We start from the raw sequence: 72,089 nt of genomic DNA on the forward strand, positions 1-72,089 counted from the left end.
CTCGACTGCTCACGATGAGAAACTACCAGTCCGCATTGAGAAAGCTGATGCTCGAGTACAAATCTAATAGAGCGGCAGAAAACGACCGCTTGCACCGTGCAAGATGCCGTTTGCAATGACTGCAGTGCCAAGTATCCGGCACTGTGCATCAGTGCAATCAGCATTTCCCTACCCCACTACGAAGTTTGCGTAGCTACGCACAGCATGCGTAGTGCGAAGTGCATTTTGCGTAGCTACTACGCAAACTACGCCCAGGATTATTGCTATGCTCTAACTTACAATTAGTTGACCCTTCATTTTCTCAAACATTCTAACACAACATTAACAACATAACATTTCACATACTACCCTCATGTCTGAGGGCTTCAAACATACAGTGCCCTTTACTTAACACACATATATTAGTTAAATAAATCACTTCTACTTTTTTAATTATATAATTTTTTTAATATGTTTTGCTACAGGCAAGGGTCTCCCTACTTCATGCAGAGATATCTCTTCCTCACTTGGAGGGTTACCTCATGTAAGCAGAGGGCTACTTCCTGAATGTGAAGCCTCTGCCCCGAGTGTGGAATCTAAACCCTACTGCTGCAAATGGGAAATAGAATACAGATAGAGGAATTTGACGATGTTGTGATCATTCTGAGCAATCAACATTTCACAACAACACCATTCCTCTACCTCCATCTGCTTCATGAACTAATTTTACCCCCAACTTGGCTAAGGGACTTGATGAGAAGGCCTCCCCATTAACCGATGCTAAATTAGATATCATCAGTGAGGTAGTTGTCGAAATGTACCCTCAGCTTTAATGGGGTCCAGAGACCAAGCTAAGTAATTTAATGCGGATACAAATCTAGTGGGACAATGCCATGCACTGAAGTGCAGTGGGTGTGCACATCCGGCGGAGAATATTCTGTTGCAAGCACTGGGTGAACCTTTGTTACTGGACCCACAACAAGGCCCAGGGCATTATGGACTTGATCTCCGATCCTCATTCTCAGCACCCCTGCATGACACCGGTGTACAAGAGGGTCCCCAAAGCTGCCTAGATGACCTTCCATGCTCAGCTGGAACAATGTGAGCAGCAGCAACATTAATGTTTTTCTGCAATTTTCATTTAAGTGCACATGTGTTTTGAGAGTGGAGTCCTGTCATGTGTTCACTTCGAGATTTGTTCTAACCTTCCATGGTATAGTTAACATCTGTTCTTTGGTTGCTATGAAAGGTTTGAAACTTTTACGTTGGTAGCATGCATGTCCAGGAGTATTGCTTTCTGGGCTGACTAAACTGATTTTGACATAATGGGAATGCTTATAAAAATATCTTTTTTGTGGTAACATAACTGTTAAAACCCAACTTACACATTAGTGAACTGTAACATTTCCTTTTTGGTAACATTAGCCTATGTGATACTGACATTATGTACATGTACCTTACTTCCTAAGCACCTATATTTTTTTGCTGTTACTTTCCTAATTCACACAAATGAATAGTAATGTGTGCAAAATGTGGTTAAAAATCAAGAAGGTGACATCATTCTTTACTATGCTTTGTTCCCTTGTACAAGCACACTCTCATCTCAGATACCAATCTGTGGGAGATGCATAAATCCGTCTTTTTCAACTTTGAGCACAGGTTTAGTTAAAAGATCTCTTATCATAATCCTTTCTCCTCCTTTGAATGCGTCTTTCCACAGAAAGTTTCGAAATATTTGGAAGGGCATTCATAATAATATCAAAGCATGGAGTAGTGACATGTTTGATAAAGAGTCCACAATGTATATTCCTTTTTGAAGGGACACATTGTCCCTTTTATCTAAAGTTATGTTGATAGCCATTATTAAACATACCGATTAAAAATCTCTCTCGTTTTTTACATTTCTTGTCATGGACCAGGCTGCCATATTTTATTCCACTCGGACCAGGGGCAAGAACGAAGAACCTGGCCTTGGAGGCAGGCACAACCACTCAACATCTCCAGTGAGGTGGAGGAGGAAGCCATCACCCGTAGGGGTAGAACACCTACCCAGAGACAGACAAGATCTGTCACAAAAGTCTCTAGGCAGAGGCTGCGGAGGCAACTGGGGGGCAGGGGATATGGTCACTACCAACCAGGAGGAGATAGATGTTGGGGCTCCTCCTGACATTGAAAAACAACAAACTATAGTGTCGGAAGAGCAGGCCCAACCATCATGTTGGCCTCCATCCAGTCTCTTATTAACTCCAGAGCCCCCATTCCATCAGGGCCCACATATGTCTCCTCTCTCCTGCATTGGTATCACCTCTTCCTTCCAGTGCCCGTATAGAAGAATCCCGACAGAACGCTTCTGTCCTCAAAACCCCACAGCCCTCTTATGCGCTTTACTCCCTTCCCCTAATGTGTGTCCTTGGCTACTATCAAAGAGGCCCTGAGGCTTATTGGAGTAGTTCAAGGAGCGGCCTCTTGGGAAATCCAGGACTTAGTAGGAGGGGGCCCTGATACTTTGAGAAGCTGAACCTTATGTGGCCTCATGACTTCATTGATTGCAGGTCTTATTTTATACCTGCCTCCTCAACCCACCCCATCTCCTGTTGTCCCATCTCCCTATTTGTCTGTGATATCTGTTTCCCCTCCTACCTTTGTGTCCTACCTTTGTGTTTCGGTCCTCGAGTGGGTTGTCTGATCCTACCATGGCCAGTCATTTAATGTCTGCATCAGAGGAGGACTTGAACATCATTGTAGTGAATAGTGAGTTGGACACCCCCTATGGCTTGTGGGAATGACATTATTATCATTTTGGACAACTAACTATCTTTTGGGACAATTTTAGGCTTTGGAATTTGGTTTTCCCCTGTATATATAAACTGGTTCCATTTATTTGTCTTGATGTGTTTTTATCATTTGCCAAACCACACTCCTTGCCCAAGTTAGATTTTCACTTCCGCTTCAAGTATCTATTTTATTTAATTTTGACCATTCCCAAGGACAGTTTTTAGTTTCCCTAAAAAAATTAATGATATGATAAATATCTGGGTGGTTGAATTGGTTATGTTGGAAGTTGGGAGGTATAGGTGGTGCATGTGTTGTGCCAAAGGTGTGAGGTTGGCAGGTGTTGTGTCCATTTTATGCTTAGGTGCTTCTGTAGAATCTTCTTCATGTGTTGGTTGTGAAGATTGACATGTGCATTTTTTCATGTTGCCTGTATCATCTTCATGGTCAAGACAAGTTGTCTTGCACTCTGTTCAACTAAAGTTATAGTTCTAAAATATTATTGGTGCATCTGGGTCATGCCTTGGTAACATTTCACAGTGTTATCCAAGGCTCGGGTCTGCCTACCAATCATCTGAGGGAGTCCTTTAAGATAGTCAGCTATCTAACAGAGATTACCTGCTCATTGCATGAATATTCTCTGGCACATTAGACTGCTGTTGGTAAAACTGATCCTCCCAGTCAGCAGCATTAGACTGTACCAAAACCTTTCTCCCGCACATGCATGGCCATCTGACATGGCCAGCGGGTTAACAAGCATAGAGAGAGGTGGAAACTGCAAAGTTGTAGGAAGAGGGAGAATGATGAATGAGGGCTACCTTCTCTTCCCTAAGTTGATTGGGAGGATACTGAAGATGCACCATTATGGGAGGAGGTGTGTAGGTGTTTATACAGATGTACCTCTTAGTTGAAGCATGTGTGGAGGTGAGTGTTTCATAGGTGAAACAAGCATCTGTGGCTGCTCAGCTAAACAGCAGTGAACTTGCAATCCTCAGAAGTGATTTAGGCAGAGCATTACTGCCCAGCTGTGAAGTGCTTTTCTCGAAGATATTCTGTATGGGGGCACCAAGGTACTCTGCATCCTCCAGATCCTCCTTGATACACTCCAGTTTCTCCTCCTCTTCTTGTTGGACAGTGCTGGCTGCTGACATCTTTGCTTGGATGAGTATTCTCTTCTCAGATTGCCCATAGTCTAAGGGAAAAGTATTAAGACAATATATTATATCAAAATCAATTGCATCACATATAAGACACCCTGTCAGTAATAAAGGAAGAGGTTAGATCTAAATGAAAACCAACACACGTTTAGGATACTAATATGCCCCATCTGTCTTGTGTGTGGTGCCAGTGGAATTTAGTTGTGCTGCTGGGAGCAGAAGTTACTGTAGTGATAGTTGATGGGTGGAACAAAACACAGGGCCTTAGAAAGATTAGAATACAATTATAAGTATATAATACTGGGATAGTATAAGTGTCAAGGTCACATTTGAGACATTTGACTACTATTATACGTGATTCACACATTGTAAAATATAGCATTAGGGTTTAACCAAACAAGTGATAGAAATCTCCTTTGTGGTGTAGTAGGATTGTTAGTATGAGGGTATACCCATGTGTGTAGGTAGGTTGCTTCAGAAGATCTGCTGTTTGTGTTGCCCTGTCTCACTTAGATGACTCCTGCCCCAGCTGCTGCAACCAGTACACGTGAAAGAATGGCTGTATGAAAAGTATAAAATAGTGGAACAGTATAAGTGCCAAGGTTATATTGGACATATTTGACTACTTTTATACCCCATTCCAAAACACGTTGTAAAATATAGTGTTAGAGTTTAACCAAACAAGTGATAGAAATCCCCTATAGAGTGTAGTAAGATTGTTGGCATAAGGGCATACCTGTGTGTGTGTACGTTAGGTGCTTTTAGTTGCTTTAGAAGACCGTCTGTGTGTGTTGCCCTGTCTCATATAGAATGACTCCTATCCCAGCTGCTGCAGCCAGTACACCTGAAAGAATGGCTCTATGAAAAGTGAATACAAATGTAAATAATTATACAACATGTAGGAATGTAATAAGTCTTGTGTTTGAGTGTGTTATTAAAATGTGATATGTGCCTAACAATGCAAGTATGGGTGAAGAACTGATATGGGTGAGTGACTTTATGTTTGCTTCTAGTGAGGGAAAGAGAGAACGGGAGAGACAGATAGACAGACAAAAAGAGAGAGAGAGCGAGAGAGAGAGAGCGAGAGAGAGAGAGACGGAAGACCGAGCAGGCTTATAATATTACATGGCACCACAGTAGTGTTGTTGGAAAAAGGCAGCCTATATAGTGGAGGGAGGGGGGGGTGGACTGTGGAGAGGACAAACTTCTTGAAGTCAGAAGACTGACTGGACCAGAAGGCCCTCCAGGCGGAACTTCAGCCAGCTGAATTCTTGAGAATCTCTCTTTCCCTGTCTCCTCGCATCTTGCCACTTCTTTTTAATATTCCTCACAGCGCAGGTTTCCTTCCCCAAACCTAGTACACAAGTTCTTTTTTGGAAATGTCCCCCTCTAACTGTGGAATAAATGACAGTTTATATACCTACACACAAACTGGGGTCCAGTGGGCAATTATTACTTCGCCCCCACCGCATACGTACTGTCAGAAATGGAGCCAGATCATTTTCATATCTGGACCTCTATCATTGGAACAGGCTACCCTTGCACATATGATCTTGACTTGATCTAGTCCCATTCAAGAAATTTCTTAAACATTGCTCTTCTAACTCCTTTGGTGATTGCTGACTTGTATTAGCATGCAATAGTGCTGAGAGATCCTTTCAGGGGGGATTCGGTTTGCGCTTCATAAATGTTAATATCATTGCAAAACTCCATAACATAGAACTGTTCTTGTTTGATATAACAATGTTTCTGGTGCAATCTAGGGCATCAATGTGCTGGTAACTGCTGGGTTTTTAAAATCCCCAAATATTCTGCCCTCTCAGGTAAGGCTCATAACAATGGACGTTATTAAGGTGCCAAAAGGATGGCTTGGTAAGTGTGCCAGCATATTCCCCCAGGCTGCCAATAGCAATATTGTGCTGGCAACATCAGTAAATCAATTTAAGGCGTGGACATGGTACCTGTGTGGTCATCATACACTTTGCTTTCAACATGCAAGTAAGCCTTCCTTCGTGGTATAGCTATTTGGTAAAACCACTGCCCTATTATTCGATCAGAATAGGTAGTGCTTCCCTAGGTAAATATAGCCAAGTATGTCAGTTGAACGCCCACCCCTTTCCATGTGTGTATGTGAAGACAGGCAAACACATACAAACGCAATATTGAACTTTAGACTAATTAAACACATTTACATGTTGTTCTTTCACAGTAGGTGGTGTCCTGCCACTATGACTTTGAGGCTGGAGTGAATGTCCTGCCGGATTAAAGGACTATCACTCCTGCTGGCAGTTTTACCAGGAAAGGGAGCTTCTTCTGAGCATAGATCTATGATGACCTACCTCAACCCTTAGAAGTGCATAAAAATGTACAGTAATTGTTAGACCTGGCACCTGCTGGCGTATTTCCCCTGTCTTTTTGCTTTTTGACCTACTGGTTTTGACTCTGTTTTTGCTGGTTTAGTGTTTCTGCACACTTTCTCACTGCTGATCAGTGTTAAATTGCAAGTGCTCCTAGGATAAGTTATGGTTATGGACTGGTGTCTCCAAATTTGGCTTATTTGATTCACTTTTAAGTCTCTAGTACAGTGCACGGTGTGTGCCCAGGACCTGTAAATTAAATGCTGCTAGTGAGCCTGCAGCATTGGTTGTGCCACCCACACAAGTAGCCCTTCAAAGGGTTCTCAGACCTGCTACAGCAGTGTATGCACGCAGTTGTGACTGCCATGTCGACCTGTCAAGTGACTTGCCGGGCAACAAAGCTTCCCTTTTCTTACATGTAAGGCACCTCTCAGGTAGGCCCAGGGTACCCCCATGGGCAGGGTGCAGTGTAAGTGAAAGGTAGGACATGTACTGGTGTGTGTGACATGTCCTGATAGAGATATACTGTGTATTTCGTTTTTCACTATTGTAAGGCTATCTGTCCCATAGGATAGAATAAGAGATACTTTGTAACATCTGGCAAGTATAACGTCCCATTGGGACAAAATGGGGAAATGGGATCTGGGCTCTCTGAACTCAGAATTTAATAACACATCTTTTAGTAAAGATATTCTTTTAAATTATGTGTTTGAAATGTGCACTTTAAGAAAGTAGGCATTTTCTTGCTAAACCATCCTGTGTGTCTCTGCTGGGTTGTGGATTGACTGACTGGCTTTAGAGTGAGAGGGGGCTGGGGATGTGCATTCACTGTAGACAGCCACTGGGGGCTTGAGGTATGTCCTGCCTTTCCTGGATGAGTCAGGGCTGGGCTGGATAGACCTGGTCTGCCTTTAGAGTAGTTGGAGATTTCATTGCACCTGAATAAGCCTGGTCTGCCTTACGCTGTCTCCACCTCCTGCCAGGAAGCTGGGCCAGAGAGGACAGAACTGCTTTGGACTAAGCTCAGAGATTCGCTGCCACAAGAAAACAAAGGGAAATGTGGTATAAATATTGGGACCCAGACCCCAGGACTTTAGAACTCTTTTGGACTAACAAACCTGCCAAAAAGAAGAGCTGAAGAAGCTGTGAGGAGGAACTTCCATTTGCTGTGTTGATCTGCAGTAGCTGCTTCTGTCTTGGGCAGAAAAGGACGGGACTGAACTTTCTGCAACTTCTTTGTTAGTTTCTCCAAGGGCTTGAGGTAGAGCTTGCCTCCTGTTCAAGAACTCTCCGGAACAGCAAAGCAGTTAATCTGCTTTCAGCACTGGCAACTTTGTGTTTTGTGCTACAACAGAAGAAAAAGCAACCCGATGCCATCAATGACCCCGCTGCTGGCTCCACCGCACTTCGCACTGCAATCCTGGTCTCACCAACAATGCCATCTGATGCAGCCACCGAGCCACTTCTTGCACCATGACCTGTGAGTACCGCACTTCGCACTATCTCGCTTCACGCTCTCGCCCTGGTATCCCCGACAACGACGCTCCATACGGACATTGACACCGCTGCTTGCACCGTGGTTCAATGACACCCCTCGTAAGTTACAGGATGCACCACCCTCATCCCGCACTGCAGCCTTGGCTTACCAATGCCAGCGTCATTGGCTGCAGTTTGTCAGCTGACGACAGCACTTCAGCAACAATGATGCCGCTACTTGCACCGTGACCTACCAGCACCACGACGAGCACCACATCACTTTGCACCGCAACCCTGGTCCCACCGCCGCCGCTGGACAACCATCACCGAGCTGCTGCCTACACCCCAACCTGAGGGCACTGCACGCCACACTGCTGCACTTCACACAGCAGCCAAGCTACCAAGGGGTGAGCAGAGGTTATTTTAGAAGTGTATTCCCCTTATTCTGAATAGGAAGAAGGGTCCCTACTTGGACAGGTTAACATCCTGTCAACTTGAGACCCCCATTCCTAACAATAATAAATGCCGCAGTAAGTAGGCAAATGGTTGACTGACAAAATATTGAAACTCTAAGGATGGTGGTATATAAATTTTGAGTCAAAAATTTCGAGCACAAAAATATAGTTTTCTTATACGTATAATGTAAATAACAAAAAAAATATCAGCGTACACTAATATCGTTTACAAAAATGTAATGTTTTAACATATTTATTTAAATGTGGTTAAACATTAAATATATTAACATGTAACAATAATATGATGTAAAATAAATATTTTTTAATAATTTGAAATATAAAAGTTATACTTATTTTTTTCAAAACACACACATATATACAAAGGGATGATGGACGGAGCACTGAAACTTTTCAGACACTCACCCCCAGTCACATATCTGGGTTGAATCCATCATTGTTTTTTTGCTCACTTCGCCCACTCAGTTCAGACACAGCCATGTGCAACTCAGTCTTGACCCTGTTCCTCAGGGGAACAGTCCAGCCCGACCTGCCAAGCCAGGTCTTCACTGGACTGGAAACAAGCATCCTGGGATCGGTTTTGAATCCAGTGGCAAAGTGACAAAAGGACCCACGTCAGATGCATTCCCTGCCAACTTAGGGCGAGCAAAGCAAACACAGGGAGATGATGGATGGAGCTCTGAAACTTTTCAGACACTCACCCCTAGTCACAGATCTCGACTGATTTCATCAACCTTCTTTATCTCTCTTCGAGTCCTCCATTTGGACCAACCCATATGCAAATCAGTCTTGACCCTGTTCCTCATGAGAACAGTCCAGCCCAAACTACTAAGCAAGGTCTTCACTGGACCGGAAACAAGCATCCTGGGACAGGTTTTGGGGTAACACTCCTCATCAGCCAGGCTAGATTGAACCCAGTGGCAAAGTGAGCACTGTCCCACATCTAAGCATACCCTGCAAACCTAAGGCGAACAAAGCAAACACAAGGAGATGATGGACAGAGCGCTGAACCTTTTCAGACACTCACCCCAAGATTCATATCTGGGTTGAATCCATCATCGTTCTTTAGCTCGCTTTGCCTCCCCAGTTCAGACCCAGCCATTTGCAAATTAGTCTTGACCTCCACGTACATTTGTGTGACAGGCATCACATGGTGCCTGGCACACATGCATGACGGGCACAAGCCGCAGTGTTATTGAGCACTTTTCCCCACGCCAGCCCAGCAGGCACATTGTATTTGGGTGGTGGAACCACTGGCATCTTTTCAGGCATTCCCCTGCCCGCAGCAATGATGGACAGACACTCGTCCCATCGCCTTTGTGAAGAGCCCCTATATTCTCACAGTCATAACAATCAAAACTGTAATGTTATTTACAATTAAAAGGCATAACACAATTGACACATAGAATAATAAATAACACAATCTTTAATGAACGAATAACTATTTTCACATTTGTTATTACATAAATAACTTCTTACGCTATACCTCTACAAACTGAACAATAAACACCAAAAGTATATCTTCAAAATTATAATATTTATACATTTTACATAAGTAATTCTCAATTAAACAATTAATAATAATTAACGAATAATACATTAATTATATTTATTTAACTTTCCACCCTTTCCTACAAACCCAACAACACTCACCTAAAACTTAACTTAAATAAGCAAATGACACAATTTACATAATGAATTGTCAATAAAATAATGAATATTAATTGAAAATTATTAATGAATTATAATTAATTTACTTCCCACCTTGTACCCCTATAAATCCCATAACCCGCTCTGCACTAAAAATTACAATGAACTATTAAATTACATTTAAAAAACAACTAAAAATGTACAAACTTTATGAAAAAACATTAACAATAATTACACAAACATTTCATCACATATCTAATCAAAATATATACTAAAATATATCAAAATAATTTTAAAAAGATATTAATAGCAACAAACATTTTGATAACAATATAAGCAACGTAAATATTTTTAACATCGATTTTAACAACATAGTTATTTTTATAAACATTGACAACATAGATATCTTTAACCCCTTCACTGCTAGACCTCCCCCACGTGCTAAAATTTTTTTGGGCTATTTGGGGTAGTTTGCTCTTAGGCCCTTGTAACTTTTTGACCACATAAGGTATCCACGCCAAATTTGCGTCCTTTTCTTCCAACATCATGGCAATTCTAAAGGTACCCAGGGTTTGTGGATTCCCCTGGAGGGGACCCAGAAATTAGCCAAAATACAGCTAAATTATTTTTAAATGGGAAAAAGGGCTACAGATGAAAGCGTCTGTTTTTTTCCCTGCAAATGGTATCAACAAAGGGGTTGTGGTGCTGAAATCATCATCTTTCCAGTTTTCAGGGACAAGCAAACGTTTGTGCAGAAATTTCAAAAATTTTTACACAGTTTTGGCATTTTTCTGGGACATAGCCTATTTTTGAAATTTTTTGTGATTTCAACCTCCTTCCAGTTAATGGTAGAAATGGGTATAAAAGCAATAATGGACCCTGGAAAGCTATACATTTTAGAAAAGCAGACAAAATTCTGAATACATCAAGGTGTCATTTGTGTAGATCCTTCAAGGTTTCTTTATAGAAACTAACAGTTGAATATAGGAAAAATTGAAAATTAGTTGAAAAAAACAACCATTTGAGTCAACGTTTTCACCTGAAACTTCTTCTAATTATGACAGCTGTTTGAAAGCAATATACCGTTACATCCACTGGATCTTTCTGGTTTTGAGGATATATAGGACTTGTAGGTTCACCAAGAACCCGACGAACCCAGAGCCAATAACTGATCAGCGTCTTGAAATGGTTTTTTATTATGTACAGAATATATAGCAATTCATTTAGGAAAATATATACATGAAAAAATCGGTATGAAAGACACCTATGTATTTTTGAAATTGGAACAAAATATAGAGTTTAGAAACAGTAGATATTTGCACATTTCCGAAACTGTGAGTACCTATACTAGCATGAAAATGATAGGTCATTTTTCAAAATGACTTCTTTTTTACACATTGTCTCACATTTGGAAGGCAGAAATGCATCGAAGGTCAATAGGTAATAACAGTTGCTCTACAATTCTGGGTTACCCTAAGTCTCCCAATAAAAATGGTACCTCACTTGTGTGGGTAGGCCTAGTGCCCGGAACAGGAAACGGCTCAAAACGCAATGTGGACACACTTTATTTTTAAATTGAAAACTGACCCCTTTTTTTGCAAAATGCCTAGCTGTAGATTTTGAACCCTAGCTCTGCCGGCACCTAGGGAAACCTAGCAAACCTATACATTTTAGAAAACTAGACACCCAGAGGAATCTAGGATGGGGTGACTTGATTGTCTCTCACCAGGTTCTGTTACCCAGAATATACCTGGTAAACCTAAACATGTGTACAAAAACCCACATTTTCCTCACATTTCTGTGGTGGACAGTTCCGGAATCCGCGTGGAGCCACAAAATTCCACTGACCCCGCGTTCCCCAAAGTCTTCCAAGAAAATTGGTACCTCACTTGTTTGGGTAGGCCTAGTGCCATCAACAGGAAACGGGCCAAAACACAATGTGGACACACCACATTTTCACAGTGAAAACTGACCCTTTTTTTGCAAAGTTCCTAGCTGTAGATTTTGAACCCTAGCTCTGCTGGCACCTAGGGGAAACTAGCATACCTATACATTTTTGAAAACTAGACACCCAGGGGAATCCAGGATGAGGTGCCTTGACTGGCTCTCACCAGGTTCTGTCACCCAGAATCCCTTGCAAACCTTGTAAACAAAACCCACATTTTTCTCACATTTCTGTGGTGGAAAGTTCTGGAATCTGCATGGATCGACAAAATTCCACCCACTCGCATTCCCCAAAGTCTTCCAAGAAAAATGGTACCTCACTTGTGTGGGTAGGCCTAGTGCCCGTGACAGGAAATGGCACAAAACGCACCGTGGACCCAGCACATTTTCACAGTGAAAACGGACCCTTTTCTTGCAAAGTGCCTAGCTGTAGATTTTAAACCCTAACTCTGCCAGCACCTAGGGAAACCTAGCAAACCTATACATTTTTAAAAACTAGACACCAAGGGAAATCAAGGATGGGGTCACTTTACTGGCTCTCACAAGGTTCTGTTACCCAGAATCCATTGCAAACATAAGCATTTGTCAAAAAAAACAAATTTTCCTCACATTTCTGTGGTGGAAAGTTTTGGAATCTGCGTGGATCCATAAAATTCCATTCACCCCATGTTCCCCAAAGTCTTCCAAGAAAAAATGGTACCTCACTTGTGTGGGTAGGCCTAGTGCCCGCAACAGGAAACAGCCCAAAACACAACGTGGACACACCACATTTTCACAGTGAAAACTGACCCTTTTTTTTTGCAAAGTAGCTAGCTGTAGATTTTGAACCCTAGCTCTGCCGGCACCTAGGAAAACCTAGCAAACCTATACATTTTAGAAAACTAGACACGCAGAGGAATCTAGGATGGGGTGACTTGACTGTCTCTCACCAGGTTCTGTTGCCCAGAATCCCTTGCAAACCTAAACATGTGTAATAAAAACCACATTTTCCTCACATTTCTGTGGTGGACAATTCCGGAATCTGCGTGGAGCCACAAAATTCCACCCACCCCGCGTTCCCCAAAGTCTTCCAAGAAAATTGGTACCTCACTTGTTTGGGTAGGTCTAGTGCCAGCAACAGGAAACGGGCCAAAACACAATGTGGACACACCACATTTTCACAGTGAAAACTGACCCTTTTTTTGCAAAGTTCCTAGCTGTAGATTTTGAACCCTAGCTCTGCTGGCACCTAGGGGAAACTAGCATACCTATACATTTTTGAAAACTAGACACCCAGGGGAATCCAGGATGAGGTGCCTTGACTGGCTCTCACCAGGTTCTGTCACCCAGAATCCCTTGCAAACCTTGTAAACAAAACCCACATTTTCCTCACATTTCTGTGGTGGAAAGTTCTGGAATCTGCATGGATCGACAAAATTCCACCCACTCGCATTCCCCAAAGTCTTCCAAGAAAAATGGTACCTCACTTGTGTGGGTAGGCCTAGTGCCCGTGACAGGAAATGGCACAAAACGCACCGTGGACACACCACATTTTCACAGTGAAAACTGACCCTTTTTTTGCAAAGTAGCTAGCTGTAGATTTTGAACCCTTGCTCTGCCAGCACCTAGGGAATCCTAGCAAACCTATATATTTTTGACAACTAGACACCCAGGGGACTTCAGGATGGTGTGACTTGATTGGCTCTCACCAGGTTCTGTGACCCAGAATCCCTTGCAAACCTCAGAATGTGTAAAAAAAACTAAATTTTACGCACATTTCTGTGGTGTAAAGTTCTGGAATCTGCGTGGATCCACAAAATTCCACCCACCCCGCGTTTCCCAATGTCTTCCGAGAAAGATGGCACCACACTTGCGTGGGTGGGTCAAAAAACTACTGAGGCGAAAATTACCTATCACAAACCAACCTGGTTTTGCAAGGGGGGTACCATTTGTTTTTTGGCCCCGGGCTCGGCGGCCATCTGGAGAAACCTACCAAACCCACACATATCTGAAAACTAAACACCCGGGGGAGTCCAGCAAAGTAATGCTTACGTGGGTCCCCTAACATTCTCCTATCCAGAATCCCCTGCAAACCTCAAAATTAGCTGAAAAAATCACTTTTTTCTCAAATTTCTGTGTGGGAAAGTTCTGGAATCTGCGTGGATCCACAAAAATCCTCACACCCAGCGTTTCCCCAGGTCTCCCGATAAAAATGGTACCTCACTCGCGTGGGTGGGTCAAGGACCTGCGACAGGCAAGGGCCCAAAACCTATTGAGGTGACATCAAAATTACAAATCACAAACCAACCTGGTTTTGCAAGGGGGGGTCCGATGAGTTTTTGGCCCCGGGCTCGGCGGCCATCTAAGAAAACCTACCAAACCCACACATTTCTGAAAACTAGACACCCAGGAGAGTCCAGTGAGGTATGACTTGCGTAGGTCCCCCAACATTCTTCTACCCAGAAAACCTCAAATTTAGCTGTAAAAAATCACTTTTTTCTCAAATTTCTGTGTGGGAAAGTTCTGGAATCTGCGTGTATCCACAAATTTCCTCCCACCCAGCCCGGGGCCAGAAACTCATAGGACCCCCCTTGCAAAACCAGGTTGGTTTGTGATAGGTCATTTTGATGTCGCCTCAATAGGCTTTGGGCCTTTGCCGGTCGCTGGTCCTTGACCCACCCACGCAAGTGAGGGACCATTTTTATCGGGAGACCTGGGGGACTTCTGGGTGGGAGGAAATGTGTGGATCCACACAGATTCCGGAACTTTCCCACACAGAAATTTGAGAACAAACTGTTTTTTTTCAGCTAAATTTGAGGTTTGCAGGGGATTCTGGGTAGGAGAATGTTGGGGGACCCACACAAGCTATAACTCGCTGGACTCCCACGGGTATCTAGTTTTCAGAAATGTGTGGGTTTGGTAGGTTTCCCTAGATAGCCGCCAAGCCCGGGGTCAAAAACTCATGGGAACCCCCATTGCAAAACCAGGTTGGGGGTAGGTAATTTGATGTCGCCTCAATAGGTTTCGGGCCTTTCCCTGCCACGGGTACTTGGCCCACCCACACAAGTGAGGTACCATTTCTATTGGGATACTTGGAGAAATGCTAGGGGTTAGGAAATGTGTTGTTTCTTTCTGAAGCGCGAACATTTTGGCACAATAATGCAAGGAAAATGTGACAGCCACATTTTGAGGTATGCAGGACATTGTGGGTAAGATAATTTGTTGGGATCCACAAGAGAGCTATCACCACGTACTCCCATGAGTGTTCAGTTTACGACAATATCTACAGTTAGGAGGTTTTTCTTAGATGGAATGTACACGTTGGCAGAGAGACAAAAAAGACAAACATTACTGCACTGCCATCTATTCTCAAGCACACACACACACTGGTTGGATTTGGCATGAGGGCGAGTGATGGTTCAGTATATAAAATTTTATTAACAAGAGATTTCACAAAAATTAAATGCACTGTCAATAATTGAAAGGACAAAAAACGGAACCAGTGATTTGCAGCTAATGAGCGGTAAAGCCATGTCAATGCCCCAACTGCTTAACTGGCCATTCATACGCCTTTCATACGTGATACACACAAGACCATTCACACCACCAGGCACGAAACCAACACATTACAACATTCACAAAAAGGGACAGGGTACACCCTGCTTGAGTAAGACAGAAAAGACCAATCTTTCTGCACAACCACCTATTCCTCAGGCACACATACATACCGGTTGGATTTGGCACAAGGGTGAGTGATGGTTCAGTATATACAGTTGTATTAACAAGAGATTTCACAAAAATGAAATGAACTGTTAATAATTGAAAGGACGAGAAACTGAACCATGAGCTGTAAAGCCACGACAAGGCATCAACCTCTTTATAGGCCATTCATGCACCTTTCATATGTTTGGCACATACAAAATCATTCACACCGCCAGCTGCAGGCCCAGCACATTACAACAATCATACCAGCAGACAGCGCAATTCAAGGGCCCATCACCCACATTCCTGACACAGGAAGCACACCAGCTCACAGATTGCGTGGAGTGGCGTTTGGCTAGCAGTGTGTGTAGTGACCAGCAGCAAGTCACTACTCACACACCGCCAGCCAAGCACCAGTCTACGCACTCCACCAGCTGAGCACCAGTCCATGCACACCGCCAGCCGAGTGCCAGTCCACACACACCATCAGCCAAGTGCCAGTCCACAAACACCACCAGCCAAGCACCAGTCCATGTGGGGAACAACCTTTACAACGCAACTTTTACAACGCACTACACTTACAACGCAATTTTTACAACGCAACATCCACTACAACGCATTCCATTACATCGCATGACACTACAACGCATTTTTAAAAACTACCTTTACAACGCATTCCATTACATCGCATACTACCTTTACAACGCATACCATTACAACGCATAATATTACACTACACTATCCAACACTTACCCTACTGTTGCACCCTCTGGAGTTAGAATGGTAATTTTTACCCCTATACTATCCAACACTTACCCTACTGTTGCACCCCCTGGAGTTAGAATAGTAATTTTTACCCCTATACTATCCAACACTTACCCTACTGTTGCACCCCCTGGAGTTAGAATAGTCATTTTTACCCCTATACTATCTAACACTTACCCTACTGTTGCACCCCCTGGAGTTAGAATAGTAATTTTTACCCCTATACTATCCAACACTTACCCTACTGTTGCACCCCCTGGAGTTAGAATAGTAATTTTTACCCCTATACTATCCAACACTTACCCTACTGTTGCACCCCCTGGAGTAAGAATAGTAATTTTTACCCCTATACTATCCAACACTTACCCTACTGTTGCACCCCCTGGAGTTAGAATAGTCATTTTTACCCCTATACTATCCAACACTTACCCTACTGTTGCACCCCCTGGAGTTAGAATAGTAATTTTTACCCCTATACTATCCAACACTTACCCTACTGTTGCACCCCCTGGAGTTAGAATAGTAATTTTTACCCCTATACCTTCCAACACTTACCCTACTGTTGCACCCCCTGGAGTTAGAATAGTAATTTTTACCCCTATACTATCCAACACTTACCCTACTGTTGCACCCCCTGGAGTTAGAATAGTAATTGTTACCCCTATACTATCCAACACTTACCCTACTGTTGCACCCCCTGGAGTTAGAATAGTAATTTTTACCCTTATACTATCCAATACTTACCTTAAATGCAATGTAATATTATGCGTTGTAATGGTATGCGTTGTAAAGGTAGTATGCGATGTAATGGAATGCGTTGTAAAGGTAGTTTTTAAAAATGCGTTGTAGTGTCATGCGATGTAATGGAATGCGTTGTAGAGGATGTTGCATTGTAAAAATTGCGTTGTAAGTGCATGAGTTGTAAAAGTATGCGTTGTAACGTCATACATCCGTCCATGCACACAGCCAGCCAAGCCCCAGTCCACGCATACCGCCAGCCAAGTGCCAGTCCACACACACTGCCAGCCAAGCGCCAGTCCACGATCACCGCCAGCCGAGCGCCAGTCAATGCACACCACCAGCGAAGCACCAGTCCACACACACCACCAGCCAAGCACCACCCTACACACACTGCCTTCACAAATTTTGGATTTTTTATACAAAAAGGAAAACACAAACAAATTGCAAACAAATACAAGTCTACTAACGCAAAATCTGAAACTAAATACATTGCACAAATGCCAACCTTGAAACTTAACAAAAAATATAAAACAATAGAGACCAGGCAGTTCACTTTACCACTAATGGATGCTCCCAAATATTCTTTTGCGTATGGTACATTCTAAAACAAGCAGGCACACACAGCGCAGGGTTTGAAGGACACTCGGGGCAGTACATACGAGTCTCTTTCCGCATACCTCTTCGCCAACAGACTCTACATCTCCTACTGGGAAAGTCTTTTGAGGGTGTGGGAGGAATGTGATCAGGAAAGTGGTGATATTTCAATCTAGCCACATCCTCCACCACTCCAATTCTAGGAACACTTGCCTGTTCCACTACAACAAGGTTGCCTATTACAGACTCCTGAAACTTAGCAAACGTCATCTTTGACTCAGGACAACAATCCTTGAATGCAACAAAAGCATTCAAGGTTGCCAAGTGGAAAAGATGGATAGCCAACTTCTTATATCAAATGTAAGCCTTACGAAGAGCAGTGTAAGGTTCCAACCTCTGATCTACTCTATCAATACCCCCCATGTGCCTGTTATAGTCTAACATGCACACAGGGTGGCGTGCTTCAGCAACCTGATCCCAAACAGTCACAGGTGAAGTGCTTTCCTCATGGATGGTAGTCAGCATGTATACATCTCTCCTGTTTTAAAACTTCACAGCTAGAAGTTCCTAACAATGCTGCACTGTCCGCGCACAAGCTTTTGACAAACAAGTTATTTTGGGAAATCTTTACGGTTAGAGTTGATTGTGCCACAAGCAACAGTGTCCACTTTGGCCAATTCCCTGAACAACCACACACCAGTGTAGAAGTTATCTACATATAAATGGTGACCATTGTTAAAAAGTCCTCTACCAAGTTCCCACACAATTGTCTCAGTCACTCCAAAAGTGGACGGACAACCAGGGGAGTTAATCCTGGATTCCTTACCAGTGTACACCCTGAAATTGGAGACATATCCATTCCTACTGTCACACAGCATATGCATCTTAATGCCATAGCGTGCCCTCTTACTAGGAATGTATTGCCTAAAAACTAAGCGGCCCTTGAACAAGCCCAACGACTCATCCACTGCTATTTCTTTCCCTGGAGCATAGATCTCAGAAAATCGATCTACAGAATGATCAATGACAGACCGAATCTTAAAAAGACGGTCACAATCAGGGTGATCTTGTGGCAACGCTAAACCATTGTTGACAAAATGCAGCATCCGAAGCAGAACAAATACCTATCATGACTCATGACTGCCGGAAATATAGCCGTTGCCATCAAGGGACTAATAGACCAATATGAAGACATTGATGGCTTCCTTAGCCAGCTCATCAAAAAGTGAATCCCAAGAACTTCTTCATCTCTTCCAGATTTGTTGGAGTCCACCGGGTAGCTATAGAGTGGGGCTCAAGGTTGGCACTGTTGTCCCTCAAAAACTAATTAGTCTGCTCAACAATTTCTGCCAAAAATACATCGTCCATAAACAACTGAAAAAAATTATCGGCAAAAAGTTTTCAGTATTCACTCTACACCCTGGAATACCAGTAAAGCCTAGCAATGCCGGCTGCACCATGTCTGGGGCAACCCAGAGGTCAGCACTTCCCATGGGAAGCCTTGCATATCCAGCCTGCAGCCCAGATGCCTCTTGCTGCACTATCGGCGCATCAATGTTCTCCTCTAAAACAGGCACTTCATCCGCACTAAGAGTAGCTTCATCTGCACTAAGAGTAACTTCATCCGCACTGAGAGTAGCTTCATCATCTGATGATTCCATGTGGAGAGAAAACTCACTGCCTGAATCTTCCACTCCCTCCTCTGCCTCAGATGCAGGGTCAGTCTCTGAACCATGGTCAGAGGAAGACTCAAAAAGCATACCAACAATCTGCTGAGCAGTAACCCTGCAGCTAGCCATTATCCCTACTAAGAAAGGAGGCCGCACAAACAAGTCAACAATAACCAACACTGTGCAAAATAAGTAAGTAAAAAAAATGTGTGCCTTTATTACATAGAACTATATACTCAAAAACTATACGATTCACTTGCAAAAGACAGCTACACTCACCAGCACCTACTCTGCAGAGACACAGCAAAAACCAACGATATCCCACTAGAAAGAAAAAAACAAAACCAATTACTAACAGGACAACAAAATACACATCGAGCACAAATGCAAAAAGTTTTTGACACTCAAAAAACAGAAGCTAAACCTACTGCTATTATTACACCATTTGCAAAAAACACATTCATGCAGAGAAAAGAAACTCATTTACATTGTACAAAAAAAAGTCTCTTACCAAACACATGTGTTGGACAGGCCACATGAAGGGCTGGCTCCCTCCCCGCATGACAGGGCCCAAGCCCCGGACTCCCAGGTGTTACCCCCAAGGGCAACCCGCACCCCGTCTCCCAACGGAACTCCTGCCCCCGGACAGCCATGTATCATGGGGCCGAACCACTACCGGCTCCCCCGGCCGGATCAGCCGCCATCTTGGGCGCTACGCCACGAGGCCGCATGGCCTCGGCTCGACCCTAACCCTGGGCCTGGCCGGCCCCGACCTCCCGGCACCACCATCCACCCAGGAGGTGAACGGACCACTTGGCAGGTCAATGGGAGAAAGAAGTGTCGATGGCTCTCCCCCGCCAGGTGCCGATCACCCTCCAGCTCCCCCAGGCGCTGGCTCCACCCCCTGCTGGGTGTCTGGACTCCCTCATCCCGGACCACCCGACCTCCAAGTGCGAGGGTCCGGACATCAAAGGGCGCCAGACCTATAACTAGGGCAGCTCCAGAGCAGGAAGGCAGTTGTATCCTGGAGTCGAGAGACACCAAGAGAACTCAGCCTTGACGGACTACTGGCGCTGCCGTAGCCCTGCCTTGTGAACTATCGTCCTGCCTGCTGGCGCTGCCGCGGCCTTCTGCATCATCCATCCTCGTCGGGACCTGCTGGCGCTGCCGCGGACCGTTGTAACGACCACCTTCATCGGGACCTGCTGGCGCTGCCGCGGACCTTGTAACGACCACCTTCATCGGGAGCTGCTGGCGATGCCGCGGACCGTGTAACGACCACCTTCACCGGGACCTGCTGGCGCTGCCGCGGACCGTGTAACGACCATCTTCACCGGGACCTGCTGGCGCTGCCGCGGCCCGTCCATCTAGAACGCCGAGCTCGAGGATTGTGAGCTATCCATCATACCCTCTCAGCTACCAGATTGGTAACCAGACTGTCCCGCTACCCCCTTTTTCCCAAACCAAGAGACTCGAATCGAGGGGACCTCTGAGTCCAGACCTCCTTGTACCATTTCACCGTACCTTAAGAAATCACCTATAAAGAACGCTAAATCCTATCTTTGTGTGGTGTATATCTGTGGGGGGGAAGTTATTCATCTGTACGATCGCTGGAGACGGCTCTCCCTGGAGACCTCTCCCCTTATCCTCGGCCGATCCTCCCGGTCCGTCTAACATTGGTGGCCAGCGGCGCGATCCGAATCAACGCGTAATCGTACAGAGAGTAGCTCACCCCACGACAAAACCACGATGTCAACCAAAGAGAGCGGATCCACTGAGAAATTCCAGATGGATAAATTGGAAGAGTATAGCCATCGCGAACTTAAACAATTCTGCATGGAACTAGGCATTGCTACCACCGGCCTGAGTACCAAAGACAATTTGAAGCACGCCATTGAGTCGTGGGCGGAAACCGGGGTCGCCGGATCCCCAGACCAAAATGGTGCAGCATCGGAGGGGAACGCCACAGCTCCCGAGGAGCGAGGAACGGGCCTCTCGCAGGAAGAGATCCAAGAAAGAGAAAGAAACAGATTACATGAGTTGGAAATGGCACGACTCAAGATGGACGGTGAACTAAAATTAGCCGAGCAAAAACTGAACCTAGAACATCTGCGGCTCCGAGAAGAACGGGAAGAAAAACAGAGGCAGAGAGAGCTCGAAGAAAAAAGACTAACATTCGAACACGAGCGCAAACTGGCGGAAATAGAACTTCGGAAACAGAATAAAGAACCGGAGGTGCCTGAGCGACCGCACACCCCGGGAGCAACCGAGAAGAAAGTCCACATCCCCAAGGATGTTGTCCGAGAGTATGTCCGAGAGGACGACATACAACAATGGTTCAAAGCCTACGAGATCGCCATGACCTCCCACCGGATCGATCGCAGTGACTGGGGAGCCGGCCTATGGGGGAGGTTCGTCAACGAAGGCCGCGATGCCCTACTGCAGCTCCCAGACCATCAGATGTCATCCTATGACCACATGAAGGCTGCCCTCCTCACCCGATATGGGCTCACACCCGAAATGTACCGCCAGAGGTTCCGAGACTGCACCCGGATCCCGGGTACAACTTGGGTGGAATATGTCAACTATTTCAGCCGAGCCTTCGAGGGTTGGATCAAGGGAAGCCACGTAACGACCTACGAGCAACTCTTTAATCTCATGGTGTGGGAGCACCTGTCTAACAACTGCTTCGTCGAGCTCAGGCAGCACCTCCTCGACAGTAAATTGACTGACCCACGGCAACTCGCCGCCGAAGCTGACCGGTGGGAAAGCACCCGAGTGGGCCGGAGAGGGCCACACGAGCCAAACCGAAACAACCAAGGTCAGCACCGTCCCCAAGGAGGAGGAGGAGGCCAGGGGCGAGGGAGAGACACCGTCCCGGCCACTCCCGCGGCCAGCACCCCGCCCCCGGCCGGCCGGGGCAACCCCCCGATGCGCCCGGGGTTCCGAGCCAACGTCACGTGTCACCGATGCCAGCGAGTTGGCCACTACGCCAATGACCCGAGCTGCCCGCAGAACCAAACGCCGAAGCCCCGCCAGGTAGCTGCCGCCGCCCTGGGGGGAGAACAAATCTCCGAGGAACAAGAAGAATATGAGCAGGCACAACAAGAGTGGGAACCGGCCGCCATGGTTCTAGCGTGCCTAGGGGGAAAAGACATGGTCCCGCGGGCTCCCCTACCCACCAACACCAGGAAATATGGCCAGTGGGTGAACATTAATGGGCGCCGGGCCGAAGCCCTACGTGACACAGGGGCCAGTGTGACGGCCGTCCGCTGTCACCTGGTAAAACCAGAGCAGATCCTGCCGAACATTCTCTGCCCCGTCCGCTCAGCCGACAATTCCGAAAGTCTATGTCGGATGGCCTGCGTCCCCTTCGAATGGGGAGGGGTCTCCGGCATGTTGAAGGTGACGGTCCGGGATGATGCCCCGTGGACTGTTTCCTGGGGAATGACCTTGAGAGTTCCCCGTGGGCCGCCGTCGAAAGAAGAGAGCACCTGGGGATGCTGGGCCTCCCGGACTGGGCATGCGTAACCACCCGGTCCATGGCCGCCCGTGCCATCCCCCGACCAGAAGAACCAGAATGGCCAGCACCTCCTCCCCCGGTCGCTCCAGTAGAGGACAACGACTATACCGACCCCCCAGAGCCAACCCCCGAAGGGGCCGCCCAGCCCCAGGACCTTCCCGGTCTGGCTCAGTGGCGTCAAGAAGGGGGGCCCACCCAGGAACAGTTCCGCCAGGAGCAGAAGACCTGCCCCTCCCTCGAGGGACTCCGCCAGCAAGCCAGCGCCCAGAGCGCAGGGGACTCCACCGGAACCCATTGGGTCTATTGGGATAACGACCTGCTATACAGTGAACAAAGAATCACGGAGTTAGGGGCCAGTCGAGTGCTGGTGGTGCCCCTCCGTTTCAGAGACTTCCTGCTAAATTTGGCCCACGATGTTCCCCTGGCTGGACACCTGGGCCAGGACAAAACCTACAGTCGCCTGGTGACCCACTTTTTCTGGCCGAGGATGCGGAACGACGTCCTCAACCACTGCCGGTCCTGCCCCACGTGCCAGGCCAGCGGGAAGAGCGGCCGCAAGCTCAAGGCACCTCTGCAACCCTTCCCGGTGGTCACCACCCCGTTCGAGAGGGTAGGAATAGACATTGTGGGGCCCCTGGACCCCCGCACAGCACAAGGACATCGGTTCATCCTGGTACTGGTGGACCACGCCACCCGCTACCCCGAGGCTGTGCCCCTGCGAACTGTAACAGCTCCGGTGGTCGGCCGGGCCCTAATGGGGATCTTCTCCCGGGTGGGCTTCCCCCGAGAAGTCGTCAGCGACCGAGGCACAAACTTTATCTCGAAATATATGAAGTCCCTCTGGCAACAGTGCGGGGTCACCTACCGATTCACGACCCCCTATCACCCTCAAGGGAACGGACTAGTTGAGCGATTCAACCGCACACTCAAGGGAATGATTGGGGGATTGGAAGAGCCCCTCCGTCGCCAGTGGGATGTACTACTTCCGTGCCTCCTCTTCGCCTATCGAGAAGTTCCCCAGAAGTCCCTCGGCTTTAGCCCTTTCGAACTTCTGTACGGGCACCCTGTGCGAGGCCCCTCAGCCTAGTCAAAGAAGGTTGGGAGATGGCCCCCCTAAAGACCCCTCCAGACGTCTTCAAGTACCTCCTGGCACTTCGCAATCAGACCCGGCGCTTCAGGGAAATGGCAAAAGCGAATCTTGAGGCCAGTCAGGAGGACATGAAAAAAGGGTACGATCAGAGGGGCCGATTCACAGAAATAACTTAAGACAAAATCCTAAACTTACTACTTTTGGTATTCACAGAAGTTAGGATTTTGTCTTAAGTTTGTCTTAAGACAAACTTAAGACAGACTTAAGACAGACTTAAGACAGACTTAAGTCTGTCTTAAGTTTGTCTTAAGTTTGTCTTAAGTCTGTCTTAAGTCTGTCTTAAGTCTGTCTTAAGTTTGTCTTAAGACAAACTTAAGACAAAATCCTAATTTCTGTGAATACCAAAAGTACTAAGTTTAGGATTTTGTCTTAAGTTAGTTCTGTGAATCGGGCCCAGAATGCCTCCTCCGTCGAATTCGAACCTGGTCAACAAGTGTGGGTGATGTCCCCCACCGAACCATGTGCCTTGCAAGATAAGTGGACGGGGCCCTTCAAAGTGGTCAAACGCAAGAGCCCCGTCACCTATCTCATCGACATGGAGTGCCCCCGGAACCCCCTCTGGGTCCTCCACACCAACAGACTCAAACCCCACTTTGTGCGCTCGGAACTCAGCCTCCTGATGGCTACAGACAGTGGGGCGGAAGAAGACTCCGAGCCCCTCCCTGATCTCCTGAAGACCCAGGAGAAAGACGGTTCTGTGGACGGGGTCCGGCTCTCCAATGCCCTCACCCCAGAGCAACGCCAGGGCTGCCGGGACCTCCTGCTGCAGTTTGCTACTCTGTTTTCCCTCACCCCAGGGATCACCCCTTGGTGCTTGCACGACGTGGACACTGGGGACAGTCCCCCTATCCGACACCGGGCCTACCGCGTACCAGATCGGGTGCGGGCCTGCATCCAGGAGGAAGTATCCAAGATGCTCACGCTCGGGGTCATCGAGCCCTCGGACAGCCCCTGGGCCAGTCCGGTCGTGCTGGTCCCCAAAGCCGCTGCCCCCGGCACCACTCCGGAACTCCGATTCTGCGTCGACTATCGGGGCTTGAACGCTGTCACCAGGACCGACGCTCATCCTATCCCCCGAGCGGATGAATTGATCGACCGCCTGGGGGCCGCCCGCTACCTCAGCATCTTCGACCTGACAGCGGGCTACTGGCAGATCGGTCTCACACCCCGTCCCAAGAACGGTCCGCCTTTTCTACCCCCGATGGCCACTACCACTTCAAGGTCATGCCCTTCGGCATGAAGAATGCCCCAGCTACTTTTCAGCGTCTAGTGAACCAGGTCTTGGCGGGACTCGAAGAGTTCAGCGCCGCCTACCTGGACGATATCGCTGTGTACAGCCGCCACTGGTCCGACCACCTCCACCACCTCCGAGAGGTCCTGCAAGCCCTCCAGCGGGCCGGCCTCACGATTAAGGCCGGCAAGTGCCAAATTGGTCAGGGGTCCGTGACCTACCTCGGGCACCAGGTGGGAAGCGGTCTGGTGGCCCCTCTGCAACTCAAAATTGCTGCCATCCAGTCCTGGCAACCCCCAGTCACGCAGACCGAGGTCCGAGCCTTCTTGGGACTCACCGGCTACTACCGGCGGTTCGTGAGGGACTATGGCAGCATTGTGGGGCCCCTCACGGGTCTCACGTCCAAAAACCACCCGAAGAAGATTAACTGGACCCCCGACTGTCAAACGACCTTCGAGAAGCTGAAGGCCGCCCTGTGCACCGCCCCTGTGCTCCAGGCCCCCGATTACAGTCGGGAATTCATTGTACAAACGGACGCCTCCGACCACGGCATCGGGGCGGTTCTTTCCCAGCTGAACCCCGAGGGTCTTGACCAGCCGGTGGCCTTCATCAGCAGACGCCTCCTGGCCCGAGAACAGCGCTGGAGCACAATCGAGAGGGAGGCCTTCGCAGTGGTGTGGGCCCTCAAAAAACTCCGGCCCTATCTCTTCGGTACCCACTTCCGGGTGCAAACCGACCATCGACCTCTGCAGTGGCTAATGCAGATGCGGGGGGAAAACCCAAAACTATTGCGCTGGTCCATCTCCCTGCAGGGAATGGACTTCACTGTGGAACATCGACCGGGCCAAAACCACGCCAACGCAGATGGCCTGTCACGCTTTTTCCGCCTCGACGAGGAGAGTCCCCAAGAGGATGGGTGACTCTCCCCGCCTTCAGCTGGGGGGGACGCATGTTGGACAGGCCACATGAAGGGCTGGCTCCCTCCCCGCATGACAGGGCCCAAGCCCCGGACTCCCAGGTGTTACCCCCAAGGGCAACCCGCACCCCGTCTCCCAACGGAACTCCTGCCCCCGGACAGCCATGTATCATGGGGCCGAACCACTACCGGCTCCCCCGGCCGGATCAGCCGCCATCTTGGGCGCTACGCCACGAGGCCGCATGGCCTCGGCTCGACCCTAACCCTGGGCCTGGCCGGCCCCGACATCCCGGCACCACCATCCACCCAGGAGGTGAACGGACCACTTGGCAGGTCAATGGGAGAAAGAAGTGTCGATGGCTCTCCCCCGCCAGGTGCCGATCACCCTCCAGCTCCCCCAGGCGCTGGCTCCACCCCCTGCTGGGTGTCTGGACTCCCTCATCCCGGACCCCCCGACCTCCAAGTGCGAGGGTCCGGACATCAAAGGGTGCCAGACCTATAACTAGGGCAGCTCCAGAGCAGGAAGGCAGTTGTATCCTGGAGTCGAGAGACACCGAGAGAACTCAGCCTTGACGGACTACTGGCGCTGCCGTAGCCCTGCCTTGTGAACTATCGTCCTGCCTGCTGGCGCTGCCGCGGCCTTCTGCATCATCCATCCTCGTCGGGACCTGCTGGCGCTGCCGCGGACCGTTGTAACGACCACCTTCATCGGGACCTGCTGGCGCTGCCGCGGACCTTGTAACGACCACCTTCATCGGGACCTGCTGGCGCTGCCACGGACCGTGTAACGACCACCTTCACTGGGACCTGCTGGCGCTGCCGCGGACCGTGTAACGACCATCTTCACCGGGACCTGCTGGCGCTGCCGCGGCCCGTCCATCTAGAACGCCGAGCTCGAGGATTGTGAGCTATCCATCATACCCTCTCAGCTACCAGATTGGTAACCAGACTGTCCCGCTACCCCCTTTTTCCCAAACCAAGAGACTCGAATCGAGGGGTCCCCTGAGTCCAGACCTCCTTGTACCATTTCACCGTACCTTAAGAAATCACCTATAAAGAACGCTAAATCCTATCTTTGTGTGGTGTATATCTGTGGGGGGGAAGTTATTCATCTGTACGATCGCTGGAGACGGCTCTCCCTGGAGACCTCTCCCCTTATCCTCGGCCGATCCTCCCGGTCCGTCTAACAACATGCAACTACACAAACAGCAGAACCACCAGTAACGAAACCGCAACCTGGAACAGTCTGAAGAGCAAAAGCCTTGAACTAGAACAAAAAGGGAGAAATAAAGCATTACAATTGCAATTCACAAGAAATAAAACAATTAACATTATAACACGCTATGTCACTACCCAAATGGTCAATCTGCCAGATGGGCCTTCAAATAGGGCTGAGAAAAATAGGGGGTGATCTTGCCCAAGGGAACGGGTGAGGTTGCCTGCCAGGCCGATCTGTCTCCCAGGCAGAAATGTGCCCCCCTTACAAAAGAAATAAATCCCTGGTGCCTAGTAGGGTTTTCTGCCTCCCCCTCCCGCCTAGGGCAGAAAGGCCAAAAAAGGGTCAGATCTGTCCCCAGGAGGTGCAGAAAAATCATTAACCAAATTTTACCCCCTTGGAAGCAACCATGTCACTTCCATTACACACAAAAAAACAATCCTAGTGGGGTTTTCTACCCCCCCCCCCGGGGGTAGAAAGGCAAAAAAAGGCAGAATACACATAAAAAAATATGCCCCCTGGAAGCAACTCTTGCTCAAGGGGTCGCTTCCATTTCTTTCTTTAAATCCCTGGCTCTAGTGGGCTTTTCTGCCCCCCTGGCGAGAAACGCAAAAAATGCGGGCAATCTGTCCCCAGAGGGGGGCAGAAAAGTCTTAAAAATATTTTGCCCATAATGAAGCGACCCTTGCCCAAGGGGTTGCTTCCTTTAAATAAATAAATATTTCCTGGTGTCTAGTGGGGGCATTCCTGCTGCACGATCGCGACGCTGTGTGCGATCGTGCAGCAGAAATGCCCTGCATTGAGACATCAGGGGAGAGGAAAAACTCTTTCTTCTCCCCCGCTGCCTCAAAACATCCCAAATTCCCCCCCAGCCCACCAGAGCAAGGAAACGTACCTCACTTCTCCTGGAAGCCTGGAAGCAAATGGCTTCCAGCCCGTCCAGGGCTTCCTGATGACGTTGTCACTCACTGAGCGCGCTGACGTCATGGGATTGCCTGGGGGGGTGTGAGCAGAAACTCTTTCGCTGCCATCCCCCTTTAGATGGGCTGCCCAGGAGGGGAGCACCAGCACTTCCCCCATAGGTGGGTGCCATGACGGAGCAGTTCCGTCACGAGCACACGCCCACCATTGTTCATGACAGAACCGCTCTGTCATGAGAATGGAAAGGGTTAACATTGATATTACTTACCTTGGAAAATCGATATTCTTTTCAGTGATATTTCTGCACACAATATTTGTTCATCACGATATCTGCAACTCAATTTTTCTGCATCTTGATATTTTTTTCTCAATATTTTGTGCGAACACCAGGAAAAGTTACGTAGTAAAAGGTTGTAACCTGGTAGCACCCACAGATGTTTGGATGGTGGCTGTTACCAGCATCACCTTAGTAAGCAAGATTTCTCCTCTGGTAAAGAAGAGGGGTGGTGGCAGTGGGGCGTGGGGGCGTTGTTGCACTGCTTTCTCGCAGTGCGAGAAGGCAGAAACATAAACGGTATAAACTACAATTTATGTTTCTGCCTTCTCGCATTGGGAGAAAGCAGAAGTGCCTCTGTGCCTGGTTGGGGGCGGAAGGGGTGGGTGGTCCTGCTAGAGGGCCGCGGGAGTGGCTTACCCACTATTGTGGGTACTGACTCTTTGGTCGGCCCTGAGCCGACTAAACAGTCAGTACCCACAACAGTGGGTAAGCCACTTCCCCCGGCCCTCGAGCAGGACCGCCCACTCTCCGTCTTTCTCTATGCAGAGAAAATGTCCCGGCTGGGGTGCTAGTCTGCTGCGCCTACCAGCGTTCTGATTGGCTTCCCTTCCCTTGCGTTGCATAGTGGAGGGAAGCTGCCTGCTGGCCGCTTCCTGCAGCAGGAACACGCGGACCCACCAGTAGAGGCCAAGCGGAGGCAGTGCGGTATCCCGGCGGCTCTCAGGTACGTTTTCTTTTATTTTTAATTAATTGTGATTTATTGCCCACCCGCGGGCCGCGACCCCCCCGTCGAGCATGTCGGCCGCCGCTGTCTAGCACGTAAAAGATGGCTTCTTACTGGTTAGTAAGCACAATATACATACAATTGGCATCTTTTCACTTGTTTATTATAAATGGGAGTCTGCACTGTGGTGCTACTAAAAATCAAAGGTAAATTCCCGAGCAGAGACGCATAGACATCCTCAAAAACAGCTCCTCCGAAGGTGTGGAGAAATACAGGTTGGGAAACGCGGAAAAATAAACAGAAGGCACCAAACTAGAGTTATCTAAAAAAAGATAGGAGAAATCCGGACTCGTTTGAAATTAGTTTTCCTACACTTCGTCCACGAAATAGTGCGCACGGGGTCAGTTTTCGGGTAGGGGCCCGGAGGCCGAGGGCCAGACTGGGGAACGAAAAGCAACCCTGACAAACAAAACCAGCCACACTCCCTTCGCGTTTACTCCTCTTTTCTCCCACTCTGAACGCGTTATTTCTATCCTCTCTTGAAGCCTTCCAATCAGTGTCTGCTTCAGTTTATGTTTGGGGGCTGGATGAACAGAGGCCCCAGGTGCGGCGCTGGGCTTTTAAAACCGGCCCCCGGCACACTGGGAAATACGTGGTTGAATAAAGGGGCCCGCCTTCCCTTAAAATATCGAATCTTGTGTTTTTCACCATCTTTGAATGCACTCGCGCACGTTGGTTCTGGTTCACTTACTTATTGCTCGATTTGTGTCGGAGGACCTACCTGCCATTCTTTCACACGCAACGCAGAGTAGTACATCCGGTGCAGATTTTTTGTTTTCGCTTGGCTTTCTGGGGCGCGCAGTCCTATTTGTACCAATGTTTCATCTTGACTTCAAGTCCCAGAATGCAAAGCACCATTACCAAGACGAGTTACTCACGCCTGGACTATGTAGTTAACTGCTGCTATGAATTCACCATCCTATTCATTTATTCCACAATGGAATGTCTGTATCACTGTATCATGTTTATTGTGTTTACCCGTGTGGTTCTCCAGCGCCTCATGGTGCAGCAGCGCTATAAAAGCGTTAAACTGAGATGAATTTTACACGTGTGCTGTGAAGAAACAAACACTTCTTGAATGTCCTTTCAGTGAGACACAATTAGGAGGAGGGGTGAATGTCGGGACTCAGATTCAAGCTAGGGGCGCACACAGACATGAAGGCTCACTGCTGAGGAGGCAGGAAAGAGCAGACCCGGACAGGCCGACGGTAAAGCACCTTTCTCTCAGGAAAAGGTGGAAACACAGACCCTCTTCAGAAAGACGAGCGCGTGAGAGAAAGCTCCCTTCGGGACCAGCAGAATACAACCCCTGAGAGTTCAGTCAGCAGAAGAAGTCCACACAGTAAGTATTGTGCAGGACTTGAATGTGTGCGTTTTTACAATAGTATCGACTACTGAGGGAGTCCTGTTCTGTGACAACGGGGAGGGTAGGGATCTGCTCAGGCACGCCGAGGGCCCACTCCTATCCCAATTTTTCAAACCTCTGCTCCCAGCATTTAGAGAGGGGGTAACAAACAACTGGACTAACTGAGACTTCAATGTTTCTGGAGTGCTCCCCTTAGACCACTTGGTTTCATTTTGGAGAACCACCCCGAACCCCCCTTAGGTTGTTCAGACTCGCTCACTGCGGTGCACTCCCACACAAATTTTACGCCCTACCATTTTCAAATGCCACCAGCCGCCACTGGGTGGTGGCTAGAAAGGATGATGTATTTAACGTTAGAAAGCATATTTACCCACCAAATGTGAAAGAAATAGAAGTGAGAAAATGTTTTGCAAGATCTTGGATATGCAAGCACTAGTTCCGAAGAAACAAAGGAATGATATTTAATAATATTTTGTCACAGGGCTACTACCAGCTACCTCATTCTAAAAAGACTGCTAGCATGAAGCAGAAAGGCTGCAAAAGTAACACCTGCACTCATAAAAGGTTCCAAGACATATATATTCTACCTAATCTAACTACTACACATAATGAATAATTTTTCCTCATGTACTATAATAATAATGAGAGGAGAATAACAACTTGTTCTACAGAAAATGACCTCCTAAGATGAATACTGAGACAGATAGGGATGATGGACAGCACATTTAATCATGCTTTCCACCATTTTTGCAAATCTATACCATTCATGGTGAATGCCACCACACAAACATACCTTTAATTAATGCACTGTTTCCCAATAAGCAAAGTGCTACATACTATGAATTACTAACCCACATCAATGTAAAAACTAATAACTACTACCCCCAGAAAATTAACATTGATTTTGAACAGGCGATGATAAGTGCAATATTACAAATCTAACAACATACAGACATACAGGACTGTTACCAAGATTTAAACCAGAGTATTTGGAGACACCTCAAAAAATCTGCACTAAGTGTAGAATGCTCTACAAATGCCCAATTTGCCTATCAGATAAAAAAACATTAATAGCCCTAGCCTATCTACCAGTTGCAGAAGTAGCTAACCACTACAACCTCCCCACAGAATATCCTTACTACCAAACACACAAAGACAAACTAAGCCCTATACGTTCAAGATATTTGGGTTGACAGACTGCACCAATACCAACCCAAGTATCAAATACCATGATGGAATGTATATGACAGCACCGTGGCTCAACAAGTCACAATAAACAATGGTGTGGAAGGATGACATAACTCTTTCCAAGCCACATTAGGCCAAAGTACCCTCCTGTATATCAATTCCTAGAAAACCTAAAAAAGAAAAATGTTGCCAATATATTAGAATAAGGCAATCTATTACCCAAAATAAAAAAATATCCAAAGAAATGTACAAAATTCTACAATGTAAAATCCAAATGTTTATTAACCACAAAGGCCTACATTACCTAGAATCCATAGCAGGAACACTCCTACAAATAATCTAATATACCTAACAAAAAAAACATATAAAAATGAACTTGCCAAACAAATGTATTTATAACAAAATTAATTCTACTAAACAGTCCAAAATATACTAAACATTGTAAACAAAATACAATAAGACTGATAAATAACATTAATTTTCAAATATACTAAGACATAACTAAATACACATTCAAAACCAACGACCATTATCAGATAAAAACAAAACACATCCAGCCTAATTACAAGTTTGGTGGTCCAACTTTGCAAGAACTGCATCTGCGCTGGCAGTAGACCACCACGCTGTCGGTCCAAAGACTGCCGAATTACAAGTTGACCACGGTGCTGGCGGTGTGGCTGCTGAGATATTGTGGTGGTGGTGCATACTTTTTCTAAATATATCAATGCCTGTGTGTGCATTTGGACTGCATATGTTTCGGATGCACACATATACATGATACATGTGGAAAAATTTCATCTACCCATTGACAGGATCCAGCCAATATATTCACAGTCCTGGCAATGGGTATATGGTACCAAAAGGACTCACCTGTAGATCGCCGCAAACAGGGTCGTAATCCTCGGGGTGAAGATCCTACTGTGAAGGGGGGATCTGAAGAAAAGGATCCATGTTGGTCTCTGCCTGAAAGAAGAAGAAAGGGGTGAGTACGCACCACAAATATATTGTCATAATCACCTTCCAGCAGGCGGTCGGACCTCTGTAGCAGCTCATGAAAAAAGGCAACTCATAAAATGGACAGCGATGCAGCTCCCCTGTACTGCCCGATGGCGGCTGCTTTTCCCCAACCACGAACCTGGAGAAGGCCAAGGTCTTTGCAAAGCCTATCCACCCAACTTGTAATACGGTGGTCAGACTGCCCAGTTCTCCATGATCGGACCGCCACCACATGTACGGTGGTCCAAGAGACCACCAAACTCATAAACAGCCCCATAGTAACAATTAGCAAACAATATACAAAATAAATAGCATTTAATTAAACATTACAGTTCAATACACAACTGTAAAAGAAAAAAACACTTCCCACTCATTAAGTATAACATTAATCTAACTTAGTTTTGTGGCTGAAGTCCATAATCTTCAACAAATCCACAAAAAAGCAATTCACTAAAATAGTTGAAAATAAGTCACCCCCCAAAAATCAATATATGAAAACACATCCACACAGAGAAACAATAGTCCCTGAAGATATAAAAACTTGAACATTTTAAGAAACCACTCCATGAAAACCAACAAATTAAAAGAAATGTAAAAATAGATGTTGGTTGAAATAGTAACAACCGTATTTCCTTTAATAAGAAACATCCCAAAAAAGAACAAATCCATGTGTCTATCGAAAACCTGTAAAGAATCGCAATATACCCACAAAAACAAAACAAATAAACCTATAAGCCTTCAAACATATTGACACTCATTACAATAAAAGAAACACATAGTACAAATCAGAAATAAAGTTACTTTATATACACACAGTAAAGCTAACTTCACTGCACTACAAAAACTCAAACTACATCCTAACAAAAAACCAACAAACAATAACAAAACATTACGCTAATTTAACTCTACTAGCCCTAACTACATATGCCCTAGCCCCAAATACCCCAAAAGTAAATTAAAAATACTGTTACTAGTACTCTAACCAGCCAGGAACCATAACTGGCAGGAAGTTCAATTGTCACAAAATAATAATAATGGATTAAAAAAGAAATGCAGTTAAAAAAATGGCTGCTGAATGAAAAAAAGACTATTTTCAGAATGCCTCTCAGAGGGTCACATGGCACACAGGGGTTACTGAGGTCAACCGTGATGGTGGAGGCCTTTTACTCCTGATGTTTCATGCCCACCCTACTTTGGATCCCGCTCAACTGGCCCGAGTTCCCCTTCTGCACTTGACTCTCAGTGGCAGCTCTGGTCGAGCAGTCAAGGCTTCCTCAAGGGGGATGTAGAATAGATTCAGGTCAGTGAACATGACTCATAACTCAACGTGCAAACAGTACAAAGAATAAATCAATGCCCAGCCAAACACTTGCTTTTATAAGAAAAGTAGTATTTTATTTCTAACTCTACAGATGCAAAGGAATATGGCATTCAAAATCAACAACACAATCAGCTCAAAGTCTGGGCTCTAGCAGTTGTCAATGAAATCTCAGTCCCACCCTCCTTTTTGTAACATGTGCGGGATTATTCCCCATTTACTACTGACTGCATCCAGGGAATGCTCACTATTAGGCCGTACTCAAGAGTTCCCCTTTGACTTCTCAGGGTTTAGTCAAAAGCGTCTATGGTGCCTCGTCACTGTTAGCAGAGAGTCCCACGGGTCTCCACAGGCCCAATTCTGGTTTTACCCACGTAATTGCTATGTTTAAAAGTAACACTAAAAGATATATTAAAAAGTTAAAACTAAATGGATAAATGTGTTACAAATTTAAATATTGAATATAAAATGTTGAAAAGCATTATACTCATAATAATAATATGTCCAAAATAAACAATATAATTGTGTGTGTGTCAATTTTCCTAAGTGTGTAAAAATAATAATATTATTAAAAAATAATGTGTCTATATTCTTTGTAAAAATGTACAAATATCACACTCCACCCAACCTTACAAAACATATGAAGGGGAACACACTATACATTTAAATCATTACACTTTCTATTCCCAATTCAATTAAAGCTAGATTGGGGAAATTGTTGGACATACAAGGGTTTACAATACTAGTGTCACTCTAATGTAAGCTACATTGGACAAGGTGTTTGACTCTAAAGGGGTTCGTTTTACTATTTCCACTCTGATGAAAGCTACATTGGGGAAGGTGTTGGACTTTCAAGGGTTACAGTTACTATTTCCACACAAATCTTACTATACTGCGGAAGGTGTTGACCTTATGGAGGTTGCATTTACTATTCTCACTCCAGTCTAAGGTGCATTGGAATTGTGTTGGACTTTAAAATAGTAACATTTACTATTCCCACTCCATTCTCAGCCACTCTAGAGAAGGTGTAGGACTTGAAAGGGGCTATATTTACTATTCCCACAAAAATATAAGCTACATCTGGAAGGTGTTAAATTTAAATGGAGTTACATTTACTGTTCTCACTCCAATCTAAGGTATGTTGGGGCAGGTGCAAGCAAGTGCAGTAACATTGTACTTTTCTAAATCAGAACACCTATAGTACTAGTATTGTGCATGGAGTTGACCATCCTAATTATAAGCCCTATACCAAATTTCCTAAACTGCATTTGAAACTAATGAATTGCAATGAATGATCTTTGATTCTCATTTTCATTTCTCAACCCCTTAGATGGGCCTACTCAGCCTCCCTTTTTTTAATGAATAGATGCATACTTCACATCACTGTACAAGCTACGTAAAGAAAGTCACAGAGAACACTAACTTACTGATATCACTACCTTAGTGACAGAACAGAGGAGTCTCTATGGCTTCTTAAATAATCAGCCCAAGAGAGCGCCCACAAGTATGATTACGTAGCTCTGAGCACCTGGATAGCTCAAACTAGATCACATAATAGAATTGTAGAGCACAGACATAACAAATATTTACTTACCAAACCCCGCAATCTCGATAAATAGCAGGCTGAGCAGGTCCTGTTCGCAGTCAATAATGTCAGCCTAGCGGTATGTCAACTGCTGTTGGGTACACTGGACTTGAGTTATGTTATATTATGTTAGCGAAATTTGTAAAGCTCAGCGGTTACCCAAAGGTGTCCTGGAGCTAGCTACAGTCCTCCAAATGATGCGTGAACTGGTTTATATGTCAAAATGCTAGGTTTTTAAAGCCTTCGTAAAAAACAATAGATCTGTGGCATTCCTCAGATGGAAAGGAAGGTCATTCCAGGCCTTTGCTGCACAGGCAACAAAACCTCTGCCTCCACACATGGCTTTTTTGTGGGAGGTACTACCACCAAATTTGCTCCAAGAGAGCAAAGTGTTCTTTTGGGCACGTACCACTGGAACTGCCGCTTCAGATGGTCAGGTCCTGTGCCTAGTAGGTCTTTGTATACCGTACAGAGGGATTTAAAGCACACCCGATTCTTGACGGGTAACCAGTGGAGTCTTTTGATTTCACTGGAGATAGATGCAAATGTAGGAGTGCCGGTAAGCAGTCTAGCGGCCGTATTCTGCAGTAGTTGAAGTTTATGCAGAAAACGATCCTGAATATTCAGTTACAGACTATTACAGTAGTCCAGCCTTGACATAATTAGTGCTGTAACCACTGTTCGTCGACTGTATATCGGCAGTATTTTCTTAATCATTCTAAGAACGTATTATGTAGCCGATGCTACTACATTAACTTGATCACCAAATTTGAGCCTATCATCTATTAAAACTCATAGTTTTTTACTTTCTTTTTGGGTGTCGGAAGAGTGCCCATAGTATCAGGCAATCAGTTTGGGATCCAGAAGTTAGCATCGTTCCCAAACAGGATGACCTCCGTTTTGTCCGAGTTGAGCTTTAGATAGTTTTGAGATAGCCACCTTCCGACTACTTCCATACAGTCATGGAACTGTTTTCCTATTCCTTTTTCCTACCCTGGCAGCAGAGACACCACAATTTGTGTGTCATCTGCATACGAGGTAAGGCAAAAGCCAAAGGAGTTGACGAGGAGGGCCAAAGAAGACACAAACACAATAAACAGTGTGGGGATCAGAGACGACCCCTGCGGGACTCCACAAGGCAGAGAAAAAGGTTTGGAATAAAATTTGCCCAGTGAGACAATTTGTAATCTGTCCTTGAGGAAGGATTTCAAGAGTTTCCATGCTTTATCCTGGACTCCGCAAGCAATCAGATGATCCATCAACAGGTCATGATGGACCGTATCGAAGGTGATCGTTGAGTGTTGCAGTGCAAACACAGGTACACCCTCCCGCAAAGCACCCAAATCTCCTGCAGGGCCTTTCTACTCTCATGCCTGACACCTGCTGCCAGCATGGAGAGGAGGTGGCGCTGCACGTAAAAAACACGTGCTGCCGCCTCTGAAAAAAAAGGTACAGGCCTGCACGCTTGGCGGTGGCAATGACCGCAAGTTGCCACTGCTCCCTCTCCCGGTCTGCTCTGACATAACGCTGGGTGGGGAACAAAACAGAGAAGAAATATAAAAAGGATGGAAGAACTAAAGAAGTGATGGAAAAAGACAAAAAAAGCACTAAAATGTCACAAAAAAATTACTAAAACATAAAATACACAAACACAAAGAAACACACTGACTCGAGAAAGCCTGGCTACTCGACCGGACCACTGACAACATGACCGCCCTCAAACACGCGACCCGCAAGCACCACCAGCTCATCCGCACCACCAAGAAGAAATCACTGAAGGAGCGACTGGAGAACAATGCCCACGACAGCAAGGAACTCTTCAGCATCGTCAAGGAGTTCTCCAACCCCAGCACCGGCAACAACGACATCACCCCCTGACAAGACCTCTGCGACTCCCTCGCCTCGTTCTTCCACCGCAAGATTGCCGATATCCACAACAGCTTCGGCACACCATCCTCGCACCCAACCGTCGGACCAACGCACCCCACCACGACCCTCCGCACCTGGACCGCAGTGACCACCGAAGACACAGCCCGCACGATGAACACCATCCACTCCGGTTCTCCGACTGACCCCTGCCCCCACCACGCCTTCAACAAGGCCGACTCCACCATCGCACCCCAACTCTGAGACGTCATCAACACCTCCTTCGACACCGCCACCTTCCCGGAGAGCTGAAAGCATGCCGAGCTCAGCGCCCTACTGAAAAAACCAACAGCGGACCCCACCGACCTCAAAAACTTCCGCCCCATCTCGCTCCTCCCTTTTCCTGCCAAAGTCATCGAGAAGATCGCCAACAGACAGCTTGCCGCCTTCCTCGAGACGAATGGATCCCTCGACCCCTCGCAGTCCGGTTTCAGAGCCAACCACAGCACCGAGACCGCCCTCATTGCAGCCACCGACGACATCCGAGCCCTTCTCGGCAACGGGGAAACAGCAGCACTCATCCTCCTGGACCTCTCCGCCGCGTTCGACACTGTCTGCCACCGCACCCTAGTCCAACGCCTCAGCAACACCGGCATCCAAGAGAAGGCATTGAAGTGGATCATCTCGTTCCTCGCTGGAAGAACACAGAGAGTCCGCCTCCCCCCGTTTCGTTCCGAAGCCACCGAAGTCATCTGCGGCGTCCCGCAAGGATCATCACTCAGCCCCACCCTCTTCAACGTCTACATGAGACCTCTTGCTGCCATTGCACGCCAACACAACCTCAGCATCATCTCCTACGCCGATGACACCCAGCTGATCCTCTCCCTCACCAGAGACCCCGACACCGCCAGAACCAGCCTCCACGAAGGGATGAAAGACGTCACCGAGTGGATGAAGAACAGCCGCTTGAAACTGAACTCAGACAAGACGGAAGTCCTCATCCTTGGACCATCACCCTCCGCCTGGGATGACTCCTGGTGGCCCCCAGCCCTGGGCACCGCCCCCAAGCCGACAGACCACGCACGCAACCTGGGCTTCATCCTGGACTCCTCCCTCTCGATGACTAGACAAGTCAATGCCATCTCCTCTTCATGCTTTCACACCCTCCGCATGCTCCGCAAGATCTTCCGATGGATCCCGATCGAAACCAGGAAGACGGTCACCCAGGCCCTCGTCACCAGCCAGCTGGACTACGGAAACACCCTCTACGCCGGAACCACAGCCAAGCTACAGAAAAGACTACAACGAATCCAAAACGCGTCTGCCCGACTCATCCTGGACATCCCTCGACGCAGCCACATCTCCAGCCACCTGAGGAACCTGCACTGGCTCCCCGTCAAAAATAGGATCACGTTCAGACTCCTCACCCACGCACACAAGTCTCTCCACAACCTGGGCCCCAAGTACCTCAACGACCGCCTGACCTTCCACACGCCCACCCGCCAGCTACGATCCGCTAGCCTCGCCCTCGCCGCCGTACCACGCATCCGAAGAGCCACCGCCGGAGGCAGATCCTTCTCCTACCTGGCGGCCAAGACATGGAACTCCCTCCCCATCCAACTTCGGCTGACCCAGGACCACATCGCCTTCAGGAGACAACTCAAGACCTGGCTGTTCGAGCAGTAGCGGCCCCCCTGCCCCAAGCGCCTTGAGACCCTTCCGGGTGAGTAGCGCGCTATACAAGTGTTTTGATTGATTGATTGATTGATAAAAGAAAATGAGGGGTGGATAAGTTGGGTTAGGGGAGTGTTGTAAAGATTATGGGTGGATAGAAAACAAGCCCAAAAATGTCCGGACCTACGCAAACCGCCTTATGCCATCATGGAAACGCGCATTGCACTACAGGACTATAAGATAGTAGCGTGAATGGCACATCGAGCAGCTCTGCCCACCCGTGGAATTCTGCAGAAGCTCACAGAGCTTTTGGGCCACTATGTGGAATTACACACAGCAGAACTGCGCAAACAGCGCCCAGGCCTAATTAATACATTAAAAACATTAAATTTCCTATGTCTTCGATAATGGGGTTTTTGTTCCTTGTCTTCTCGCTTTTTCACCGACCAGCAGACCTGGGGGGGTTCCCCCCTGACTTTTCATTACAGGCAGTGCTTGGCACCCCACAAGCCATTGGTCCTTGATAAAATGTTCATAGCAGACCTGTGCCTATATGGACAGACCTCCATGGTGTATTATGTTAAACTGAGACTTACAGTGAGAACTCCAAACCAGGGTACCCGCACTAAAGTAGCTAATAACGGTATTTTGGATCTGTTATGCGCTTAGTACACTCCATCCATTGGGATCTCCTACTCTTTAAAATAATTTTCTTTCCTTCTTGTTTGTGCCCTATAGCTTCCTCCCCATACTGGCCTATAGAGGATGCAAATTTGTTGGTCCAGATGGTTTAGGGACAGGTATTCATGAGAACGCTGATTGCTTGATGTGCACTGATGCTGCTGCGCTGGGTGGGGGCCTCTAGTGTACCTTTTGATATATAGGACCTTAGCGTTCGGGTCTGTACCCTCTGGCTATCTTTTGTGCACCATATCTTATAACTCCCTTACTGTGGACCAACAATGTATGCATTGTAACTCACCTGCAACTGTCTGCCTTCTGTTGCTGATTATCTGGTGAATGTTAATGAAAATCAATAAAAGAAATTTGAAAAAAAAAAATTACATTTCAATTTGGCAACTAAAATTATCTCTAAAAAAATACCTTTAAAAAAAAATATTTTCAATACAACCCACATAATTCCCTAAAACAATTTAACATTATTATGCAAAATCATTAAAAAGCCTATAACCCTTATAAAATTACAATAGCATTGGAAAAAATGATATAACATACAGCTATATTTTAAACAGCAATCTTAATTGCAATTTGAGCTCCCGGTTCTATGGTATTTATTGTTTTAACATTTCTGTCTGTATTTATCCATATTTATTTTTTTACCATCTTAATGGCATTTATCCATATTTATTTTGTGTTGTGGAAATAAGTAGAGTCGTAATATGATAAATTCATACATCTATTTAACTAATAAAAATGCACTCGTACTTTGATGCCCGTTGCATTTTAGCAATTATGGAGCCAAATATAACATAACGCTACACCCACATGTACATATTAGCATGACATATAAAAATGGGTCAACATATGCGTGTGTTTAAGGAAATCTCAGCCTGTTTTTAAGTCTCCAAGCTGTCTATCTGCTTAGCTGTTGGCATGGAATTCATGAAGGACAACATGGAGGTACACTCTCAAGAAGAGAAATATTTTGTATTTTTCCGCTTTTAAAAATAAATACAGTCAGGAAAAACATTGTTTTCTGTAAGAATTTATCTGTAAAAATCAGTAACAACAGAAAACTGGAAGTCTTAATTACAATGATATTAAAACAACAGTAAAAACAATATTCCTTTACACTGAAATTTTGATATCACAATATAAATGCAACTATATTATTGTTACGCAATATTTCCTACTCGATATGTTGGTCAAACATACCACATGATAATTTCCAAACATACTATGAAATACCAATTTACTTGAATATAGTAGCCAAAATATCGAGGACCAGACTATGGAAGATAAGTGCATGTACCGAAGTGTAGATTCACTAGTCTTAACTCCACAGTTACGTACCTTGAAGGTGTATATATTGTCATAATACATATATGTGGTGTTATAATAATCCTATACTCACCTATATGTACTCACCCATTGGTGTTTTGGCTACAATATTGTGATAAGTGAATATTCCCAGCTCAATAATTTGCATCTTAACATTATGGTCCTCTTTCCGATAATACCCGGAAAGCAGGGTTGGATTGGGATAAAACATTGGCCCGGCCACGCTAATAAAAGTGGCCCACATTTGCATATTGCCTTTCCGCAAAACACTGCTTCGGCGAAATAATATTAAGGGGGGGAAGGGAAGAGGTTTAAAAAAATGCACAGATTAGTTTACACTGGTGAAACACACCTGAAAACAAGTGAGGCCAGTTTTGCTCAGGACCCCTGCCCCTGCTCAGTATGCATATATCATTAGGCCAGGCCAGTGAGGGAAAGGGAGTGACACCTCTGCCGTTGATAAAAGGGAGGTAATGGATGCCCATCTACCTACAGAAAGGCCACTCAGGCACCCACTGGGCTGGTGGCGGCATCGAACAATGCAGAAACCGCCCAAATAGGCCCCCCAGGCTGCTCAAAAAAGCAGCCCACAGCTGGAATTCGGATACCGGCACCTCTGGCATTGCCCAAGTGCCCGTGTTACCAATCCGACGCTGGAGGAAATCCTTCGACCGCAGGTCGGATGCTTTCCGGGTCTCATCGCGGGTTTTACGACCACCCCATTACAAGGAAAACAGTTGAAAGTGAAACCGGCCGGTCATTTCGGCTGGATTCTCACAGCCTCAAGGAGCCCATCGGCCAGTCGAAGGCCTGGCCGTAATCACTATGGATGGCGTTTCCGCCGTAAGGATTATGATGTCGGTTTTTGGCAGGCTTTCAATGTTGGGCTTTCCGACATAAAAAAGAGTGTTGGAAAGTGACGTTGGGGGCTCCTAGCAGGGCCCCTTTCGCCCTGCAGCCTCCAGTTGGGGGCCGAGGGGGCACTGTAATCCCTGCACCGTGTGACAAGCACCCTGAGGTGCAGGGATGAACAGATCCTCCCATTTCTCCATGGGAGCTTGTTCTATGGCCGGTTTACAGCTGCGTTACAACAAACAAATGATGGACGGAATGCTGACAATGCAGACATTCTCCCCCAGTCAAGAGATCTGGGTTAAATCCATCGTTCTTTTGCCCACTACGCCACCCCAGTTCAGACATAGCCATATGCAAATCAGTCTTGACCCTGTGCCTCATGGGAACAGTCCAGCCCGAACTGCCAAGCCATGTCTTCCCTGGACCGGAATCAAGCATCCTAGGACCGGTTTCTGGCTATCAGCCGTCATCAGCCAGGATAGCTTGACTCCAGTGGCGTAGTGAGCACGGGTTCCACGTCTGGGAATACCCATCCCACTTAGGGCGAAAAGCGTTACAACAAACAAATGATGGACGGAATGCTGACAATGCAGACATTCTCCCCCAGTCAAGAGATCTGGGTTAAATCCATCGTTCTTTTGCCCACTACGCCACCCCAGTTCAGACATAGCCATATGCAAATCAGTCTTGACCCTGTGCCTCATGGGAACAGTCCAGTCCGAACTGCCAAGCCATGTCTTCCCTGGACCGGAATCAAGCATCCTAGGACCGGTTTCTGGCTATCAGCCGTCATCAGCCAGGATAGCTTGACTCCAGTGGCGTAGTGAGCACGGGTCCCACGTCTGGGAATACCCATCCCACTTAGGGCGAAAAGCGTTACAACAAACAAATGATGGACGGAATGCTGACAATGCAGACATTCTCCCCCAGTCAAGAGATCTGGGTTAAATCCATCGTTCTTTTGCCCACTACGCCACCCCAGTTCAGACATAGCCATATGCAAATCAGTCTTAACCCTGTGCCTCATGGGAACAGTCCAGCCCGAACTGCCAAGCCATGTCTTCCCTGGACCGGAATCAAGCATCCTAGGACCGGTTTCTGGCTATCAGCCGCCATCAGCCAGGATAGCTTGACTCCAGTGGCGTAGTGAGCACAAGCTCCCATAGACAAATGAGATTATGTGACCGCACCATCTGCGGTCACATTGTAATGCTCCGGTTGGGACCAGATTTGAGTCTGACCGACATCTTAAAAAGGGCCTATGTCTCAGCATGACCTCAGGCATCAGAATTTCGATCTTCTGATCTATGTTTTTCCATCCCTGCTCCATCCCCTAACGTGTATTCTCTTCAACGTCATTTAATTCTCTTGTTGCAATCTTGTATGCCTTTTTTAGTGTTATACCTTTCAAACAGTGTTCCATGGGCCATGTCAGCTAATCACTGGTTTCTCTTCTGCATACTTGCTGGCAGGTCGAATGGTGTGAGCTCTTCTATTAAAAGCGTCACCTTTCCAGCATCACATGTGGTTTCCTCTTTACATGCTCCGTGCCTCTCAAGAACACTAACTCCACTATGGGTCTCCATTGAGATTGTGGTCAGGGAACTGAAATGTATCTCTGCGTGTGCTCACCCACGGAAAAAGTAGTTGTCTTTGCGTGATTTGGCCAGAGGTTATTTGTGTATTATTCCGCCACCTTCTGAAGTGTGTTCATGTATGGTAGACACAGATGTTATTTCCATAGCTGTCAAGTTTCTCAGATCCATGCCTGATGTGCTTCTCCAGTCAAGGTGTTTTCCTTTGAATTCTGGGATTTGCAGTTATGTTTAATAATGCAAAGAACAAGACTAAAATGCCCAGATTTCAATGAAAAAAACAGGACTGGAGCCGCACATCCAATATGCCACTATTCCTGGCCAATGCTCTAGATGCCAAGATCATAGTCCCGTAGATGGGTTTCTCCTGACTAACCTTGGGCGTAGTTCGAGTAGCCGCACTTCGCGAAGCTACGCGAAGATGTTCTTGCACTACGCGAGCTGCGCGTAGCTTCGCGAGCTTGCGTAGTTGCTTGTGGCGCCCGTTCGCGATGGCTTTTTCTTGTTTGGCAGAGCGATGAGTGTGTTCGGGGAGCTGATTGCATGCTCGGGGGATAATATCTCGCGATCTTACCCATGCGGTCGGCAATCTTGTTTTTCAATTGTCCCGCCCGCTCGCGATGCCTTATTTCCTGTTCCGGGTCACGGATAGCGTGTTCGCGATGCGCATGTCGCGTTCGGGAGCGCATTTTACTTGTTCGCGACGATTATTGCATGTTCGCGAGAAACATTGCGTGAACTTACCCATGTGGTCGCGAATGGTGCGCGGCCATCTTGTTTTTCACTCTATGCCATGGTTCTGGCCCTACTTTTCTATCCTCCCATTAATCTTTGTAATCCTTTGTATTTAAAACATTTTTTAGACTTGTTTTAGTTATCATCTATCTCTCTCTTTCCCTAAGTTTATATTTTGCATTTTATTTCTACTTTTACTGTGTTTTTGTAACTTTTATTACTTCTTTCTTTCTTCTTCCCCCTAACTTTTTTTTCCCCTTCTAACTTTTCTTTTCCGCCTCCCACCCACCCCAGAACCATGGCCAAGGGCACACCTAGTGCTAAGGGCAAGGGACCTGCAGCAGACAAGAGCCGCCTGCCTTGCGGCAGAATGCGTCCTGCAGGGGTGCAGGCCCGGCAACTTTTTGGGGAGGCGGAGGTGGCCGTCCTTGTTTTTTTCATTCAGTGCCACCTCCCCTTGACCTTGGCAGTAGGCGGCAGGCCCGGCTCTGGGTACGCTACCCAGGAGCGTCACCGTCGGTGGGCGAAGGTGCGCCGGGCAGTGTTCCGGTGCTCAGGGGTCCGGCGCACCCATAATCAGCTGGCCCACCGGTGGTCCGACATCCTGGACTGGGAGCAGGACCTGTTGGACCTGCTAGGTGTCGAGGTCGTTGGGCTTGGTGCATAACTTATTTTGTATAAATTAAATTTTTGACGAATAACAAGATTACTGCTGCGTGCTACGCGTTGCTGGTAAATTACGTTCCAAAAAGCAAACTCTTCTGTGATTGTAGGACCCAGGTGCTCTTACTTGTTTGCAACTTAGTTTGCACTAGTTTGTGCTGATTATGTAAGAGTTTATTTTAGAGAACTGAAGTTAGGTAATGCGATTTGCTAGAGAGACTCTAGTCCTTCCATTGTCCTACTGTGAAATAGTGGTGGATGGATATTGGATACTAGGTTTAGTTAGTATTAGTTAATAATTGTTTTATGCGGTCTGCGTGACGCCTCCTCTGTCACTGCGTGCTGCTTACCCCAGTCCTCCGTACAACCTTTTGTACTTTGTTTAGTGAGTGGTAGGCTTGGCATGGTCAGTCAGTAGCAGAACTAGATCAGAATCATGCAACCAACCCACAATTTGTTGTATGTAAGCACAAATGTATGCATGTGTCCACCATCTCATCTATGCATTTGATGGCTAAAAAAAATGGAAATACAGACTTAGTGAACAATTGGCCCGTCTGGAATAGGTGGTGTAGGTCAGGTGGTACTTACTAGGCTTCGTTATTATTTGTAATCAGAATGATTATGGAACACTGGAGTGTTCATAAATAAGTAGACGATCCGTGAATGCAGGAAGCAGCCAGTAGTCGATCCATCTGATTAGATAGGTCAATTTTATTGCAATTGTTGTTTCCTAAAATGTTTTTTGACTTATTTTTCCAAATGATTTATTATTATTTGTTTCACAGCACTCCTTAATGTTTGTCTCTTTCTTTATTATATTTTACATGATCATCAGCACCACCCAGGGGCAAGAAGACGGGGTCGGAGTTGGCGGGAGAAACACAGGACCGCTCCTCTACCGAGGCTCCTGCTGCTGGCCCCAGTAAGTCCTCCAGTGGTTATATTAACAGTTATATTTCCCTAACCTTTACTGCATCTTTTTTTTTCGAACTATAAATTATGGTTCCACTTTCTAAGTCTATTTTTTACAAAACCTTCTTTGACCTTGACTATCTGTTTCCAAATTCTGTTTATCCCTGCCTCTAACTAAGTTCCTTCTAACTGCCTCTGCTATGACTCTCTGTACTACTACTACTACTACTATTATTCTGTCTGTAGCGAAGCTTGCACAGTTGCCCACTCTTTATTGAAGGTTTTCTTTGGAATAATAAAACTCTGATTGACCAATAGCTCTAGCCACTGTGTCCTGTCCTTTGGGTTGTCCTCTTCTAGTCTTCTCAATGTTGAGGCTTTGACAATTCCCACAAACAAAATGCCCAACCAGATATTTGACTAGTATTTTGGATCGGATAGTACATGATACTACTACTGTTGTAGTGATTCTGCAGAGCCACATACAGAACTAGGCATAACAAAATAGGATGTTGGTGATGGGAGGTTGGGCCTTACTGATCACACCTCAGTCCGAAGAACCCACGATCCCCTGACCGACTAGCTATAGTGTCTCACATTAGGGTCCCACTCCCGACCCCCCCCACGAAGAAGATACACAATGTTGATGATGACTGAGACAGACAAGCCAGAACATAACACCATTTTTCTCACTCACTTGTGTAAGTCCACCCCACCACACCAAATACCACAGAGTCTATGTGTAAGTTCAAAAGGTTTATTTGAAACAATAAACAAGCTCTGTAAGTCGTTATATGAAATTTAATTTACTACAGCCATCGTCAATAAACCAGCAAAAAGCATAAGATTAAAACAGTAAACATTTACAAGTGCATGACAACAAGAACAAGAGACAAGACAAAAGATCTTTTGAATTCTGGAAGACCCCTCACCGTAGAACATAGAAATACTGGTTACATCATGCATCATAAGCTCTGTAAATCTCTGGTTTGTAGAAGGGAATCTTCCGTCTATTATATGAGAAAAATGCTGCGCGTTAGCCGTTAGATAGTATACTGGTGAATGAAAGCATTTTGCAGTCATGGCAAAAAGTGTAACATGCATGTGATGGCTAAGCAATACGGACTAACCAAACTCAATAACAAAGTGGCTTGTTTTTCGACCTCTTCACTTGTACGCAACAGTCATGTGGCCTCAAAGGCGTCTACTGCACATGGCAATAAGCTGCCAGGCATAATTAAATATGCGCCAAAAGAGTAGTAGTCGACATGATGAATCTAAAAGGGTTACGCATGGCTCAGGCTAACTTTCAAAAGAGTAGAGTAGGACTAGATCAGTGGTTCCCGAACTTTTGACTCCTGAGGACCCCCATTGAGTCACCACTGGAAGCCGGGGACCCCCAAGCAATTTGTAGGATTTAAATTTCAAACATTAAAACAGTAATTTGAAAAAAATTAACACACGTGTGCACATAAAACAAATACTCAAATTACTAATGATTTTAGGTGCATATTTACAAGTCCCTATCACCATGGGAACATCACTTTTTGAGACGTTCCCATGGCGATAGGGGCTTCGCCTTATTTACAAGGCAGCGTTAAGCCACTTAACGTGGCTTAACGCTGCCTTGTAAATAAGACCCCCCTTTCACCCAATGCTTAGCATGAAAGGGGTGGGCAGTGGGTGTTGCGGTGGGCGTTTCCCCTGCAACACCCATTGATTTTGACGCAGCCCCCTATTTATAAGGGCAGCGTAAATGGGAGGCATCGCCAAAATTAAGACCAGGGAAAACCTGGTCTTAACTTCAAGAAACAAGGAGAAATGCTTCATTTCTCCTCGTTTTTGCAAAACGCCTTGGATTGTTTATGTTCAGGAAGGTGACCCCTCCTGCACATCAACAATCTTTAAAAAAAAAAAAAAAAGACATTTTGTAACTTCCATATGTGCTGCATTAAGCAGCACACATACAAGTGACAAAACAACATTTCAAGATGTTTTTATGTGCAGGAAGGGGGACCTTCCTGTACATAAACAATCTTGCCCTGTGAAGTGTAGCACCAGCGCAGGGGAAGCGCAGGGCTGCACCATATTCTTGTAAATATGGTGCAGCCCTGCGTTTCTGAAGTGGCGGAGTGTGTTGTTAAGCCAAGGAGGCTAACGACACTCTCCGCCACTTCTGTTGTATTTTATATTGAAAGAATTTGCAAGAAAACAAAAAACGTTAATGGGAAGGTTGGTGCTCCATCTCCGTGACTAACTTTTCAATGGTTGGTTTTATTTCGCAGTACGAGGCTTCTGCCAGAGCAAGACTGGAAATCCAAAGCAGCCCTGGCAAATGATTTCAGACCAGTCCCCATACGGTGCACACCAAGTGCAGTGAATGAGCCTGACCACTACAAAGCGGGCTTTGGGAGGCCCTCCCCCCAAAACATTTAGGAAACAATGGTGCAGTCTACAACACATTTATCATTATATATTGAATTGTATTAGCTTTTAAAGAATAGTAAATAAAGACCTGACTATGCACCAGAATACGACAATCTTTCTGAGGGGTCTTCAATGATTCCTCCACTATCACCCTCCAACAGTGCTTCTCATCTCCCCATAGCCCCTCTGTCACCTGTATTTCATTTTTTATACCATCTCTCATACCATTGTAGGATGTCAGAGCACTTTACATCACACACATATAGAGACAGTGAATCATACGTGTAAATCAGTTTATAGAAAATGTTACATAAGGTAAAAGGGACTACAAGGTGTAAAATTCACATGTCATTCATACTGGTAGGCATGGAGTGCTTGGTCTGGAGAAGCACAAACTCAGGATTCAGAACATAACACAGTGGTTAGCATTGACTTTAACAATAAAAATGTATTTCCACCCAAATAAACCTTTTTAGCGGCATCAGGATAATGAAAGACTGGGAAAAAACATAAGTCACTAACTTGTACCTTGCAGTTTGCAAGCAGCTGTTTGATGACAGTTTATAGGTCACTGTGCTAGATTACAAATTGTCACGTATGAACTGCACAGTAACAAAAGAATCTCTCTGACAAAAGCAGTAACCCACTGACCTATGCATATAAAATACTGTTTTAAAAAAATATATGGTACACGTTCTTTGCAGTAGGCATATTAACCCTCTGTGCTACATTAGATAAGTCAAAGCTGCCACTGGACAAAACTCTCATCTCTCTCCAGCAGGGACACTAATCACTGGTGTTATCTTGACACCTTTATTGTTCTTTGAAAACTGCTAATTAAACAAGATACTTTGCAGTGCTTTCAAAACTGCTGCCTGCGGACCCCCTAGGAATGTGTCAGGGACCCCTGGGGGTCCGCAGACCACAGTTAGGGAAACACTGGACTAGATGACCATAGGAACCATATCACTACTAGTGTCGGTCTACTGACTGTACTACTCTAGCGCTGATGTATGTTGTATTAACTTTTTTTTCAATGTTCCAAGTGAGCACTAATAAAATAGGGGGAGGTTTCCAGGCATCTAAAAATGTGTTATGTTTTTTCTAGGCACACTACCAACCACCAGTGCCGGCGGGGCCAGCGGCGATGCGGCCATTCCGGAGGGGGCGGGAGAACTGGCGGCACCTGCAGGAGGGACAGGGGGGGAGCCAGCAGCAGTGGCCGGCGGTGGTAAGTTATATTCATTACTTCTTGACATTACTGCTAGATGGAAGTGTGTTCACTACTTCACTGTACTGTGCAACTTATTAAGTTATAGTGAACATTATACAATGGTTGAAGAAGACACCCTTTACTTAGCATTAGCAGCGTGAGTTGAGTAACCAACGGCCTCTTCTATTTGACTCCAAAATCAGCTGTGAAGGTTTTATGGAGAAGACAAAGTCAGATCAGATGACCTTGATAGATGTGTTGAACAAAGAGGGAAAGAAGGGTGGAAGGACGGGCGAGATAAATATTATGACTGACTGGCAAAGAAGGATATGTTGGAAGCATGCATAGGTGGCTGATAGTAATCAGATCAGATGCATGGGTTGTTGAAGGATGGGTGGAAGGTGAAAGAGGATGCCTGCCTGGGTGGGTGACACAGTATGGGTGGATAGTACTAGATAGCAAAAATCAGCAGTGTTTGGTTCAAGCTCAACGCGAAGGCAAGCAAGGAAGGAGCGGAAGCATGGGTGGTTGTTGGTGAAACCAACTAAGGTTTGTTAAGAGATATATAAAAAAGAAGGATAGACGTTTACTTTAATGGATGTATGCCTGGATGTACTATCATTAATAGACAGCGTAGGTGGAAACTGTCACTGGAGAGTCTTACTTTGAAGAAAATGTAAAAGAAACTGCGCCAGAGTAGCAAAGCGGAGGGGAATATAAGTAGTATTTTCAGAATACAGTTGACTCGCAGTAGTTTCCAAGCACGTCTTATATATATATATATATATATATATATATATATATATATATATATATATATGGTTTCCAAAGTCCTTCAAAATGCCCAATGATGCAAGCAGCAGGAACAGACCACTCCGTGGCTACAAAGTAAAGTGCATTTATTTTTCTCACAACAGCATGACGCGTTTCGACCGGAGAACCGGTCTTGATCACATGACATGTACAAGGGTCATAGAGTTTAAATAGCATAGAGTGCCGCCAAAACTGCTAGCCACGAAATAGAAGTAGAAAACATACTATTAACTTAAAATCATTACAGGTCTGGTGAGTTGTATTGCGAAAGAGTTATAATCCATGCTTTCAAAATTAAACAAACAGGCTAGAAAATAAATATTAAATAATGATAGGTTATTACAATAATTAATATATTGAACCCCTGTAATCAGTAAAAGCGGGATATATAAAAAATATTATTTATGTAAATAAAATTCTTAAAAATATCACGCTATAATAAATACTGAAAAAATAATAATCAGGGGATAAAAGAATCATGGGCAAGTGCCCCTAGACTGTCGGTAAAAAAATGGTTGCATGAGAAACAACTCAGACCTGAAAACCTGGTTCGGTTGACAGTTAAACGCATAGCAGTAAATTTACATAAAAAATAGTGAGCAAAATAGTGCAGATGCAACAAACAAGTAAAAGTCAAAATAACAAAAATAGCAATAGTAACCTAAGCCACACACTGTGAAAATAATTAGTGCATCATAATGGAGGGGTTGTCCAAAGATCAAAATTAGGATAGATGAATTCATCAATATATACATTCACTAATACAAAATATTACAGAGTAAATTCTATTAAATGAATTAAATATTAAATAATCCTAATAAGAGACAAAAGAAACTGGACAAATACCTGCAATATATCTCAAGCAAAAAGGTGTGGAAAAAATGGTGGGATACCATAAAAACCAATTTACAACCACCAGCTACAAGATCAACCCAATCACAAGCACCCCATCAGTATCAATATTAAAACCGGTAAAATCAGAGGATAAAACCAGTTAAAAACGACACATAAGGAGTATAAAATGATCGAGATAAAAACATAGCTTGGTGAGGAGAAAAGTCTAGACTCTAAAATGGCATAGAATAGATTAAGAAAAGAATTTGTATCAAATGGGAATGATAAAGAATGATAAAGAAACGTCTAAAGAATCATATTAATTAATCAGTTCAATCAGACAAACAAGTTCAGTAGGAAAAGATCAGTTCATTACACATTATAAAAAATTATGAAGGTCTTCCCCAGTGTTTAAGCCATTAGGAATCTTTGTATATATATATATATTACCTACTGGCGGTCGCCAGTAGGTGGTTATAGTTAGGACCACGTTTCCATAGGAAATCCGCAACATTCTATTTTGAATAACTTTGGCGCCGGACGACGAATCCTCGCGAATTTTTCAAAATAGGTGGGGCGCTACGCTCCGCTCCTACCCTGAAAGTCTCGGGGGGATTCGTCAAGCGGGGGCTGAGATAAAAGGGGGGTCCCAAAACGCATTTTTCCCATGCATTTTTCCATAGGACCTTTAGACAGGGCTACAGCCCGAACGGCTGAACAGAATTATTAGAAATTTGGCAGAGAGGTAGTCCTCAGGTCAAGGAAGTGCCTTTTGTATGTTTGGTGTAAATCTGTTCAGTAGATTCTGAGAAAATAGCCTTTAAATCAATATATATATCTGAGCCAGCTTACGGTGCGCTTACGGTACGCTTACCGTACGCGTACGGTGGCGTGCGCGAGCGCGATTCTGATTGGCTCTTAGATCTTAGTAAACATTCGAATCGGCCGAAACCAGGAAGCGGCGGCCGCCATTTTCTCTCTCGCACTGAGAGTGATTTTTAAAATATAGAGACCAAAAACATGTAAAGGGGCTGTTTAGACAGCTCCCACACACATTGCCATGTTGAGGGAGTCCCCAAAGATCCCCCAAGGACAAAAACGGAATTTTAATTTTTTCGGTAATTTTGCCGATTACGCTTACGCGTACGGTAAAAAATAATAAAAATAAAAAAAATTATCCACACTCTCTCCACCCCGTGTGCAATTGGTGCCCGAAGGGCAACAATTGTGCATGGCTTATTACACCTGAGATAAACTAAAATATTTAAAAAAATAATAATAAAAAAAAAATTATCCACACTCTCTCCACCCCGTGTGCAAATGGTGCCCGAAGGGCACCATTTGTGCATGGCTTATAAAATATACGAAAAATTAAAATATTACCTTTCAAAACGAAGTGCATCATATGTCCTCCATGTGCGCACGGTGCGCGAAGCGCATCGTGCGTACATGGCCCATCTAGCGTAACGTGGGCACGCGGTGCGCGTAGCGCACCGCGTGCCCACCGTGCGTGCACGGCACTAACTGCGTAAAGTGGGCGCGCGGTGCACAAAGCGCACCGCGTGCTCACTGTGCGCGCACGGTGCGCGAAGCGCACCGTGCGCGCACGGAACGAACTGCGTTAAGTGGGCGCGCACGCCACGAATGGCGTAAAGTAACTTAGCATTTAAAAAACCGTACAAATTCACTGAAAAAACCATAGGTTTCACACACGTTATAGTTAGGAATTAGCATTTAAAAAACCTTGCAAATTCACTGAAAAAACCATAGGTTTCACACATGTTATAGTTAGCGGAAATTTTACTGATAAAAAACCAAGTAAATTCCCCCTTTATAGTTAGTGCAGGCAACTATAACTCACGCGCCCGCAATCTTCTGCTGATGACATATGTGTCTTTATGAAAAAAAAATATTTGTAATATATGTATAGCTAAAAATGTATGGAAGAAGACATGGGCAAATAAGTGTCTAAATACAGTATTAGCATCAGCAGAGGATTGCGGTCGCGTGAGTTATAGTTGCCTGCACTAACTATAACGGGGGAATTTCATTGGTTTTTTATCAGTAAAATTTCCGCTAACTATAACATGTGTGAAACCTATGGTTTTTTCAGTGAATATATATATATATATATATATATATATATATATATATATAAAATTATATATTATCACGCCGAAGCGCCTTCCTCCGACTCCGGGGACCACTCCCTACCTATGTTAATGTTTTTTCGTTTGGGTCAGCCAGCCTGCAAAGGGTGGCCTATCTGTTGATTACACAATCAATGAAAGCAAAGTACCCTATGCAGTAGCGGTTGGTGTTGGGAGTGCTGGCGGGCTGTGACATGGGGAGGGGCAGGATGGGTGGCAAGTAAACTATGTATTACGGCCAAATACAGGTAAGTCAATATAAACATAAATAAAATGATTTTCATTGTGCGCACTGCACCGCCGAATGTGATGCAGTGTGTGCAACAATTTTTTTTTTTTTTTATATCTATCGTTTAATTGCCTGTGATTGTCCGTAATCCATAGTTTACTACCCCCACCCTGCACCTTCCCACGTCACCGCCCGGCAGCACTCCCACCACCGACCCCTACTGACCTGATGTCGTATTACCATCTATAATATAAATATAAGCAATGATCATTGGATCAGATAAATAATCTGCCTTTTTGTAGTACCCAGGGCAGGGTGTAAGTGAAATTGATAATTTGCCCTCATGTAACAGACAGAGTATGGCCAGTGCCACCGGTCGTAATACAAAAATAATGAGCTTCCCCACCTGCAGACAGTAGTAGTAAATAAAACTAGCGTGAGTCTGCATCATGTGACTCATATCTGTTTCTCTTGGGTGCAAGCTTAGCTGAGTGATCTGGCATGCTGGCTACAACAAGGTTATATAATTGCGCTAAACTAGAGATAAGAACAACACGACTGGTGTGTACCGGAGTACATAGTACAAGTATAATGTCGGAAACTCCCACAAATGTTAGAGTACGAGGAAGTAGAAGTATAGATACTTACCACCAAATCACAAATGTTATGTACTGTGCTTGCTAGTGATACTGTGACACTATGTGTTGAATGATTTTAGTGTTTCTGTTTTGCTAAGGGTATTGGTTACAACATGTTCTTTTTCTTTCTTGATATAGATACTCCTTCCACACCAAAACCATCGAGGAAGGAGTTGGCTGCCAGGGCCCGGCGCCGTAAACTGGAGGCCATTTGCGATGAATATCGCCGGCTGGTGGCTCAGGCGGAGGAGGAGGAGGAGGTGGCTGCAGCTGCAGCCTCCTCCAATGCCCCGGGCCCCAGTCAGGGCATTTTGCCGGCAGCTGCTCGGCCGGATGGCCCGCTTGGAGGAGCACCTAGAGCAGCGGGTAAAAATCCTGGTGGATAAACACTTGAAGGCCCTCCGACTATAGAGGAGCTTGTCATTTGCCCCTTTTTAAATTCCTTTTGTTGGTGGGTGGGTTTTGGGCGTTGGGGTTTCACTTTTAGACATTGGGACTTTGACTTTCGTTTTGGACATTGGTTGGGGTTAGAGAGGGGGGTGGGTTAAGTCAGAGTGGGATAGTTTATTTTTTTTTAGGGTATATTAAATGTTATATTATTTACTTAAACATACGATGTTAATGTTTTGTGGTGGGTTACTGTTTTCCGAATTTAATGTTTGTTACTTTGTTTCCTTGCTGCTGCATGCCCGCAGCCAGTGTTTGATTTAAAAGATCTGCCGATTTTGTAACACACAAACAGATAGATGCGGTACCCCTCACTGAGTTAATTTTAATAGTCATACTAGTACTGTCAGTCTCTCCTCCTAGTCCATTATACCTCCCACCAAACGTATCTTACCTGTGATTGATGATGATGATGAAGTTCGGTACACTGATGGCTGCATGGTTGGTTTCCCAAATGAATGGAGAAGTTGCCATTATTGTGGTGGTAGTAGTAGACACTGGCAATAGCATTTGAAAAAAGAAAGAGAAAGTCACTTGACTGAGAGACTGCGGGAGGAGTAGTTGAACAAAGTAAAGTACAGCATGGGTTGGCAAGCAGAAGAAGATCCTTGCCCTGCCTTAGTTGAAATTCAATTAGTGTTGCTTTCACTACATCTGCCCCAGCAAGCGTGTGATCAATTGTTGGTGTACATTTAATGTAGTCACATCACACCTCAATATAAATCACACAGCCCAGTGGAAGAGGGTTAGGGATTGATGAATGGATGGGAAGGGGGTTTTTGGGAAAGGTTTGACAAAGAAAAACAGACAGTATGCATGGACACAACAAAAGTAAAACACAATCCTGTAAGACGACCATGATCCATTATCAAAGAAATTTAAGTATAAAGTGAGAAAAAGGAAATGCAAGCATACTGATGAAGAGAACTTAATGGTTAATGATAATGAGTTGTACTTACTAACTACTACTACACAATTAGACAGTACAGGGCAGAAATTATTAATATGAAATTTGCCTTGCCTTTCTGCCGCCCTCAGACCGAACCAAATTACATGCTGTACCGGGCTTACTTTTATTTTTCAAGCTAGCAAAGGAAATTAAAAAATAGTTGTAGGGATCAATTACCAAACAAACCACAACACACAGTCGTAATGATTGAAGAGAAAAAAGGAATCAAATAAATTTAAAGACGAATGATGAATGATACTAAAGTTACTGTATTATCCTGGTCCAAATGTGGAGTTGCATCATTCTCGTCATTCCTCTTGGTCCTTCCTTCCATGGACACTCCGCACATCAATCTTGGGTACCACTGCCTGCCTGATGCGGATTGGTAAGGTAAGTGTGAGTTGTTTCTCCCACTATAGCACAGGTTAAAGGCCGGCCTGTAAGTGTAGATGGAAAAACAAAAGGGGTATTGAAAAATAACTGAATTAAAAAAAATAAACTCAATTACAGTGGAGTGCAAGAAGAGAAGACAAGACTCTTGAGAGAACATTTTCAGACTGAGGCAGCTTGGATAGGATACATAGTGTCTACTCTACAGCATTAAGCTACAACAACAACGGGACTGGAGCCAGCACAGCCACAGAACAGGCCAACCGCAGCACAGGCCAGGCACCCTACCCCCATTTACCTTAAATTTTGACCGAGCCAGACAAAAGGCATATGCACTGCAGCAACCTAGCATTTTCCAAATGAAGTGACTAAATCAATGTGCCACTGTCCCTCATACCACTACACTCTACTCCAGTCCACACCACTACACGGACATGTAGCCTAGGTCTGCTGTGGTTCATGTTGAAACTTTTTATCTTTTAAGGCAGTCCATGAAACGCAGTTATTCCATCAATTATCTCCGATCCAACTGACTGACTGTGTGCAAAGATAGTATGCTCAGCAGCATCATGACCGTGTGGTACCTGTTCTCCAACACCAACTCAGACTGTAGTGACTGATTAAGTTTATAATATATTCCATATTACAAAATTGCAACGGATATTGGACGGCACCTGCAGTGGTAGGAGTACAATGTGGTTATTAAACAGCAAGGAAACATTGACTGTCACCTGGGTCACTTTTACTTTGTAGATAAACTAGTATAGATCGACTTCATGCACATTCACTCGTAGTCAGCAAGCATCCAATGCAATGCATGCCATCATTCACAATAATCACTCATTACCTGTCTTGCTGTTCTCTTTGGCTATCAGATCAGATGCCTGCCTAGCCTTCTGAGAGTCAGTGATGAGTTTCTTTCGGCTTGGATATAAAACGGAATATAGCTGTAGTCACGTTTCACTTCTTATGGAGGGACTGTTAGAGGCAACATGTATTGTACTCTTCTCCATCTCCATCCAATGTCTGGCTGGCTTGAAATGTATTTAGGGAGAGTAAGGAAGATGGAGCAGGACTCTGAGGAGTGGAGTGGACAGTTATGCACAGACGTGCAACTCCAATAGGGAAATAAAAAGAGGAGACTGTTGATGGATTTGTTGTGATTAGATTTTGAACCAGAAAAACAGATACACAGTCACACACAAATATTTTTTATTTTTTTTATTTATAAAGTTTTATATAGCGCGAACAAGATCCCAGGGGATATCAGAGCGCTTTACAATCAAACAAGACCTGGAAGGCTAATAATGTAACAACCACAAGATGAAAACACAAATGATTCATACAGTGCATAAAAATTCACATACAGGTTATGCTAAACAGAGTACAGTGTACACAATATGAAAAAAAAAAAAAGTATAGTAGTAAATGTTGAAACAATGGAAGTAAGAACAATGTCAACGGGCCTAGGGGTTAGCCCAATTACTGAAGGAGTTTATTCATCAGGAATCTTATGACTTCTAGTTTGAACACCGTTGTTCTGGTGATTCTGCGTATTTCTGGAGGAAGAGAGTTCCATATCTTTGGAGCTGTGCCAGAGAAGGCTCTGTCAGACGTTCTCTTTTTGTTAAGGATAGGTGGTTTCAAGAGTAAGGTTGTAGTGCTTCTAGAGGCTCTTACACCACAAGATAGTTCAAGTTTTTGCGGTACACACCTCGGCGTCTTGAAGTGGATAGCTTTGTGCGTCATCGTGGCAATTTTTAGCTGGATTCGTGCTTCATAGGTTGACCCAATTTAGAGTTTTTAGGACTGGCGATATGCGCTCATTGCGTTTGGTGCCTGTAACCAGTCTAGCAGCAGCGTTCAATGAGGCCCTTAGCGGAGCCAGGGTGTATTTGGGCAGGCCACAGAGGGTTGCACTGCCATAATCTAGCCTCGGTAGGACAAGCGCTTGAACCACCTGCTTGAAATCCTTAAGTGGAAGGAAAGGTTTGAGGTTTCTGAGAGTCCTTATCAAGTGGTATGCTCCTTTACATGTGTTGCTGATATGATTTTTCATATTCAGGTTCTTGTCCATGGTGACTCCAAGAGATTTGGCTGAGTTTACGATGAGCGGAGTGCAGTTGAAAGCAGTGAGGTGGTTCAGCCAGAGGTCAAGATTGGGGGTGTGATTCTGAGGGGAGACGAGCAAGAATTCAGTTTTTGAGGTGTTGAGCAGGAGATGGTTCTCAGTTAACCAGTTTTGATTATACGTTAGGATGGTGTTGAGTGATATGAGGTTTTCCGGGGATGAGATTTTCAAGTAGAGTTGCGTGTCGTCGGCATACATGTGGAAATTAATATCCATGGATAGGAGATAACGCAGATCCTTGTGGGACTCCTATGAGAACAGGCGAAGGCTTGGAGAGAGAGTGATTTGCCTTGACTCTTTGCAATCTGTGATGGAGGAAGGACGAGAACCACTGTAGCACCTGATCACCAAAACCCATCCTGTTTTGCAAGATAGCTAAGAGATTGACATGATTGACCGTGTCAAAAGCAGAGGAAAGATCAAGGAGGATCAGGAGGCAGGATTCATTTTGATCGAGAATCTTTAGAATGTCATCCATAACATGAATGAGGGCCGATTCGGTGCTATGCCCCGTCCGAAAGACGGATTGATGTTGGTCCAAGAGCTGGTAGTTGTCAATGTGAGCACAGAGTTGGGACTGAACGCATTTTTCAAGGAGTTTCGCAAGGGTGGGAATGTTGGAGATAGGTCGGAAATTATTGAGGTCTGACCTATCAGCGTTAGGTTTTTTTCAGATAGGGGATACTTGGACTGCTTTTAAGCAATCAGGGATTGTGCCTTGTGACAGAGACGCATTTACAATCCTTGTCCAGGTGGGGATGAGTGCATTCATGATTTCCTTGAAAATGGATGGAGGTAACGGGTCACTGAAGTGGTTAGAAGGGTTGATATTCAGGAGAATCTTTTTGATATCCTGTTCACTGAGCGGGGCAAAGGTGTCCCAGGCCGCATTGTTCTTAGGGATCAGGGGTGTGGAGTTGAGCTTTTCAAAGAGGACAGGTGGAGAGGCTGCCCTGGAGGAGAGGAGTCCGGCCCTCTTAGCAGCGAGCTCAGTTGATATGAGTTTAGATTTCTCGATGAAGAAAGAAGCAAGGTCGTCACATGAGGGTGGACTGCTTCCAGGTTCCGATAGGTATGGACCTACAATTGATTGCTGTTTGACCAATTCGAAAAGTTTCTTGGGGCGGTTTGCCGCTTGATCTAATTGGTGTCTGAAATAGTTAGACTTGGTGTTCCTGATTTGTTTGTGATAAAGGCTCCTGGCGTCTCTTAGGAGTTTGAGTTGGTGCGAGGAGGGATTCGATCTCCAGGAGCGTTCAACTACCCTAAGGTTGCGACGTTCCGTGTTTAGGTTTTCATTATACCACGGATTGGAAATTTTAGTTGAGGCATTTTTATGTTTGAGTGGAGCAATGTCATTCATGATGTTGGAGATGGTCACATTGTAGGAGTCAGTGAGTAACTGCACCTCTGACAGGTCCGCTTGCGAGGAGAGGGTCGATGTACAGAGGGTGGCTAGCTCAACAGGGTTTACTAGTCTGAGGTCCCTTTTCCATATCTTTGATTTCGTTGGTTGGGTCTTCCACAACTGTACCTCCTTGTTGATATAAAAAAGGATGCAGTGATGGTCTGACCAGTCACATGGGGTAATAGAATCCAAGGTGACTGCCTGCCCGTTCGAAATAATGAGATCAATAATTTTTCCTTTATTATGGGTAGGTTGGTCACAGTGCTGGGTCAGATCCTGATCAATTAGAAAGGCTTTAAGGCTTGAAACTGCAGGGTCTATGGAATTAGCCCAGTGCAGATTAAAGTCACCAAGGAAGATTTGGGACACGGCTGGGTCAACATTGCTAGAAATGATTTCAAATAATTCCTCAATAAAGGGGAGATTGTCTCCTGGGGGGTAGTAGAAAGTGTGAAGTTTGCAGACAGGTAGGTTCTTACTTGAGATGTTGAGACAGAGATATTCAGAGGAGGAAGGCGCAGAGGACTCAGCGGGAGAGATCGAAGTGTGTTTCTATGAATACAGGCTAAACCCCCGCCCAATTTCCCAGCTCTATCTAACCTAATAATATCATGAGTGGGAGGTACTAGGATGTCAAGAATCGGTGTGGAAACGGGATTTAACCAAGTTTCAGTGAGGATGATAATGTCTAAGTCCAAGTGTTATATGAGATCGAAGATATCAGTGGCGTGTTTACTGGCTGATCTGCAATTTAGAAGTACGCATTTAATTCGTGGTGGCTTTGAGGAGGGAGGAGTCTGGGTGATATTTACGTGAGTGAGGATGCTCAAATTGCCGCCTCTGGGATTGATAGGCGGTCCTCTATTTGGGTTAGAAAGGATGGACTGTATTTGTCTCGGCAGGCTCCTGTTAGGGTTGGACCTAGTAGGGTAAGAGTTGAGCAGGTCCTGTAGCTCTGAGGACGCAAGGTAGGTCACATATCTTCTAGGGTAGGAGGTGTCATTAGGTAGGGGGATGGATTTCATGATGGAGGAAGGTAAAGGCCTGACCAATGAGTATCCATCGCAAGATGGAGCATTAGACAGGTTGGCAGCGGTGAGGAAAGATCTTAGCATGGGGAAAAGGTCCTTTGAGAGGGCTTTCAAGCCATGTAGCTCAGAAGTTAGAAGGTGCAACTGAAGATGAATCTCATCTAGGTGTGCCACCAAGTCAGTGTGTTGAGCGAGAGGAGGCGAGTGTGAAAGGGAGTCTATCAGTAAGGGGAGGTCTCGGTGACTACCTACAGGGTCTGGGGTGGGGGGCAGGTGATCCTGTGGTGGAAGGTGCTCATATGAGTCTTGCTGAGATCTAGGAGCTTTTGAAAAGGATGTAGGTGTCTTAGTGAGGGGGAAGTGAACGTTAGGCTGAGGGTTAGGACAAGGACCCAACAGATTGCTTGATTTTGACAATCATGTTCGGTGGAGGGCATTTGCTTGGATTCTAGCCTCTTAAGAGACATCGGGGGAGGGCTAGGGGAAGATGACTGAATAATTGGAGGCAAAGCAGGATGCCTATCATGGGTACTCTCTGATCGGGGGACAGATAGGCTCGGACTGGCTAGATGTGCTTCGGGACTCGATAGTTGGGGTGCATCAACCTGGGATGGAACCCCCTGTGGTGCACAGGTGGTGAGGCATGATTTAGATGGAGATGTGGAAGTGGGCTTCCTAACATAGCATGGAGTGGACTCGCCGGATCCAGAGAGATGTTAGGGTGAGTCTGGGTGACATTGGGTACATTGAAATAAAGGAAGGAAGAACAATTTGAAAGGCTAGTTGTCAGGGAAGAGGAGCTCGCCCTCAAACTCTGGTGGTTCAGACAGAAGTACTTCATGTAAGAACCCACTACTTATGTCATCGAAGTCGCTCTCCTCTTCCTGCTGTGATTCACGTATTTTGTACTCCGGTGGTATAAAGTGCTGATTCATTTTGATCATGGATAACCTCTCCACACTTTTGGGTGAGAGACTGGTCCTTTTCACAGTAACAATGGCACCAGCAGCACTGAAAACACGCTCTGAAGAGACACTTGCAACAGGGCAAGCCACATACTTTATCACCAGCCTGCTGAGCACTGGCCATTGGCTTCTTTTCCCATACCAATACACCAATGGGCTTTGCTCCATGAAGACCTCTGTTGTGTCATCTAGATAGGCCTGAACCATCCGCTCAATGTTCAGGGGTGATCCGATGTGCTTGGCCTCTTTTGCCTTTGCATCAGTAATGGACGTACAAAACCCTTTCCGTAGAAACCAATCACCTGCCATTTTTTTAAATGTGGCTGATGATCCTGTTGGTGCTGTTGATGGTATTTCTGTCAGTGTTGTTGACTGCTGGGAGACAAACGCACTGCTCTCGGCCTCTGAAGTAGAACTTGACTCTGGGTACCCTGTAGTACTTTTTCTGCCCTGGGGTGGCGGGCCTCTAATTAAGATCCGTATGTTTTCAAAGTCATTGGCTTCCTCAGCTATCAAAGTTTTGTACTTGGCAACATCCACTTCTGAAAAATGAATTACTTCATTACTGCTCAGCAATAATTTGTAACGTGGATCCGAAATTGAGGCAGTAATGTAATGTCGATGTGACACAATGTTATTTTGAATCCTTTTATTGTCAGATAAGCGAGCGGCTAGGGTGTCCGCCAAATAATATGCGTCTACTTTGTCATCCACACCTGCATACATTTTTGACACCTCCTTCAGCTCTTGCTCTAGCATGTACAACAATGGGATATCTTGGCCCATAGTACAGTCCTCCCTGCCGTCTTCATGTGTGAAGACCTCAAAAGGAAGTAGCATCTCTGTCAGGCATTTAACGAGGTCCCATTGGGCCATCTCAACGGTCATGCCTTTCACAGTAGGATCTCCTGACTTTTTCATGACATAAGCATTGAGTGGTATGTACTGCTCAAACAGACGCTCAAGCATGTAATAAGTTGAGTTCCAACGTGTTGGCACCTCCTGGAAGAGTGCTTTGACTGGCATTTTATGCTGACGTTGAATGACCCTCAGCTGCTTCCGGACTTAAAAAGAATGGTTGAAATGTGTGCATATTCTTCTGCAGGTGGTCAGTAAGCTGCTGACTTTGCTTTCATTTTTCAGAAAGTCTTGAACAACAATGTTAATGCAGTGTGCCAAACACGGGACCCTGAAATAGCCACCATCTTTCACGGCCCTAACTACATTACTGCCATTGTCCGTGGCAACAAAACCAATGTTAAGCCCTCTTGATCGCAGCCACTCAAACACCTTGCTGTTAAACTCATCCAAAATGTTTGCAGCAGTATGAGATTTCTCCATAGCAAACATGGCTACAGTTGCATGTTTGCGAGTGTCTTTAAAAATCTCACCGGTGTCAACAACACCTTCAGATATCTTATCTTTAACACCCGAAAAAGAGACCCAGTGTGCAGTGATGCACATGTAATCAGTGGCTTGGCAAGTGGTCCACATGTCTGTTGTCAGGTGGATACTCTGAACAGCACTCTGTTTTAAGGATTTTCCAAGCAATTCCAGCACGTCGTGATGTAGTGCAGGAACAGTAACTCTTGTGAAATAGTAGCGGCTGGGAACCTTCCATTTTGGGCAGATGGTGGTCACAAATTAAAAAAAAACCACCCCTTCAACAAAAGAAAAAGGGAGAAGGTCCAGTGCTAACATTTTAGCCAGCTTCGCATTGTACAAACGTGCTATTGGTTGCGTTCGTACTGCCCCTCCGGCCTAGTAAACATGCTAAGAATGGTAGGCTGCGTGGTATTCCTTCCTGTGCTCAACTTCACACTTTTTTTAAAAGCAGTACTCCTTGGTGTCTCAGGCTGACTCTTACTCTTGTGCCACTGAGATGTTGCTGAGGACGTGGGCGTTACCACTGCAGTGCTGGGAACAGGGCTACTTTGTGTACCACTACCACAGAGAATGTCTCCTTCTTCTTCTTCTTCCTGTTCCACAGTGACCGGACTTTCTACTCGTTTATCCCCAACAGCAATGGTTCCAGTTTTTATGCGACGAAGGTGCTCCTCCCACTGGATTGCGTGGTGTTTTTTCAGATGGGTCATTTGGCCTCCGGTACCAAAGTTTGTACCAAGCTTACCACGACTAACAAAGGTATGACAAACAGAGTATATAGCAATGTTCTCCTCCTTTCCGCTAACTGTAAAGAAGTCCCACACTGGGAGCTTAACTTTTGTCTCCTGCTGGAGGGGCCACTTCCAATGCCGGATGAACTGGAGGGTGTCTGTTGAATTTGGCTCTGTGCAGTACCACTACCTACTTCTGCTGAGGTGGTGCTTGTGCTGGATGTAGGATGCTGTCGGCCCTTTGCTAATTTAAATATGGAAGCTGGAGTCCGTGTTGGTGTTACTTGTGTTGGAGGTATGCATGCTACATCCCTCGCAGCCATTTTGGATAGTGTAAAAATGTTGGTCTCCATCTCCTCAGGCCCGGGAGTGATGTTCGTGATGACTGGCTCATCATCATCATCATCAGCCTGCTCTTCTACATCAACCTCCATAAGTGTAAGGCTTTCTGGAACCTTCCTTTTCCCATGCCTGCTCTTGTGACGTGTCTCCCTCTCAGACTCAGTTTGTGGCTTCCAAGTGGCATCTAGATCATTAGAAGGGGGGCTTGGTGAAGAACTTGATGTACTAACCCTCCTTTTCCTTGCTGGGGATTTGGAAGACAATGGAACTTCTGAAGGAGTGGCTTCCCTTCTTCCTCTGCATGAGGCTCAATTTCCTGAACTGCCCCTACTTCGGGAGGAACTACAGCTACTATTGCGGGCGGTGGTTGCGGCTGTTGTTGTTGACCACTTATCTGCTGTGTTCCCTCCTGCGTTGATTGTGTACTACTTTGAGATAGCGATAAGTTTAGTTCAGGCTCACCATCACTGCTTACCACCATAAGGCTGGCTACCTCTTCCCCACTCATCTTCTTGGGCCTGGGTTGGTGGGTTGGGCCCACTGATGCGGAGGTGCGGCCCCCAGCTTGGCCCCCGAACACCGCTGCTGCAGGCATCATTTTTGGTGTCCCAAAAAAGGTTTTGGGAGGCACACCACACTTAAGTGACACTTCCTTCTTCTTCTATTCCTTCTTCTCCATGGCAACTTTCTTGGTACCGGAGGACCTGCTACCTGCTTTCTTTGGGGGTATCTTCTTCAGATGTCAAAACAGCACTCAGTTGCACAAGTTGCAGAGATGCCTGGTCAGGTCACTCACACGTCACGTCATGTACAGCAGCAGGACGTCGGTCTGGCACCCCAACGGTCGATGATGATGACACACCTCCTCCGTCTTTTGTGCACCTAAAAGCAAAAAAGCCAGAAGAACATCAGTCAAAAGATCAATAATATAATATATAACTTCTTAGTGTCTGGTGGGTGGTCACAATTATTACATTTTATGAAGTCAGTGAACAACAACAGTATAGTCATTTATGAGACTGTCAAGGCCAGGGCTCCTGGTGTACTTGTACTGTACTGTGTACACTCAGGAAGAATAAGAATAGCAAAGAACAAAAACATAAATGTAGTGTAGCCTGTTTGCCCTAAATAAAAATGTGTGCATCTTATGGGATGGATGCAGCACCAGGGAGCGACAACAACAAATATATACACATAAAAACTAAAGGCATTTATTTACAGCACCCAAAAAGTGAAATATACCCCAGAAAAAAAGGAAAGCCCACATTTTACAATTCAATCCTAAGCCATACATGATGTTGATGAGTAGAACCCCTAGGCCTACTGTCCGACTAGGCCACAAGCTTGGAGGCCTATGGAAAAAGCACAATGGCTGGTCCCACAAAATGGCCGCCACCACATGGCCAGGCCACTCACAAAAACAAGAAAGGGTCAGGAATACAAGACAGACAATGCAGGCCTATTGCAAAAGCACAATGCCTGCCTCCACAAAATGGCCACCACCCACATGCTCAGGCCACCCACCACAATAATAACAAAAAAGTGATTACAAAGGACAGGAACAGGAAGTTGTAGTCTCTTCCTCTTCTAAATATATATTTTTTTAAATAAAAGTGACTCTGTGCTCCAAAACTACAGCAGAATGCCAACCTGAGGAGTTTTTTTAGCAAAATGCACAAAATCAGCGTTTTCGAGAAGGATTTATGTTACTCGCGAGATATTGTTTGCCAGATTGCAAATGCTGCGTGTTCGGGATCGCGAACTGTACAAAAAGTTGTTATCGCGTCCGCGAACACCCATATTGAGAGCGCGAAAATGACAAAAACTGTAAGTCCGAGTTGTCGCGCTGTGCAGAGTTACCGAAAGTACGCGAGCTGAATCCCTAGGGTTACGTACTGGCTGAAAAGCCCTATTTATTTAACACACACCCAAAAACTGCAATTCCACCCCAAAAAACATCTTTTGCAATTCAATCCAAAGCCATCCATGGTGTAAAAAAATTCAACAGACAACACAAACTGTTTTTAATGCACCAAAGATTTGAGGATGACTACCTCTGGCCCTACTGGCAGACTAGGCCACAAGCTTGGAACAGAATGGCAAAAGCAAGCACACTGCTTGGATGGCTCCACAAAATGGCCACTACACACCCACAACAACTAGAAATGGAAGACAGACAATGTAAGCCTATGGCAAAAGCACAATGCCTGCCTTCACAAAATGGCCGGCACACACATGCTCACTCAGCCCACCCACCACAATAATAACACAAAAGTAATTACAAAGGACAGGAACAGGAAGTTGTAGTCTCTGTGGAACTTACTTCCTCTCCTAAAAATATATTTTTTTAAATAAAAGTGACTCCGTGCTCCAAAACTACAGCAGAATGACAACATGAGGAGTTTTTTTAACAAAATGCACAAAGTCTGTGTTTTCGAGAAGGATTTATGTTGCTCGCGAGATATTGTTTGCCAGATTGCAAATGCTGCGTGTTCGGGATCGCGAACTATACAAGAAGTTGTTATCGCGTGCGCAAACATGCATATTGAGAGCGCGAAAATGAAAAAAACTGTAAGTCTGCGTTGTCGCGCTGTGCAGAGTTACCGAAAGTACGTGAGCTGAATCCCTAGGGTTACCTAGTGGCTGAAAAGCCCTATTTATTTAACACACACCCAAAAACTGCAATTCCACCCTAAAAAACACCTTTTGCAATTCAATCCAAAGCCATCTGTGGTGTAAACAAAATAAAACAGACAACACAAACTGTTTTTAATGCACCAAAGATTTGAGGATGACTACCTCTGGGCTTACTGGCAGACTAGGCCACAAGCTTGGAACAGAATGGCAAAAGCAAGCACACTGCTTGGATGGCTCCACAAAATGGCCGCTACACACGCACAACAAGAAGAAATGGAAGACAGACAATGTAAGCCTATGGCAAAAGCACAATGCCTGCCTTCACAAAATGGCCGCCACACACATGCTCACTCAGGCCACCCACCACAATAATAACAAAAAAGTGATTACAAAGGACAGGAACAGGAAGTTGTAGTCTCTGTGGAACTTACTTCCTCTCCTAAAAATATTTTTAAAAAAATAAAAATGACTCCGTGCTCCAAAACTACAGCAGAATGACAACCTGAGGAGTTTTTTTAGCAAAATGCACAAAATCAGCGTTTTCGAGAAAGATTTATGTTGCTCGCGAGATATTGTTTGCCAGATTGCAAATGCTGCGTGTTCGGGATCGCGAACTGTACAAAAAGTTGTTATCGCGTGCGCGAACATGCATATTGAGAGCGCGAAAATGACAAAAACTGTAAGTCCGCGTTGTCGCGCTGTGCAGAGTTACCGAAAGTACGTGAGCTGAATCCCTAGGGTTACCTAGTGGCTGAAAAGCCCTATTTATTTACCACACACCCAAAAACTGCAATTCCACCCTAAAAAACACCTTTTGCAATTCAATCCAAAGGCATCCATGATGTAAACAAAATAAAACAGGCAACACAAACTGTTTTTAATGCACCAAAGATTTGAGGATGACTACCTCTGGGCTTACTGGCAGACTAGGCCACAAGCTTGGAACAGAATGGCAAAAGCAAGCACACTGCTTGGATGGCTCCACAAAATGGCCGCTACACACCCACAACAAGAAGAAATGGAAGACAGACAATGTAAGCCTATGGCAAAAGCACAATGCCTGCCTTCACAAAATGGCCGCCACACACATGCTCACTCAGGCCACCCACCACAATAATAACAAAAAAGTGATTACAAAGGACAGGAACAGGAAGTTGTAGTCTCTGTGGAACTTACTTCCTCTCCTAAAAATATTTTAAAAAAAATAAAAATGACTCCGTGCTCCAAAACTACAGCAGAATGACAACCTGAGGAGTTTTTTTAGCAAAATGCACAAAATCAGCGTTTTCGAGCAGGATTTATGTTGCTCGCGAGATATTGTTTGCCAGATTGCAAATGCTGCGTGTTCGGGATCGCGAACTGTACAAAAAGTTGTTATCGCGTGCGCGAACATGCATATTGAGAGCACGAAAATGACAAAAACTGTAAGTCCGCGTTGTCGCGCTGTGCAGAGTTACCGAAAGTACGTGAGCTGAATCCCTAGGGTTACCTAGTGGCTGAAAAGCCCTCTTTATTTACCACACACCCAAAAACTGCAATTCCACCCTAAAAAACACCTTTTGCAATTCAATCCAAAGGCATCCATGATGTAAACAAAATAAAACAGACAACACAAACTGTTTTTAATGCACCAAAGATTTGAGGATGACTACCTCTGGGCCTACTGGCAGACTAGGCCACAAGCTTGGAACAGAATGGCAAAAGCAAGCACACTGCTTGGATGGCTCCACAAAATGGCCGCTACACACCCACAACAACAAGAAATGGAAGACAGACAATGTAAGCCTATGGCAAAAGCACAATGCCTGCCTTCACAAAATGGCCACCGCACACATGCTCACTCAGGCCACCCACCACAATAATAACAAAAAAGTGATTACAAAGGACAGGAACAGGAAGTTGTAGTCTCTGTGGAACTTACTTCCTCTCCTAAAAATATATTTTTTTAAATAAAAGTGACTCCGTGCTCCAAAACTACAGCAGAATGACAACATGAGGAGTTTTTTTAACAAAATGCACAAAGTCTGTGTTTTCGAGAAGGATTTATGTTGCTCGCGAGATATTGTTTGCCAGATTGCAAATGCTGCGTGTTCGGGATCGCGAACTGTACAAGAAGTTGTTATCGCGTGCGCAAACATGCATATTGAGAGCGCGAAAATGAAAAAAACTGTAAGTCTGCGTTGTCGCGCTGTGCAGAGTTACCGAAAGTACGTGAGCTGAATCCCTAGGGTTACCTAGTGGCTGAAAAGCCCTATTTATTTAACACACACCCAAAAACTGCAATTCCACCCTAAAAAACACCTTTTGCAATTCAATCCAAAGCCATCTGTGGTGTAAACAAAATAAAACAGACAACACAAACTGTTTTTAATGCACCAAAGATTTGAGGATGACTACCTCTGGGCTTACTGGCAGACTAGGCCACAAGCTTGGAACAGAATGGCAAAAGCAAGCACACTGCTTGGATGGCTCCACAAAATGGCCGCTACACACGCACAACAAGAAGAAATGGAAGACAGACAATGTAAGCCTATGGCAAAAGCACAATGCCTGCCTTCACAAAATGGCCGCCACACACATGCTCACTCAGGCCACCCACCACAATAATAACAAAAAAGTGATTACAAAGGACAGGAACAGGAAGTTGTAGTCTCTGTGGAACTTACTTCCTCTCCTAAAAATATTTAAAAAAAAATAAAAATGACTCCGTGCTCCAAAACTACAGCAGAATGACAACCTGAGGAGTTTTTTTAGCAAAATGCACAAAATCAGCGTTTTCGAGAAAGATTTATGTTGCTCGCGAGATATTGTTTGCCAGATTGCAAATGCTGCGTGTTCGGGATCGCGAACTGTACAAAAAGTTGTTATCGCGTGCGCGAACATGCATATTGAGAGCGCGAAAATGACAAAAACTGTAAGTCCGCGTTGTCGCGCTGTGCAGAGTTACCGAAAGTACGTGAGCTGAATCCCTAGGGTTACCTAGTGGCTGAAAAGCCCTATTTATTTACCACACACCCAAAAACTGCAATTCCACCCTAAAAAACACCTTTTGCAATTCAATCCAAAGGCATCCATGATGTAAACAAAATAAAACAGACAACACAAACTGTTTTTAATGCACCAAAGATTTGAGGATGACTACCTCTGGGCTTACTGGCAGACTAGGCCACAAGCTTGGAACAGAATGGCAAAAGCAAGCACACTGCTTGGATGGCTCCACAAAATGGCCGCTACACACCCACAACAACAAGAAATGGAAGACAGACAATGTAAGCCTATGGCAAAAGCACAATGCCTGCCTTCACAAAATGGCCGCCACACACATGCTCACTCAGGCCACCCACCACAATAATAACAAAAAAGTGATTACAAAGGACAGGAACAGGAAGTTGTAGTCTCTGTGGAACTTACTTCCTCTCCTAAAAATATTTTTAAAAAAATAAAAATGACTCCGTGCTCCAAAACTACAGCAGAATGACAACCTGAGGAGTTTTTTTAGCAAAATGCACAAAATCAGCGTTTTCGAGCAGGATTTATGTTGCTCGCGAGATATTGTTTGCCAGATTGCAAATGCTGCGTGTTCGGGATCGCGAACTGTACAAAAAGTTGTTATCGCGTGCGCGAACATGCATATTGAGAGCACGAAAATGACAAAAACTGTAAGTCCGCGTTGTCGCGCTGTGCAGAGTTACCGAAAGTACGTGAGCTGAATCCCTAGGGTTACCTAGTGGCTGAAAAGCCCTCTTTATTTACCACACACCCAAAAACTGCAATTCCACCCTAAAAAACACCTTTTGCAATTCAATCCAAAGGCATCCATGATGTAAACAAAATAAAACAGACAACACAAACTGTTTTTAATGCACCAAAGATTTGAGGATGACTACCTCTGGGCCTACTGGCAGACTAGGCCACAAGCTTGGAACAGAATGGCAAAAGCAAGCACACTGCTTGGATGGCTCCACAAAATGGCCGCTACACACCCACAACAACAAGAAATGGAAGACAGACAATGTAAGCCTATGGCAAAAGCACAATGCCTGCCTTCACAAAATGGCCACCGCACACATGCTCACTCAGGCCACCCACCACAATAATAACAAAAAAGTGATTACAAAGGACAGGAACAGGAAGTTGTAGTCTCTGTGGAACTTACTTCCTCTCCTAAAAATATTTTTTTTTAAATAAAAGTGACTCCGTGCTCCAAAACTACAGCAGAATGACAACCTGAGGAGTTTTTTTAACAAAATGCACAAAGTCTGCGTTTTCGAGAAGGATTTATGTTGCTCGCGAGATATTGTTTGCCAGATTGCAAATGCTGCGTGTTTGGGATCGCGAACTGTACAAAAATTCGTTTTAGCGTGCGCGAACACGCATATTGAGAGCACGAAAATGACAAAAACTGTAAGTCCGCGTTGTCGCGCTATGCAGAGTTACCGAAAGTACGCGAGCTGAATCCCTAGGGTTACCTACTGGCTGAAAAGCCCTATTTATTTAACACACACCCAAAAACTGCAATTCCACCCCAAAAAACACCTTTTGCAATTCAATCCAAAGCCATCCATGGTGTAAACAAAATTCAACAGACAACACAAAATGTTTATAATGCACCAAAGATTTGAGGATGACTACCTCTGGGCCTACTGGCAGATTAGGCCACAAGCTTGGAACAGAATGGCAAAAGCAAGCACACTGCTTGGATGGCTCCACAAAATGGCCGCTACACACCCACAACAAGAAGAAATGGAAGACAGACAATGTAAGCCTATGGCAAAAGCACAATGCCTGCCTTCACAAAATGGCCGCCACACACATGCTCACTCAGGCCACCCACCACAATAATAACAAAAAAGTGATTACAAAGGACAGGAACAGGAAGTTGTAGTCTCTGTGGAACTTACTTCCTCTCCTAAAAATATTTTTAAAAAACATAAAAATGACTCCGTGCTCCAAAACTACAGCAGAATGACAACCTGAGGAGTTTTTTTAGCAAAATGCATAAAAAATCAGCGTTTTCGAGAAGGATTTATGTTGCTCGCTAGATATTGTTTGCCAGATTGCAAATGCTGCATGTTCAGGATCGCGAACTGTACAAAAAGTTGTTATCGCGTGCGCGAACATGCATATTGAGAGCGCGAAAATGACAAAAACTGTAAGTCTGCGTTGTCGCGCTGTGCAGAGTTACCGAAAGTACGTGAGCTGAATCCCTAGGGTTACCTAGTGGCTGAAAAGCCCTATTTATTTAACACACACCCAAAAACTGCAATTCCACCCTAAAAAACACCTTTTGCAATTCAATCCAAAGCCATCCGT

The sequence above is a fragment of the Triturus cristatus genome, chromosome 3_2 (genome assembly GCF_964204655.1).
Source record: "Triturus cristatus chromosome 3_2, aTriCri1.1, whole genome shotgun sequence".
Taxonomy (NCBI): Eukaryota; Metazoa; Chordata; class Amphibia; order Caudata; family Salamandridae; genus Triturus; species Triturus cristatus.